General features: G+C 37.8%; 2 protein-coding genes across 2 annotated transcripts; both read left to right on the forward strand.

Annotated features, from left to right (window-relative positions):
• Positions 1 to 12,887: 12,887 nt before the first annotated feature.
• CCDC107 (coiled-coil domain containing 107) lies at positions 12,888 to 20,881 on the forward strand. Its single transcript, XM_082309752.1, has 6 exons — positions 12,888 to 13,127; positions 15,832 to 16,037; positions 17,853 to 17,919; positions 18,315 to 18,405; positions 19,549 to 19,658; positions 20,255 to 20,881. The coding sequence occupies exons 1-6, from the start codon at positions 12,962 to 12,964 to the stop codon at positions 20,527 to 20,529; spliced, it is 915 nt and encodes a 304-aa protein (XP_082165878.1). The 5' UTR covers positions 12,888 to 12,961; the 3' UTR covers positions 20,530 to 20,881.
• Positions 20,882 to 23,805: 2,924 nt separating this feature from the next.
• Positions 23,806 to 52,509, forward strand: CAPS2 (calcyphosine 2; the record flags this gene model as incomplete). Its single annotated transcript, XM_082308966.1, has 18 exons — positions 23,806 to 23,883; positions 26,235 to 26,281; positions 27,551 to 27,596; positions 27,729 to 27,848; positions 28,781 to 28,822; positions 31,062 to 31,235; positions 33,702 to 33,821; positions 37,825 to 37,892; positions 40,300 to 40,419; positions 41,540 to 41,614; positions 42,517 to 42,612; positions 42,720 to 42,813; positions 44,718 to 44,833; positions 47,903 to 47,979; positions 49,597 to 49,751; positions 50,337 to 50,456; positions 51,547 to 51,643; positions 52,334 to 52,509. The coding sequence occupies 18 exons, from the start codon at positions 23,806 to 23,808 to the stop codon at positions 52,507 to 52,509; spliced, it is 1,821 nt and encodes a 606-aa protein (XP_082165092.1).
• Positions 52,510 to 60,948: the final 8,439 nt, after the last annotated feature.

Here is a 60,948-nt window from a genome sequence, read left to right on the forward strand (position 1 = left end):
TTTTATGGATGAGAATGGGAGACAGACTGTTTCCTAAGTGGGACCTAATCCTGCGATCAAGTATAACCTGGTATTCCTTGTATCTGTTTTTCAGAGGTGTCTGCTATCTAAAAATTAAGACCTACAGGACTGCTGAATGTTTTTAAGGCTATACTAACATATATATTGAGGAAAGGTAACAACTAACTGTTAAACAGAAACCACAAGCCTTACTCTCCGTTTATTAAATGAAAGTTAAAAACCTATGTCCTAACTTTAGCCACAGGAAACTTCTAGCTTGTGACTTCCCCATAGGCAGAAGTTGTGAGGTCTAAAGCTTTCTTGAGAGATCACCTACTGTCTCCTGATGTTTCACTCCACCAAAACATGATGCATACTTAGCAATTCATAACACTAATTCATTTTCTTGACAAGAACAGAGTTAAAAGAATTACTCAGTTTAAGGAACGAATCCTATTCACCATGGGGAAAATACTTTATAGCTGGAGAATGAAATCAGTATGCAGTTCCTTTTCCCACAGACATAACCAGGTGAGAAAGGCAATGTGCCTCTGAGAATAATTTCTTTTACAATTCTAACAGGAATTACAGACCCAGAATGACTTTCCCCCAGTTACTGTGACTGCTTACAGAGAGTATAAGCATCAACTATACTGATGTTCGAATGTAATTTTGCTGTGGCTGCACAAAACAGTCACAACAGACTCAGTAATTGCAATTTTAGTATTTTAGTCTAAATACAACTGATTAGTAGCTTTGCAGTCTCTGAAGGCCTATGAGACTACTCAAGAGTAGCACTACTTTGAAAAGTACGTAGCTAGATGCTGATTTTTTTGGTACGATTAATGAAGTCAGCAGAATATCAGAGTGCAATAGAAACAATAACACATTTAACTACAATAATGAATTATAACTGTCTATAATCCAACGGAGACTTCATAATGATCACTGAGGCCCAGATTCAGTAATATATGAACTATGTATTTGTTTCCTGAATGTAAATGGCCTGAAGAATAGTTTTAAATTACTTGTGAATTGGGCCTGAGAGAACACCATCAAGGAGTAAAATACAGTTTGTAATATTCTTTATCAAGTAGGTGGTTTATTTTTTCCTTTTACTTATTGCATTTTACATTTGCTTTTACTTACTACACAGTTTATTTTCACAGGTGTCCCCTTTTGCACAATTACTGCATGATTTTCCTTCTATATATGGTCGTCTTAGAAAACTACCACTACAAAGGAAAAAGAAAAGTTTCATAAGTAATTGTAAATGATTTGTTAAATTTCTTAAATCATTTGTTGAAGTAAATACACTGAAAATACAATGAATTGCTGACAATTCATTAAAAACCTCAGAATAATTTTGAAATCTTTCATTTCATTTTCATTGTTCTGTCCCTGTGCAAGAAAAGTCTTAAAAAGCTATTATTTTTCTTATAGGAAAATACTCAGGGTTTTTATTTAAATTTTACATTGGTATATGAACTACTAAAACAGAATGTTCTGGATAGAGGTTGGTTTTAACTGAGGAAAAATGAGGATTTTAGAGTTGAAAATTTTAAAGCTGACACACTCCCAAATAGCTTAGAACGAACCATTTAGCATAAAAAAAAGGAAATCTTTTAAGCTACTTACTCTTGAATTATAACCTTGAGAAACAAGACCTTCATTCCACAAAACGCAAATGTCCAAGAGTAAGTGTGCAGTCTTAGTAAAGACACTGGGATCCTAACGTGCTTAAGTACCTCATCCAAGTGGAGCAGGAGTGCTTAAATATAAAGATCAGCCTGCAGTACTCACCACTGCACATTCTCAGAAAGGGTCCTTATATATATAACTGCTGAGAATGACAGTGCAGATAGCATCATCCTGGCTGCCTACAGTATACTACTAGGTAATGGCAAACACATTATCCAGTCTATGCTGCATCCATTCAAAAAGATGAAGCAATGCTATGTTTTATAGCCTAATCCAGCAAACACAGGAGCAGATGTAGTCCCCCCAAAGGACTGTGGGCTATTATAAGTAGTTTTGTTTGTCACTCTACTCACCTCTGTAGTGGGCTCTGTGGGGATTTTTCCTCAAAGGAGATAATTCACACCAAGACCTGTGATAATTCTTTCAGGATTCTAAGTCTCTATTTACACCCTATATCATCTTCTATATTTATAAACAAGAGCTACACACCAGACATACAGATGTAAGACTTGGTATAATGTTGTAGAAGATGGAGGAAGAACACCCCAAAAGATTACCTGCAACTTACTTACTACTATTCTTTGAAATGTCTTTTATATACATTTGCATACAGATATACTGTTGGCCTGAGTTTTATCCCAGCAGGATCTACAGTGGCATATTGCAACAACATGCCCTGACATGCAGTCCAGGCAGTAATAAAAGCGAAGGGGGATCTTCTGATCGCAAGAATTGAACATAAGCTTTGAACTTGTCAGAGAAGAGCAGGAAAGAGAGTTGTGAATATACATAATGTATATATAAATATCTCAAAAATAAAAAGTTACAGGTTAAATAACATATCTTTTGGGTGATTGTCCATATATACATTCATAGCATGGGTGATTCCAAACAGTAGCCCATACAGTTATCTTAAAAAGGGTCTCAGAATCCAGAATAAGAAAGACTGAAGGACAAAGCATTGCTTCTAGAAGCTCTGGCAAGAGCATAATGCCTCACATGGGTGTGAAAGCAGACCCAGTTGGTGACTATGCACATTGCAATTACAGGAATGCAATACAAAGCAGACACAGATGTTGCCTGAGCTGCAATTCAGCAAGTCTTTCCTGGTATCAAAGGCTTCCACTGTAAGTGATAATTGCACAATTACTTCACACAGTTCATAATCCACTGTGAAATCATCTTTGAGAAGACTCATAGAACCCAGCCACAGATCCAGAGAGATGAAAGGCCTTGCCTTTTTCTCTGAGAGGCCCTATCTTGTCATTACAAATGAGTAAATCTATCTATCTATCCATCTATCTACAGATTGGTTAACACCTAGAGTGCTGTCTCATTGAGAAGATGTAAGGAATGAAAAAAAAAGGCACAAATTAACTTCTGGAGAGAGAAAAAAAAGTCACTCTCACAAGGAACTTCAGGTGGCTTCTGAAGACTATGTTACTTAAATGAAATAAAATATACAGAAGACTATCATATGGGCTTCAATTTCAGTTGTCTTGCTGGTTTAGGCCACAGAAACTAAAAGGCTGTCTCCATGAAAAGTGACATAATTGTGTTTTATATTTTGCTCTCATTACTACTGTTTCATTTGCTTCTGACAGCTAGTGAGTATTGAGCTGACATTTTCCTTGGTTTTATAGGTGACCACCTTTTCCCCCATGTGTATCACTTCATATTTACTCACAGTGATTTTCATTTACCACTTTTATTGACCAGCCACTGAGGTCCTCTAACATCATGACTCCCATAGCTTCTTCAGGAGAAACTGAGTCCTAAAAATGGCAGATACAGCCACCTATTGGGCACTGGATGTCAGTTACCTTCCTAAAGAGGTGGTGGAGACCTAGAAGGTCATATTGATGGAAACGCACAATAACAAAAAGGTAATGAGATGTTATTTGTATTCCCAAAAGCATAGAAGTATCACAGATTATAATTTTTCCTCACAACAGAAGAACTGAGAGGAAACGAGTGAAGTTGGGACAAGGAGGTAGCTTTTCCCACATCTGTTGAAAGCCATGGCACATCTGTTCTTCTTCATCCTCTTGTTCTGAGGATGCCATTATCTGCTAAACAGGAAAATGGGGATATCCTGTCCCTGCCAATACCCAGGACCTCAAGGAATCCTCTTTTGATGTGAAAAGGTGAAGTGACAGCATTTGGATTGACAGCACTGAAAACTCACAAAATACAGATACTACCTGTAAGACAGACTGACAGGAATATGAAAGAAGGTATCTTGCTGTTTAAAAGCATCTTATTCTTTTTAACAGTGTTGGGAAAACCTCAACCACTACAAATCCTAATCTGAAAGTGTAAATACAGCCGTTCTAATTCTGTAAGATCGGAACGTGTCACCACCACCTCACAATAGAAAGCAGTTATAAAGTCCTTTGCTCTAACGTAAGCGGAAACTTACAGCTCCAAAACCAGGAAAGGTTTCCCCTTCCGCTAAAGTAGACTTAAGGCAAAAGTTCCTAAAGAGCAGTAAAATAGAAGCACAAGTAAGAGCAACAGTCTGAATTGAACTGAATAAATCTTCTCAATGACACCTACAGTCCATCTATCTGTGATGGTATTTGGTATTCCAAACCACCTTGTAATATAGCCATCCTGGTAATTTTGATATACAATTTCCAAATGTGTGAGAGAAAATTGAGCATTAAGTCTTCATGACTTTCAGCTGGGATATCTGATTTGCATGCATTAAACTAGTTTCCCTAGAAGTCAATGTACAATTAATCACCATCTCCTTCTGTGAAAGACAAATGAAATGAACAAACTTTAAACATGAAAAGAAAATAATTAGGAAAGTGTTTGGAATAGGAAGCAGAGCTGCCACACGCTAGTGTCTAAGGAAGGCATTTTTAAGTGTCTCGAGAGAGACTTCCTCCATAGTATAGAGTGGAAACTGTGTGATTTCAAAATGACTTGAGCATCACAAATACGTGAACATTAATTAGTTTCAGAACAAGCTGGAACACTCAAATGGAGGTCCTCTGATATGTCTCCATGGAGCTGGTGAGTGCAAACTCTACCTGCTACCTAAAAAACAATGCTAGCATCCAACCTGAGACACCAGTGTTTCACTGGATCCACTGAATCCAGTTCAGATTGATAGCTTGCCTTCACCCAGCAGTGTTGTGAAGGCTCCAGAAACTGTCAGATGTCAGGAGTTTTCTGACCATGTAAATGTCACAGCACCCTGTATTCACATAATGCACACAACACAGTAATTTGGTAGTTGCAACTGATGCAGTATCTTGTAAAGTGATAAATCACCACAGTATCTAGCTAGTTTTTCCTTCAGGAGTCACCAGGTTGTTTACACTTCTTGCCTTCAGCCATGATTATCAGAAATGAGACTGAGATGCGAGAAAGAGTTCAGTTTTTCTAGTTTGGACTTTCCGCCTATGGTGCAGACACTGAAGAGCTAAAATAGAAAAAGAAACTAAGTAAATGAAAAAACTAGATAAAAGAAAATGGTTAGGAAAGCTCTCTAGGATGGTTGAGAAGAATATCCAGTAAGCTATCTGACATCCTACTAGACCCTTTCAAGGGCATTTCTAAGATTCTGCTACCCTTCAAACAGAATTCTAAGGACCATCTTCAGGCTCTTCTTAGAGCCAAAGGTTTGTTGGACATAATAGATGAAGATTCACCTACCAAGAGGAAGATAGGCAGAAGAGATGAGAAGAACAGCATGATGAACAGAGCCTGGTAGCAAGGATGTGGCAGCTAACTGTGGGTATGAGAACGATGACAGGACAGGGCATGTTCCAAAGTATGCTTCTCTTTAAACAGGGGGAAGGAAACTCTGGGCATCTCAGACATGGATGGTCCCAGCAGCAGACCTTCAGAAAATGTCTATAGAATGACGACACTGTAAAACTGCTAGACTGAATAAAGTAATCTTGGCAAGGTGGTCCTTAAATTGGTGCATCCTCAACTCTGAAAAGAAGCTGCTATCATCTAGCAGGGCAACTGAGCACTAAGGGTCCAAACCTCAAGAAGGAGTCATGAAGGTCAATCTGGAAAAGGCTGTTCCAGTATCTGGAGTGTGGCGATGGCTGGTGGCAAGGTTAAGGTTTACCTATTTTTCCAGACAGTTTAGGAAGGCAAAAGGCTGTTAGAAGATGGTCTGTCTGCTCTAACTCCACTTGTTCCTGTGGTGACATAGAGATCAGTGTTCTCGGTATTAAGCAGTGGACAGAAGAACAATGGCATGTTAGACCTCATCTTAGCTATTCAGCTTAGCTACCAGTTCTCCAGGATGCGCAGAACAGCACGGCAAACCAACATGGTATGTTTTTACAGATTAGAAAAGACTCAAGTGACGAGGATTTACAGGCCACTGTTGATGTGAATTAGTCATTATTCTGAATTGGCAACTGGAAATATTTTAGTTCGCATTTTAAAAAGAAAACAACAAAGTTCCATACCCTAGCAAGTTTCAAAATAACAATTCAAGTACAAGCCCAGTTTTGTGGTACGGGGAGAGAGCTGGACAGGGTTTAATGAAATTTTTAGTTCAGGCTAATTGAACTCCCCAATAGTGGCCCAGGTTTGCTAGAAGAAAAAGAAAAAACAGTTGTCATGCCAGCTGACAAGCTATGTATGTTTCAAAAATGACAAACAGATTGCATATGCATGTGCTTGATTACAGACTGTGCATTATATGAGACAAAAGATATTATTTTAAAACTATCTGTCTCTGTGTTTTCAAACTCTTGCTTTAGGAAGAGCACTGGCTGCGGCCCATGTTTTTTCAGAATATCAATTTAAACATAAAACCACATGTTGCAGAAAGCTTTTTCTTGCATTGATCATTTGCTGTTTTCTAACACTTAAAGAACATTTGGTATAATCAATCACAGCTATTAAATGGGCAAGAAATGATAATGTAATTTCATTTTACTCAGTTATACAGAAAGGAAAAGCAACCGATCTAAGAACTGTGCTATTATTTCTATCACTTCTAAAGATTAAAAAAAACCAAACAAACCCCAGTGTAAAAAGCTAACATGCATTAAAAAAAGTGTACAAAACTGCAAGAGGTAATTCCAGCTCTGGTAGCAGTTGCCTGCAGCAACTTTCTCATTTCTTCTGTTTCACATGAAAAACAAATCAATGAAGCAGAGCATGGGCTAAGTTTGGGATTTGTTTGCTTAAGACTGGCACAGAATGAGCTTTATCAGTAACGTTAGCAGATTAAAAAACCAAGCAAGTACACGTTCTAATGCTCATGGCTCTCTTGGTAACTGAATTAGACGACCATCATTTTCTCTGATTGCATTTACAAGACTACCAATAAATAAAGAACCCAATTTACTTTCAGCTAAATGTCATTACAATTGCTTTCATTTTTTTAACATTTAAACTAGCAACTTACGCCGGCGAATAGTTGCAAACAAAATTTGCCGCATTTTGTATTCCTGCAACTTCCTTACAAAGAGTAACAGCACAGCCAATTTTATATGAATAGTGCCAAACAACCTAAAAAAAAAACGGGTTTAAAATAAATTAAGAACTACACTCAACAGTTACCTAGTCTAATATCTAGAAAGTTTCCTTTATTTTCAGGGATCCTATGTATTATTTTCATTTTGCAACTTCTTATCTGTTTATTTGTTTAAAAAAATTGCTGGTGAGCTTTTTAAGATGAATTTCTAAATATTCACCTCTCACGATGAAGTGATCTGTGCTGCAAGTTTCCAGAATCTTCTACAGAACAACTTCAGTAAGTCACTGACTTTATGATCCAGGGGTAAATTCCAAGAAACAAAAGGGAAATTAGTGGCAACTACCCAACAGCTCCTTTCATTAATTTCAACATTCATAACTCAGAAGGAAGGAGGGCTTCTGTGTGCTAGAAGTGGTCTGGCTGATTACTACTGTAAACTTAAGTCTGAAAGCACTGCACATTTTCAGACTAACCAGTGTTATCTGCCATATTTAAGAGAAGATGGTTTACTATCACAGTTTGAGCATCCTCTGCTTTTTCTTAGAGATTCTTCCTATACTTTCTGCATATGACTAATCAAACTGTGCTGAATTCAGGTAAAAATGTTTAACTATATACCTAGAACATCTGGACGATCATACATTCCACATCTGGAAAATTTAAAGACAGTGGATTACTCTCAGTATCTCCCCAGTACAAAGAGTACAGGCCTCAGACTGACAAACTTATTTGAACGTCCCCACAAATTCCATCTCTTCAACTATAACTGCAAGAAGTGGCTATGTTCAGAAGACATACCCTTTCTTAGAAAAGGATCTTAATGTTTAATGTGGTGTTACTCAAGTCCTCGAATAAGGACTAAGCATTTCAGGGGCCTTTATGTAACAGTTCCACATGTTTTTTTGAGATTTCCACCATTTTGAGATTTCTGTGCCATGGTTCTCTTAGCAGGTCTACACAGCCTATCCACTGACGATTTTTAAATTTTGCCCCTTTTCAATTTTGTGTCTGAACCTTCAAGACCATGATGGCTCCTGGATCATGCAGGGTTTTGCCTATCAACTTTGAAGAAATACATATTTTTACATGTTCATTGGTGTCCAGCCCATGTACTCTGCTTCTTTTTTTTCCAGTGATGAGTTTCTTTTGTAATCCTGCCTGAAATCCTGCCTGAAATCCATGAACATTTTGATACAACTTAACTATGTGTAACAAGAAAGAAGCAAGCAATCATCTTAATCAGGGGAAAGAAAGCTTAGAAGCAAATATCACTCCAAATGTGCAAAAACCTCCAGAATTCTATGTAGACAAGGTTGAACAGCAGATTTTAAGATGCTAGGAACTACCTTGTTACGTAACTTTTTATAATTCATCATGCCAGAGAAAAAATGAAAAATACTTTCCTGAGATATTGTCTAGTTCTAATCTTCTAAAGATTTATTGCCTAATAAACAGTAAAACTTAAATCCTCCTGTCTTGCTTTGGAGTTTGTTACAGGCAGAACCAGGGACAGGAAACAATGATTAACACTTGAGGAGAAATAAGTGAGAAAAGACATAAAAAGAGGTGCAAAAAGTCCCACACAGAAAATGCTTTGTAAATTATTCTGGTAACTTGAAGTATTTTCATTTCACAATCCAAAGTCCACTCAAAAAGAATCTCACAGCTACCATTGTGTCTGGTAACAGTTTCACTGTAAGTATACTTCACAGTATTTTCATCTGTAATTTTCACAGAGAGCAGTCTAAGCATCTTTGAAAACTGACGTAAGAAATTAAAGAGTCACTTTTACTAGATAAGATCTGACTTGGCATTAAAATTATCTTCTGTTTTAGATCAGTGAAATATTATGTGTTTGGTTGCAGATGAAACTAATTCTACTGCAAAGCTTATTTTTTAAATGTGGGAAAGAATAAATCCATTTAAAATAATAATTATTCAAAGAAACACTTTACTTTCTCAGCAGAATTAAGTTTGCCAGAATTACCACTGAGAAATCAGAAATATATCATAAATTTCCTCTTTTGTTGTATATGCTCTTTTTTTCCCCCTTCCTTTTTTACAAGATTTGTAAAGAATACAAGTCACTTTGGCTGGATTTTCTTCTTCTGTTAAAATTTCTACTAAGGAGTTCCCACAGACATTCTGCAATTACTGTGATTATTTTGAACAGCGTCTCCAAACTTACAGAATTCAGAACTGTGTGGCTTTGCAGCTAGAGAACTTGAAATGATTATTTTATAAAGTTCATGTAGTACTGATACAATGAAACAAGGAGTGAGGCTTTCAGTGAGGTCAATATTGTGGACAAGAAGAATGGATTATTATTATACAAGATTATACAAGACAAAGAGGTGAACCAGTGCAGGGGTAACCGGCAGTACGGGCCATTGTTTGAGATTACAAAAGACAGTAAGCTGCCAGTCACTACAAACCACATATACAGCTCTCTGTATTATTCACAGCCCCTACTGATTCATCTGGTAGGCACTATACGGGACATTTTACCAAAGATAACTCTTACCTGAATGTAATGACCGCAAACCTTACTACAGTTCTGCGCTGCAAAAGTATAGAATCTGACCTCATCATACCACGATTTAATGGCATCAGCAACACAGAATGCTTGAGGACTTCCAACCCAAATATTCTCTCCAATAGATGTGAAATTAGGATGGCACTGATGTTTCTTACTTAAGTATACATTATGTTCAAAAATGCATTTATTTGCCCATGCCCTTGCAGTCCTTGCCAAAGCTGCATCCCAAGTCTGCAAAACATGAAAGGTGAAATAGTTGTGCAATGTTTAGTTACAACCATATCTTAAACAATCAGATAAAACCAGTCAGGCCGTAAAGTATAGATAAATATATGCTGGAGTTTCATAAAGAAATACTTTCCCTTATTTAAGCAAGTACTCGTGTTTTATTTTCATTGACTCTTCGTATTGCAGCGCAGAAATATGAACTAATTTCATTAGACAATTTTTCCCCTTCCTTGTTGAAAATTAACTTTGTAAGAGCACTTGCTAGCAACTGAAAAGATGTTTGAAATGCACTTTTACCTTCAGATAAGAAATTACTGTCACGTTAATTAATCATGAAACTTTTTTTTGTATTTTTTTTTTGCTGTTGAACAGGTCATTGGGGATTTCTATTTGGTACATAAAAATTAATTCAAAGTAAAAATGCACAGCTATGGTAGATTGAGATGTATAAATATTTTAAGTATTTTTAAGAGAGCCTCCAGAAACAAATACTTACTCCTCCTACAGTAAAGCTTTAAAGACACATTGGAGCATTTTACAAAGACAGTTTCATGAGGTAAGCATGCCAATGTTTGGCCAGTAACTCTTTCTGCTACCTCTTACTTCTTTGCAGTCTGTCACCATTAACACAACTTCTGATTGCTGAACATGAACTATCTTTGGTATTTGTCTTCCAGTTGTGATTGTTTTTCAGGAAGTTTCTTCTATCATTAAACTACCTAGTTTTATGTCTTATGTAAAAGATCCTGTGTTTTATTGTCTAGGTTTATTGGTGTTTGTACATTCCAGTTCACTCCTAGTCTCTATGTGAATCTTACAATAACTCCACTGGCTGCTGTCACGAATGAGTGATTTAGATCGCTTAAAGAATCGTCATCAAAGGTATTAACAAAAGTGGGTTTAATATGATGTTGTACAAGTTGATGGCAAGGTTCACTCTATTACTGTACAGCACAATCATTTGAACAACGATTCAAAAACTACCAAGGCACAAATCAAAGTTATGAAGACACAAATCGAAGTTACCAAGACAAGATCAAAGTTGCCAAGTCACAAATCAAAGTTACCATACTACAAGGTTATGGACAGTATCAGTCACCGTCCTGGTTTCAGCTGGGATAGAGTTAATTTTCTTCTTAGTAGCTGGTATAGTGTTGTGTTTTAGATTTAGTATTAGAATAATGTTGATAACACACTGATGGTTTAGTTGTTGCTAAGCAGTGCTTACACTAGTCAAGGACTTTTCAGCTTCCCATGCTCTGCCAGGTGCACAAGCAGCTGGGAGGGAGCACAGCAGACCCAGACTGGCCAAAGGGATATTCCATACCATACGATGTCATGCTCAAACTGCGGGGTGTTGGCTGAGGGGCAGTGATTGCTGCTCGGGGACTGGCTGGGCATCAGTCAGCGGGTGGTGTGCAGTTGCATTGTGCATCACTTGTTTTGTGTATTCTTTTATCATTATTATTTCCTCTTCTATTTTATTATCATATATTATTTCCTCTTCCTCTGCTGTCCTATTAAACTGTCTTTATCTCAACCCATGGGTTTCACTTTTTTTTTCCCCGATTCTCTCCCCCATCCCACCGGGGGCAGGGGGGAAGGTGAGCAAATGGCTGTATGGTGCTTAGTTGCCAACTGGGGTTAAACCACAACAGTTGCTTACCACAGGTCCGCTGTTGCTAAAAGGTCTCTCTGCCTTGAGGAACAACCTTGAGACATGTCCCATCTCAAGGGGAGATCACCGCCACACAGCCAGCTGCTTAGCAGGGAGAGCTGAAAGGCGGCTCACTTAGGCTATCATATTTATGGAATAAAGTGGTTTGCTTGTAGTCGAATTACATGCAGCGGGAAAGGTATGCATGAGCCTCCTTGTACCCACAACTTTCTTTGTTCCTTGATAAATGAGTCTTGGAAAAGCCACCCACTATTCATGTGTTAATCGCATGATCAGTGTTCCAAGCTCATATGTATCAATGCTCACTGTGTCACTCTGCTCCTTTTTGGGTTTTCAGAGAACAGACTGAAACTAAAGGAGTTCTTGGCCCGTTCACAGCTTAGACCTCCTTTGGAGCCTGTATCAAACTACCACTAGTTTGGTTACGGGGTCAAGTGCATCCGTCACAGCTGCCGATATTATTTTCTCCCTAGAGCCTTTAGTTTTTGCTAACCATATTTCTACATGCATACCTTTATTCATAATTCTTCCTGGTTTTCCTATTCCTGAGCACTGAAAAGAAAGATTCTTTCTTGCCACCAGAAATCCCCTTCAGCCCCAGCATTGCAGTTCATACCCTTGCTTCTGATGGAGAGCCTAACTCTTCTGGATCAGTCCTGCTGCTGGACCATTGCTTCTTCCAAGAAGAAATTCCTTGGGGTGAAATGTGAACATCTTCAGCTGCCCTGTGTCATTGCATCCTCATACTGGATGCCTGTTGTTTCTAGACTCACCTGTTTACAACTGACTCAACTCACTACGACATTTCCTATCAAACAAATGTGATGATATTTGACTACAATGCAGTGATGCCACCCCGGTCGCCTCACCCAGGGATCACCAAGAAACCCCTGGCCTGCTGTCCCGTCCCCCCGAGCAGGGCTCTGGAGCCGCCCGTGCCCCCACAGGCCTGTCCCTACCATGTACCGCATGTTGCTGGCGGCCGGCTGGACCGCGGCGCGGAGGTCGTTGTGCAGACGCACGCAGTCCTCCATGAAGGCCTTATCTGTGATGCTCGGTAAGGCGGGCAGCCGCCCGGCTGCAGCCCTCACCACCGGCCACAAGGCCAGCACCGCCGCCCACGCCCTCATAGCCCCAACCGCCGGGGCCTCGCGTGAGGGGCCCCCGCCGTCTTCCAGAACCTTCTCCGCCGGGGAGCGGCCCGCCGAGCCCCGCGGCGGCCTGGAGCGAGGCGCCCGCCGGGGGGCGCTGTGTCGCCGGCAGGGGAACGGGCGCGGGCGCGGCAGCGGCGCGGGCGCCTCTCCTTCGCGCTGGGCGGCGGCTCGTTGGCAGGAGGGCGGCGGCGGCCATGGTGCTGTCGGCGGCGCAGCAGGTGGTGGTCTCGGTGGTGCTGGTGCTCTGCGTCTTCGTCGTCATGCCCAGGATGTTCGGGGGAGGAGGCGGCCGGGCCGGCCGGTCTCCGCGGGGCGGCAAGGCCGGCCCCGGCCATTACGATCCCCGTCAGCAGCGCAGAGGTAGGAGCCGTGGCGGTGCCCGAGGCCGCGCTGCGGTGGGGGCTCCGTGCGGGAGCTGCTCGGAGCCGGCCCCTCTCTCGGGCGGGCTTGAGGGCAGCCCCCGGGAACGGAGAGGCCTGTGCTTCGGCCCGCCGCCGCCTGGCGGGCGGCGCTGGGTGTTTTGCACGGCCTGGGGCGGGGGGAGGCCTTGTCAGGGGCTCCGAGCTGGCGTGTGTGCCCTCACCTCCTCCCCTTAACCGCCCCCCGCCTTTTGTGTTCTGCTTTTCTAGTTCTTCACTGTTCTGAATTTCGTCTGTGTTATCTTAAGAAAATTACTTTTAGATGCAGGTAGCACCCTGTTGTTGGAAGCGTATCTTATCGGGGCAGTTTAACGAGCAGTGCCTGCAGGGGCACAGTTACGCTAACAGATGAGCAGCTGTGAGGTGTCAGAGAGGAAAAAGCCTCACTGCGCATGTTAGGATTGCCACAAGGAAGCCAAGTGTTACTGTTAGTAAACATCAGCACAGAGTCGTATGAGATTTGTCAGGTAGTGTGTTGGAAAGTGTCCAAGATACTTGTTTAGAAAAGATACCGCTGAACGGGCTAGAGAGCTTACTGCTTGTTAACGCTTGAGTGGTATAAATGTATGTTAGGCTGTGTCAGTGGTACGTCAGCTGAGGATTTAGCTCAAGGTCCAAAGGTCCACTTTCGTTTTGGAAAATAACAAAAAGCCTGCTTTCTTGAGGTAGCTCTGTGATTCACTGATGGTGCTTTCCAAGGCATTGTAAACCAAGAGGTAGATAGTTGCTGTAATCCTCCAAATTATGTGTCTCTGCTTTTCCCTGGGAGGCAGAAAAAGTGAGGCTTGAGCTGCTGCTGTGTTCTTCCTAGCTGATGTCGAACTTACTGTGCTTCATAAGCTCTAGCGTGGCCTGTTTTGCTTGATTACTTTTAATTTACATGGTAGCTGTCATTTCCTATAGATCAAATTATTTTAAAACCAAACCTTAAAAAAAGGCAACACTTCACATGCCTCTGATTCTACTGATGTATGGGCCCAGCACTGCATAAAATAAATTTCAGGCAGATCTGCTGTTCTCACCTGCCTGGGTTCTTCTTTTCTCCTGTTTCACTGGTAAGTCACTCTGCTGTTTCTTCAGTGGGATAAACTTGGTGCGGGATGCTGGACTCTGTTAGGATTGAACGTCCCTCCTTTCTGCCAGGAAGGTGTTGTTTCCCTTGACCACATTCTTATTTGTATGACCTGTGGAAATCTTTTCTTCTGTCCTATTAGATATTTTAGTAAATCTCCTCATTTACTTTAAAAACAAACAGAACTGAAAGTAAGGAAGAAAGAGTGAGCGCAAACTTTAAAACTAGTGCCCAGCACAACTTGACTGCAGAGCTGATAATAAATATTGCCACAGTCAGGGTCATCCCTGAAAGTCTGGAAAACTTTTCCGGCTAACTCATTTTAGACGATTCTAAACCACTGTTTGAGATCTCTTATCACAAAGTACCAGCTTAGGTTAGCAGAATTAGATTCCTTTTTCTCTTGTATTTGGAAGAAGCTGTAGCAAAACAGTTGTTTCACTGGGAGGTGTAACTTAGGTTATTTTTTTTTTTCTCTGCCTGATTGTGGCTGTCTCTTGCACACTCAAGTTATGTTACTGTAAATTCTTGAAATGCCACTGTTTCAGTATTAATTGACAAGGAGTGATTTACATAACAGTCTTTTGTTTAGGAGTTTTTATAGAACGTGAATCTTGTTTTACCCATACTCAGTTCTGATATATTAAATTATGACAAACTAAATGTTCAAAGGGACTTGAAAGTATAAGCCTGGGCAGTCAGTTGAGACATGAGTGTAAAACTTTACACACCCCCAATAACCTGCTATCTGTCTCTGCAAGCATCTGTTTGCACTCTTTAGCTGAGAGCACTGTTTCTCATGTGCATGTCCCATGAACCCCAGATTTAACTACCAAATAACCTAAGTTGAGCAATGACACTGGCTGTTTTTTCATTTGCTGTCTGTTCTGGCAGGCAAATTACATGCAAAAATATTTCAGACTTCCAAGGTTGCATCTCTTTGCTACTGTGTTATCTTTTTCTGCTAGATATTTGATTTGCAGAGTTACAGCACTTCTAAGCCTGTGGGAATATCCACATAACACTGAATTTACTGTCAAAATAACGAAAGCAGCAACACAGCATGTGTATTTCAGCAAAACTTTTTTTTTCTGTTGTTTTGTTTTTTTTTTTTCTGTCTTTTTTTTTTCTGTTGCTACTTAACTCCTTTCTTGGTTACAGAGATTAGTTTGCAACTCTTCTCGGCATTATCAATAGTTTCTCTGAGTATGCTTTAATTTCAAGATTTAAGTTGTTTCTTGTTACATCTACCTTTCTGTGGTTTCCAGTGGGTTTGCCAATGTTGCTGTGAAGGAAGAAACTTAAAACTTGTATCTTAAAGAATCATAGAAACTTAGTTTGAGACTCTTTGCTACCTAGATTTAACTTTGCATTCTATTAATGAAAGGGTGATTTTTTTTTTTTTTTTTTTTGTAACTTTATTTGGATGCAGGGCTGACCACACTATCTTAGAAGAGTGATAAACAAAGATGATCACACAAGAAGATAACAATTTAATTCCAGTTGTGAAACTAATTGGACTCTTAATTTCCTTTCTAACTTTGTCGTCTTTCTCTCAATTTAATTTTTTAAGGTAGTCCTCAGACAGTTCATCAAGTTCACCTGAATCCAGGAAATTCTGACAGTAATACTTATCAGAGTATTCAGCAGATGAGAAATGCAATGGAAAAAGAGATAAAGAGTGAGAGAACAAGAGGAAATGGTAGAGAGTTAGCATTCACCCTCATGCCATTGTATGCTCTTGGAGTGGGAGTGTTTGCAGCGTACAAATTTCTTAAGGTAAGCCGTAAGAAAAGCATTAAATTATTGAAATTAGAAGGAAATATAGCTGTTTCGTTTTTTCCCCAGTTCTGAGCCCATGTATATGGTTGTCCAAAATCCATTTCTTCCTCAGTTTGACTTTGAATATGAGCTCTGGAGTTAAAATTATAGGATACCTGATTCTTTCTTATGAAGGTTTCTGACTTATCTTTTTTTAGACACTTGAAGAAGTGAGAATCTTACCCCTGCCCCTGACCTCAAGTAAGAATCTGAGAACCTAAACAGTGCTGTTACCTGAGGCTGTAACTTAAGCCTCTGTCATGGTTTAACCCCAGCCAGCAACTGAGCACCACACAGCCGCTCGCTCACTCCCCCCCAGTGGGATGGGGAGAGAATCGGAAGGGTAAAAGTGAGAAAATTCATGGGTTGAGATAAAGACAGTTTAATAGGTAAAGCAAAAGCCGCACGCACAAGCAAAGCAAAGCAAGGAATTCATTCACTACTTCCCATCGGCAGGCAGGTGTTCAGCAGTCCCCAGGAAAGTAGGGCTCCATCATGCGTAATGGTTACTTGGGAAGACAAACGCCATCACTCCAAATGTCCCCCCCTTCCTTCTTCTTTCCCCAGCTTATATACTGAGCATGGCGTCATATGGTATGGAATAGCCCTTTGGCCAGTCTGGGTCAGCTGTCCTAGCTATGCTCCCTCCCAGCTTCTTGTGCACCCGGCAGAGCATGGGAAGCTGAAAAGTCCTTGACTAGTGTAAACTCTGCTCAGCAAGAACCAAAACATCAGCACATTATCAACATTATTCTCATCCTAAATCCAAAACACAGCGCTCTACCAGCTACCAAGAAGAAAACTAACTCTATCCCAGCTGAAACCAGGACAGCCTCATCAGTATTTCACTTCCTTTTCATTCTTCAGAATGAGATTGAGTATAGGAAGGAGACGGACAAAATCCTGCAGAGTAATAGTCTTACATTAGCAATTAGATAGAATAGCAAGTAGTCTAGACCTTTTATTTGGACTTCTCATTTGGTCATGCAGCTGCAACGTAGACGTTTATCCATGAAATGTAATACTTTTTCTACCATTAGTAAATTAACAAAGGAGAACACATGATCAGTTGTTTTTTTTTTTTAATCAGTCTTGATATGTATTATTTATAGTAAGGGATATTACAGCACTTGCAATGCTGAGAGTGCACCTGGAACATTGTTGCTTGTCTTCAGGGTAAAAAATCTTAAACCTGAACAGGACAGGAGACAGCATCTTCATTTCCGTAGTCAGTTTCATATCATCTCCTATGTGAGAAGAATACAACAGCTTAGCAAGATGAACATAGAGGTTGACCAGTTTGGTTTTAAAAATAAATGTAATTAGGTTGTAAATAAGATTTAAACATCATAAAACCAATAATTGGGGTGTTATGACTCTTCATGCTTGTGGGATTGAAATGTAATATTTTTGTAATAGCAAAAATACAATATTTTTGTAATAGCATTTTTATTACTTTAAGAAAGAAGTTTTCCCTCCTAGTTAATGGTAGGAGACTGTATCCAGTAACCTAGAAGGTTCCTTCTGTTCATTTTTGAAAACTGGAGTTGAAATAACAACTACTTTCTTCTACAGTTTTTGTCAGTCATGTTGTCATTGCTTAAAATCAGAAGTGTTAGTTTAAGATAGGAAAAAGGCATGGCAGAAAAAAAGTTTCATTAATAGAGCACATTTTTGTGGTTGCTATTTACTTTCAGTAACTTTCTAAATGCTTTTTTATATTTAACATACCTATAGTGATGAAGTCTTTTAACATGATTGTCTTTATTAAAGATGAAGTCACATGAAGAAAGTCTCTCCAAAAAGGAAAAGAGTACAGAGGACAAGGCAAAGGAAACTGGTAAGGTACCCATTCAGAACGCATATGTTCACTAGAAATGCGTATTTGCTGCTGGAACAAAGCTACATATTTTCATTGATGCAGTCTATCTAAATGAGAACAGTCTTTTAATTTACTTAAGTGCAGTTAGGAACCTACAAAAACCACTTTGTTATTCTGTATATTTGAAACGCTTGTTAGAGGTTTGTTTGAAACTCCAGGTGGTAATATCCTTTAAAAGAGCTATAGTAATATAGTATGATTCTCCACCTTCTAATATCTGATGTTTTTCTCACTTAAGGCCTGTTCAGTTTTCTTCAGTAGAATAGGGTATTCAGTTTAAATAGGGTATAATAATCTTTAGAATTAATAGAATATTTTAAAAGGATATAATGATCTGCTTTTGGTTTTGTTAGAGCATCAGCTTTTAGAACTGGAGCAGCATCTAGCACAGACAGAGAAAATGTTAAATTCTCTATTGACTCAGCTGGACCCACTGTCAAACTGGTGAGTGTTTCTAAAATATCTCAGTATTGTTTTCTGTAAATTGAAGTTCTCCAAAATGTTAACAAAGAGTTCTTAAAATGTTCCTTATGTATAAGTAGGGAACAGTGTTTCAGAAACTTCTTTAATTACTTATTGTTTCTGTAGCCTTTTGCAGGTAACACCTTTTCTACCATTTGCAGTCTTTTCACAGATGACTCCCATGTCTTGTTCAACAAACATAAATGTAAAAGCTCAGACTTATGATGAAGTTACTAGAGCTCAACAACTTAAACTTTAACATGAACCAAGGAGAGCAATACTGAAAAAATGTTTAAGCTCAATAGCATTTGAAAGCCCTTCTGGGAATTACGTTTCTGGTAGCAGAATGAATTTCTTCCTTTTGATATCATTAGAAGACAAAACTAGTTATTAAGGTATAGCTGCTTATTTTTGTGTTTTGAAAGGAACCTGTTTTGAAAGGAACCTGTTAAGTGATTGTGCATGTTTTGGGGAAACATAACTTCTTTGTTGTAGTGTAAAGCAAAGGAATAAGTAATATAACCTCCTTGTAGCTTTAGAGATGTTCTTTCTTTAAGAAGCTAGAGCCTTATCCATCTACTGGAAATAAAAGTATCCATACAGTCCATTTTGTGTAGACTGATATCCTTCATGAAGCCTAGTTTAAAACATGCAGAATTTCATGATTGTTCCTTTAGTGTACTTCTGACCTTAATACGTGCTGGAACTATTAAGCAGCAAATGCACTGACCAATGCGCCTAAAGAATTTCTAGCAGTGATGGGGAGGAGAGAGAGTAAACAAAATCTGAAATAAAGGAGAAAAGCTCCTAAACTGTAAAGTTCTGTATTAGGCATTGTTGCCCTCAAAATAAAATTACTTCGGATAGTTGTTTCTTTCAGTAGTCACTACTCAACCTTGGCCATTGGGGCTCCAACGTTAGCATTCAGCAACTAGATTGTTCAGTAAGTGATGGGCTCCCCACTTCTCAAGGGACAGTTCTCAGAGAAAAGCTTGACCTAAACGTGTTGCTAACTTAACTATGGTATTTATCCACTGAAGGAATTATTGCAGTCTTGTGCATTATTATCAAGCACTCGCTTCCAAGGTTGTCTTTCAGCTGTTGACATCTGTGTTTTTTTTCTAGTGTTAATGCTTTAGCTTGTGAGCAGAAAGATGAAATAATGGCACAGCTCCAATCAATTAGACGACTGATGAAAGAAAGTGGATTGGATAAATCAGAAAACAAGATGCAAGGTACTTTGATTTCCGGTAGGACAGATAACTAAGTAGTTTATAGTTTAAAAGAATAAACAGATCTTACTGTAATAGTGTTCAGCTCCTGCATCTTAGGTAATGTGCGTGGAATTAATTTTATTCTGGAGGAGTACCGTTCTTCATGTTTGAGGTGTATCTAATTTCAAACTTTTGATATATCATGACTTTTTTTTTTTTTAAAGAATAGGTGCTAAAAGACATTGAACTAAGATAGAACACACAGTCACGTTCTGCTTTATTGAAACGGGCTTCTTGAATGTGAGTTCCTGAGCAGTCTGTTAGTATTGGACTAACTTCAGTCAGGATTCCCAGATAGGCTGTGGGTAATGCTTGCATAATATACTAAACAGCAAATTGTATATTAGTTTCCACTGGAGGCTTCCAAGAGGTGCATAGTAGTCCAAGAGAAATGTTAAGAATGGTTCATTACAAATTTGGGGAATTTTTGTGTTAGTTGAGTCTTAATAAAAGAGAGAAAACAAATAAAAAATATTCTAAACTGACCCTGAAATTTGGAGCCTTTCTAGTAATTCAGACTTCATTTTGACTTTTTTTTTTTTTTTGTGAATTACAAGATATCAGCCACATTTGTAATGAGAAGCTTGAAGATCTCATTCAGTCATTTGCTGAACATTCTCAAGAGAAAGAAATAGATGACGGAGAAGATGACAGTAATGAAGATTCACTTGAGGATGTTGATAATGATTACAAAATAGAAGAGCATGAATTATATGATGAATGTGAAGTACATCAGTTTGAGCCAGATGTGATAGAAGACCAAGAAATGATACACAAAGATGCCATTGAATCAGAAGAGACGGGATTGAGGAGACGTAATAGATATGAATGAAATCTGCATACGTAAAACTTTCAAAAGCTTATGAATTTTTTTCTTACAACGTTGTATGCACTTTAAACTGTTTTGAATGAATTTATGTGCACTGCTATATGCTTTAAAAGAGGGGTGAAATACTGCCTGTGCTCCTATCTGTGACGGTTCTGTAACTGACTTCAGTGGCAGCAGAATTTCACTCGGGAAGTTTACATATTTTTTCTATTTATTTTTTCCTATAAAAATATTTCTGTACTCTGTATATAATGCACTGTAATTATATCTGATGCTTCACTAAAATATTGGTACATCTTGTAATTAAGACTATAAAGAATGTCTAACTAGTAAGCATGGTGCCACTTGAACTGTGATTTTCTTGAGTTCATTAAAGAGCATGCACTGATGAGTTTAGCTCTTTGTGGAAAACTTTTCTCTAGGGGCAGGGAATGAAAAACAGTACAGGTTAAGTCTTAGAGATGCATTCATGGACAAGTTTCTTTATTTGGAGAGAGAAATTTAGCCACAGACACTATTTTAAAATTATGTCTCAGTTTGCTGTCTCCTCAGGAATGATGTATAGGTTTGTACGTCAATTTAAACCTTAATGCATTACACTGGATCACTTAATTTCTTCCCCACCTGTCCCTGGTTAAACTCAGCAGCTGCCTAATAATTGATTGGTGCCCATTAGTACTAGTATCCCTGCTTCATATATATTTTAATGCTGTAGAATCTGGCCTGGTAATACACTTTTTCTTACAGCAGTATTAACAGATGGATTGCTACATATCATTCAAGAACTGTGGGGCTTGGGCGTTTCTTTTTTCAATGCATTGTGCCAACTCAATAGTGGCTTTTTTAGGTCAGTGTTAAGAAAAGCATTTTTTTCCTTTCCTTTTTCCTTCCAATCATTTTTGTCCAGACCTTTATTTTCTACTAATTTTTTTTTCACTTTGTGCTCATGCCTATGAAATGGACACCCTTTAATGACAGGAATTGCATAAGAAGTAGGTAGGTCTGACAGTACAATGCTGTTAAATTTTCTGGTTTGTAATTGCACAGCTTTTAAGTAGGCCAGTTACAACGCCTGAACTCTTCTGCCATCTTTTTTCTTACAGGAAAATAACACTTGGATTTGTTTTTATGGAGGAAATGTACTGTAGTTAAAGGGACCAAAACTATTACGGTGTCGCTCACTGAAACAGAATGAATTGTTCATTCTTGTGTAGAAACATGGGGTGTCTTTGGTTCTAAAAATGGATCACAGAGGCTTGGAAGTAGCAGCATTCAGAAATACATCCTTAGCGTCAGTGTATTATTAGTTTTGCAATAAGTGAGATTTTGCCTAACTTTGGCAAACAGATTGACCAAAAAGCCAGAGTTTCTCAAGAGCTGACAGATTCTTTTCCCGAAGACAGAACAGATGAATCAGAACGGGTATTTGGACACAATTTGATTTTTAAAAATAGCTGGTGTAGGTCCGGTCATTCGTGGGAACTGTTTAAAAAAAAATCGTGATTGCATAGAGGCTATCCTCCGAGATAAATTAAAGTGAACTGAAACTAACTTCACAGCCTTTGATCAGCAGGAACGAAGGAAGGGGAAGCAGGCGAGCCGCGCTGCTGCGGCGTTGGCTGTTTGCGGCTCCATGGCCGGTTCTGCTGCGAGAGCTGGCGTGGGCGCAGGTCAGCGTTGCTGCCGCTGTTGCTGCTGACCTGCTGACCCGCTGCGGCTTTCGGGCTCGCTAGGCTTTGGATGCTGCCGCTACTTGACGCCTTTGTCGGTAAGGCTGTGAGCTGCTTTGGGGTAATTGCTCTATTTCTGACCCTGGGCCACAAACGCTCACCGTGAGCCCTTTTGCTGCTATTTTGAAGTCTCTGGTTCCAGCTGCACGGGTTAGCCGGGGACACAAACCCGCGCAGTCCCTGAGTGCCCGGGGCAGGCCAGGGCTGCCCCCAGCTTTCCCGTCGGCTGTCCGCCGGGGCCGGGTGGCGGGGAGCAGCCCCGTCCCCCGCGCTGACGGCCCGGCGGGTGAGCGCCGGGGCAGGCGTTACCCCGAACGGGGTATTGCCTCAGGAGGAACGGGGAGTTCGTCTTCCCGCCTGGTTGCGGCGGTGTCTTGCGAAACTCCCGTGCGAAGCCCGGCTCAGATTGGCCCCTCCGCGCCGCTGCGTCGGGCAGGGCCGGGGGCGGGGGCGGGGGCGGCGGGCAGGTGGGGCGCGGGCGGAGCCGGCCCTGGCAGCGGGCCCGCGGGGCGGGGCGCGGTTACCATGGAGACGCATGGGGGCGGGCCCCTTCCCTGATCCCTGCGCGGCCCGGCGGTGGGAGCGCTCTGGTGAGACCCGGGCCCCGCGCCTCTCCCGCTCTTTTCCGTGGGGCTGTCTGAGCCCATAATGTTTATTTCACCTCTTACAGCATTGCTTTTTGTGATAAAGTGACTTCGGTCCGTTAACCGTTAAACGCAACAACACTCTCGTCCCCTTGTGCCTTCGACTGGGAGGATGCTACATTTCGGTAGGAGCCTTGAGGTCCTGCGAAGACAGCGGCGCTTCATTTTAAGTGCTCTGGGAAAGGGGGTACGGCTGGAAGGCTGTCCTGTCGGTGTGGCCTTCGCCGAGTGGGGCCCTGCAGCTGTGCTGCTGCTCGGTAAAGGAAAGGGTACTCGGGAGTTAAAACCTGCTCAGTAGGTACAAACGGGGTCAGCTTTTGTGGAGGGTGATTTGAAAACGGAGCGTCTGGTTTCTGGGAAATAACTGCTAGGCTTTTGGTTTGAAACTGGATGGGTGGAAAGAGAGACCAGCAGAGCAGGAGGCAGCATACTGATAAAACGTCGCTCTGGAGCCCTCGGGGGCCGGCTGCGCGCCAGGAGGGCCCTTACGTCTTCCTGAAAACATTTCGTCCCAGGGCACGGTGCAGCTGAGAGCCGGGCAGCAGCTGGAAGCGAAGAGTGAAAAACGTTGGATGTTATCAACGGGTAGCAAATCAGTAACGCTGGTATGAGAAGGTATCGAGAGAAGCATGAGGGAAAGAGGGTGTTAAGGCAAAGAGGTAAATTTGAATAGGAATCTGGTTAAGCATTAATAAGGAAAGACTGAAATTAAGAGGCACTGAAAAAGGGAACCCAGTTTCATAGATTGCTGAAGACAATACCAACATCGTTGGTGATAGACACATTTTTTCTGTTTAAAACTTAAATAATGTTTATTTACAGAAGTACTTATATAAAAAATACATTATTTTCTTAATAGCTTTTTCTGGTTTTCAGTTTATTCTGAAGGCTGTCATTGAATTTGCATGGATTTGGAAGTTAAAGGAGTTGCTGCATCTCCTCAAAGGCAGACTCGGCTGTCATCGATGGGAAAGAAATGTCAGGTATGTTAATGGAAGGCTTGTGGTTGTTTTCCTTCCTTATTTTGACGTTTTTACAAATATTTTAATCATACTTAAGAAGGTTTTTAGTTTGAGGTTATAATACATTCTGTAGAGAAGGAAACCTTTAAAGAAATTATTTTTGTCAGAAAGTGATAGTTTAGTGTGACAGCTTCTCAAATGAAGGAGAGAATTTCCCATAAAAAGAGCTATCCTAAAATAACTGATGTTCTGGGTGCTTAGCTAGGATGTGGAGAACTCGGGAACAAACTAGTGCTTGCAATTAAGTGCAACAGAGGCTTGAACCTGTTCTGTGTGCTGTCCCAGGCTGTTGGTGAAACTGGTAAAAGGTGCGTCTATGTTTTCTGTTTTGCAAGGCAGCAAGAAAATAAAGCAACTCCTAAAACATAATTTCAAAAGACGTGATTTCACATTGATGTGTAAAATGAATCTCAGTGGTCTGCATTCATTATGAAGGGGACTTTTGTTTTCCAGGTATTCCTAATAGTCTATGTTTTGAGATATTAGGTGTGCAACCCTTACAAGATCACTGTAGCAGACACTTTCAGGCTAATTTTTGAAAGCCTGATCAGTAAAAATACGATCTTGGATTCTGAGGGCCATTGTTTTCATTACAGCTAAGATTCGCACAGATACGGTGTGCTTTATGGCCATGATGTAAAGTTAATTGGTAATCTTCCCTCAGCCCCCAAGCACCCATTTAACTTCCTTATTTGTTGGATGACTGCATGAGGAATTCTTGGAGTTTGACTGCCAAGTCGCTGTTTTCCTTTTTTGTTTGATTTGGAATGAAAAAGAACCTTTTGTAAATGACATCACATCAATTTTGTAATGTTACCTTTTAACCAGTCTTTTGAGAATTAAATACCTGTAGACAACACGAGCATTTGGGGCATTTAGTGTAGGTTGTAAAAGAAAAGAAATGTCCATTTTTCTCTAATCTCTCACCCCTTTTTTTCCTTGTCTTTCTTGTGCCCCTCAGTTTCTAAATTTAGACTCCCTAGTCCATCTGATTCTTGGCGGCTTGCAAAAATAAAACATGGATTAAAATTACGTTGAAACTATGTGCTTCACCCCGTAAATGTGGACAGTCTTCAGGATGATTTTTGTTTGCTTTCTTCGATGACTTCTGGAAAAGGAATTACATTAAGAGTTTAGCATTTAGAATGTGGTATGTTCTTTATCTTACCGCAGTTGAAATGGTACAGAAAAATTACATACTTGTGACAACGCATTACATTTAGTCTTAAGAATAAGACTAAATTGTGTTAGAACTCTTAACGTTTTTTTACATATTTGACCACAAGGTGGTGGTGTTTATTATGTGTGACCTTCCTCGAGAGAAACTTTTTTCTTTTTCTAACCCTGAATACCCTTTTTTGAAGGCACTAGAGGGTAGTGTTGCTGAACTGTGAACTTCTTTTTCGGGAGCAGGCTACAAGAGTGAGTGGCAGGAAAAGAGTTACAGTTTTGTGACTACTCTCAAATCATTAAAGGTGTTCAGACACCACAGAAATAGGATGTCTGTTCAGTTCAGACTGTGATGCTGAGATCTCTGAGCTGAAGAGTGTGAAAACAAAGATGCTGGCCCTGAACCACATTTTTTACCAGATTGGGAGGCCAGATGAGGGAATTGTTACTATGTGCTTGCCCTGGTCAAACCATCTTCCCTAGGGATTTGCTGTTGGCTGTTTTCAGAAAGCCATTGTGGGGTAGACGGAGCTTTGGCTCGAGTCTTTTCTTCTTGCTATGTTCTTACTCAGGTGAGTTTGGAGATTTGTGTGGTATATGGCCATACAAAATAAACTGTGAGTACACAAGCTGCCTAGTCATCATCGCATGCTGCCATAATAAAGCTGAGATGATACAGTTACAGCAAATATCAGGGCTGCTTTGGAGTCTGAGCTTGCTGCATGTGAGCCAGTTGACTGTCGGTATTGTGGTTTTGGTTTAAGGGTTGGCTGAGGGGTTCCCAACAAACAAGGACCATGTGACCTAAACCCTTGTGAGCAGTGATTGTACAAAGTCTCAGGAACGTGGATTATTTTTAATGCATTATTAATAGCTGACATGGATACTATCTGGATTCTGGGTTCTTAATGGCTGGACATCTTTCTGTCATGATGAATATTCAGTCTTTTAGTCTCATGATCTGTAAGAATCAACTTTCAATGCAAATTTGTTGTTTTGTCCTTTTGTTAGTAGCATCTCAGTCAAATATGTCGGATGGATAATTTGAGGCATTGATTTTTAAATACTCCAGGGGAAGCTGAGAGAACTGTGTATTTTAATCCTGATCCCTGTAGGTATGTAATAATGTGTCATTCTTTCAGGGCTGGAGACCAGATACACGGGCTACTCGCGGTCCTCGCCCACCAGAGTAAGTCTGCTTCTATTTCTGATCAGTTTGTGTAACTGTGCATTATTAACACAATGCATTTGCATTTGTATTTGTATGCAACTCGGTGTTCCATGAAACTTATCATCATAGGTTTGTTTTCTATGTTTTATATTTAGAGTAGAATTTTTGATGCATTATTTACATTGGAATTAAGCTGATTTACATTTGGTTGAGCTTAACGGTAGAGTTGTACTCAGGGCTTTCATATTTATACCTAGTCTTTCTTGAGTATTTTTAATATAGTAGTCTGGAAAAAGACAAAACCATTTTTTTGTTTGTTTTAATTCTTAGCCTTCTTTGCAGGTATTACAGTAAAAATTAGAGAGAAACTGTTGTGAAGGGTTTTTACAAGCAAAGGGAAATTTTGTACAGTGCCTATAAAATTTAAAACCTTATAGTGACTTCGACAGATAGGCAACATCTGCTCTTCCAAGGATCATGTTTGATATTTTAGGGTTTTTTGTTTACTGAAATGCCTTACAGCTAATGTATCATCTCTCTACGTTATTTTACTAGTATGTGTGACCATGGCCTTGGATTGTTCATATTGAAGTCAAAGAACTTGAATTGCTGTGTACTGTCAGTCATTCTCTAATAAAAAAAGACTGGAAATTAAGGAGCTCTCTTATTCCAAGAAGTAATCTTGTTATAATTCCAGTATACCTGGAGTAAAGGCAGAAGACACAGCGATGCTCTGATGAATTGGGAGATGTTTTCATTTCTTTAGCACAGTGGAAGCCAACTATACTTCAATATTTCATTCTGCTTAATCACTTCCAAAAAGTTTGGAAGGTTTGCATCCCAAGGAGCTGTTGCTTCCCTGTTGCCTCTCTGGTGACTGATTATAATATAGAGGGATATTGCCACAGACCTGCTGTGGAAGACAGGATAAGGAATAAGGAATCCCTGATTGATGATCTTGTTGCAGCAGCTCCTGTTGGGGAGTGAAGAGAAGCCAGGATGGCCACGCTGGGAGTGAAGAAGGGCCTTGCAGGGGCCCTTTTCGGCTGCCAGAGTACTCTGCAGCTGGGGAAGAGGAAAAGCTCACTGGCCAGTTCCTGAGCTGAAGCAAGAGGGGCTAATAGGGATTTGCCCAGTAGGCCATCTCCAGTTGTAGTGAAACTGTTCATAGCAGAGAAAATTTTGTGAAGGAGCTAATAATAATACCAACTAATAGGCAGTTTGCTTTTACTGTAATTGAAAAATAAGAGAACGTGTTGCTATTAAAATCGTTTTAACTTCCTACAGGGTGCCATGCCTAGATCTAGGGAGGCTGGAAGATTCTGATGAAGAGGTAATTATAACTTAATTCTGTCCTGAATAGTTTTTACAATTCATGTGTTGCAGGAGTTTATAAAAATATCACTCTGAATATAAAACAATTACGATTGCTTGTCCTTTATTTTTTTTTTTCCTGTAATTTTAGGATGGGAACTCTTACATACCATACAGTGGAAGTTATCCTCATACATGCCCTCTAGATACATTTTCAGATTCGAGGACGTCATTACAAACACCATACGCACAGCATCATCAGGCTCAACAGGTCAGTCTGTCACTACAAATATCTTTAAAATATGCCCCTTTAGCAGTAATTTAGAAAAGCATACTTATCTTTATTATACAAGTTCTCTTTATTTCTTTTGGTTAAACTCATATCTCAAAGTGCTATTGGTCCAAAATATTTTTGGCAAAGTACTTTTTCCTGAGAAACCTCTAGAATATTTAAAAAATGCTATTTTCTTAAATACCTTAGCTCTTCTTTGTTGGTTGATACACTCATCCATTTCATTGTACTTATTTTTGAAGAAGTATATTAATAGCTAGCTTTATTAACAATTTGTCAAAGCAACTGAAAAATGTAATACTTTTGAAGTAGCATGTAACTTTGGTTTATATTTCTAAACAAAGTGGAACTTACAGAAATAATAAAGATAAGATCAATAGTAGTCAGTTAGCATCTGATTGAAGAAAAAAAACAAGTTTACAAACAGTAAGTATTACTTGTATGGAAGAATAGTTACTTTTGGTGAAAAGGAGACTTTTGGAGTTACATGCAGATATTTCATAGGGTTTTTCTCAAGTCTCTTGTCTTCAAAACAGAATTGTGATATTAACTTCAGAATTACATTCAATTTGTCGGGCCACTTCTATTGTAAAATTTCCTGATCATATATCAGCATTTTTTTCCCTGGATGACTAAGAAGCTTAATCACCACTAATCTTAGGTGCTTTATAAGGAAATTCAGTAGTCCAGATGCTAACATTCTGGTTTGTAGTACAGTACAGCACTGTTCAGGATCAATATCCACTATAACAAGTTTAAGAATTAATTTGATTACTCAGTTATTACAGTTGTTCCCTGAACGCAGGAAAAATTTTCCTTTGAACTCTTATATCTGAATTAAACTTGAAAAAATGAATGTGACAAATTTTTATTTGACCATTGGTACATATTTAATTTCTCTTTTCCTTTAGTTTAAACAGGTGTCTAGAAAATCTCGTCAGAAGAAAATAGAGGTAAAGTAGCTGAAAAAATATAAACTGACAAAGTAACATTAGCAATTCAGTAGTAGAGTACTATAGTACATTGTCTGAAAATGTAGTCTGTTGTAACTTCTTTTGTGTGACAGCAGCTAGCTTATTGGAGAGACTATTTTTAATCTGCTGTCATTCCATCAGTATTTGGAGTGTTTCAAATGTGATAATTAAAGGGAAAAAGCTGAAGTACTGCAAACAGTAGTCTTCTGTTTGTAGTCCCTATATATTCGAGAGATTAGATATCTAGAGCTTTAAACTAATTCAAGAATGCTACCTACATGATTATTTTCTGTCATAATTGTGCACCATACATAATCATGGTAAAAATCTTACTAGTAGTAGTACGTTTTTGTATTTGGTTAGGGTGCAGGAAATATCCTAACTTATTAATGTTCTCTCTTTTTGGAAGAATTGGAAAATATACTGTTTAAAAATCCATTATTTCAAGAGTATTTAACTTATGTAAACCTAAGAAATACTCTAATGAGTATGTTTAAAACAGAAGTATAGCTAGAGGGAAAACCAATTATTAATTAATTTGTACATGACTCGTGCCCCTTGAAATGAGTAATATAGCAACTTGTATGGCAGGACTCCAAACTGGCTGGAGCTCAAGGTTGAATCTGTCAAGACCATAATTCTGTATGTTTCCCTATATAACCAAATAGTTTCTCAACTTGGAAAAAAAAAAATTGCATTTAAATAAAAACTGAAATGGTTAAGTGTGGTTTTGGTTTTGGTTTTTTTTTTTTAAATAATTGATTAAGAATGTACTACTACTCAGAAAATCTATGTGCCCAACATAGGTATTTATGCATGTCTTAAGATGTAACTGTAAACGTGTAACTACGGATAGGTTATTTTCCTCTGTATGGTATTGTAAGTGTGCAGTGCAAACATACTTGAGTTGCCATACTCTTTAGGTCTGGATGCTCATCATTACACTGCTTGCTTTACCTTTTTTTTTTTTTTTTAAAACATCAAGTTCATACATATAATTCTGTCTAGCTGCAGGAAGGCTAATAGAAGGTAGGTATGGCTTTGCCTGTTTCTCAGGGTCCTTCTCCCTTTCTTCTCTGTGTTTCTTTATCTCTTGTTGCTTCCTTTCTGCTTTCATTATGTCTTAAATACTGACATGCTGAATGTGCAGGAATGTGTCTCCTGTTCACTTACCCTCTTTTGCGCTCTCTCTCTCTCTCTCTCTTTTTGCCTGACTTCTCCCCCCTCCTTCTTTTTTGTGGAGAAGATTTTCAAGCAGCTCTAAAATATTTTAATGTATTCCTCTGAGTGGCCTTTATTTCTGCATTTCTTGCTTCTGGGGTCCTGACTGAGCATTCCTTTAGCAAGATGTATGCCAGCTTCTTCAATAACAGGCTGTGTAAGTAAATCTTCCCCAAATAGGTCACTTTTGGAAGAATAATTTAAATATAGTCTTATCACTCAGGAATTAACCAGTGAAGAGATGTGGATCCTCTTTTGAAAGAGAAAGCTTCCCTTTCAAGAATGTAAATCTGGGTTTTTGAGAAATGGTTTTCTAGAACAGGACTGTTACAGTGGTGTTGCAAGATGAGATGTGTCACGTAGAGATGCTAGATAAGGCCGTCTTAGTTTTGTTAGTGTTGAAGAAATATCACTTAAATACTGAAGGTGTTAGTTATTCAGGGAGAGAAAGAAGAATGGAGTCTTGGCCTTCTGTCAGTCAGTCTGCTGTTTCTACTGATCTAGCCTCCATTGTGTAGAGCACTGAAATGGATGTAAAGTTAGGAAGGTACTTAGCTGGCTTCACAACCTTTTCAGCTGATGTTGTTCTAGGAAAGAAAGTCCCAGTACTAATACTCTTCTGCCATGCAAGAATATTAGAACTTCTGATTGTAAAAATCCATCAGCCCATTTTCAGCCATCCAGAATAAAATGTCAGAATTCCCATTTTAGTGATCTGTAACATTATCTTATAGGACAGAACCACTGAATCTTGGTGCCTCTCTTTAAAAATGATGTAAAACTATTTGGCTGTTTACTTTTTAGTTTAAAAAAAGGCAGAATATGAAGAACTCAATGAAAATTAAGCCTGGACATGTAGTCATATTTGCGTTTTTTTCTTAATGTGAAGCATAGCATCAAGAAGTTTCAGAAGTTATACTGGATGGGAATTATAATAATGCTGTTCTCATTCCATAGATCAACCAGAGGCTTTTATATTGATTACTCTTTGCTTTAGCATTCTGTTTTGGAGCAGAAGACAATACCAGAAAATCTGCCATCCCCAACAGACAGATATAGACTGAAGTATCGCCAGTATGAAGCAGACATGAAGGAAGAATATAAGCAGTATTCTCAGAGGATGGCAGAAAAGAAAAAAGACCACCTCCAGTGTCCAGAAGCTTCAATAAAGGTAGCTGGCAAAGAAGTAATTGCATTTTTAAACAGCAAATGTATGCTGGTATTTCATTACAGTGTTTGGAGAGGTTCGCATGTGTGTGTAATTAATTTCTTCCATGTTTTTGTCGTAAAGAAATAAAAAACAAGTGTAATTTCAGTATCTAATGTTGAGTAGGAAATAAAGCATAGGAAGCTTGTTTCAGTTGTTCCAGAGCGAGAAACTGAGGTGATCTGATAATCTAAGTATACTTGTATTCTCTGGAAAGCAATGAAACGTTTGCCCTCATAGTGCACCTCTAGCCTGAGCATGAAGATTAGCGTGATTGATAAGGAAGAGTTTGCAGCCTAAGAAGATGAGAGACAGCAGGAAGACCTTGGTAAAATGTTATTTCCAAATATAGAAATGCATTCAAGCTTTATTATTTTTTAAATATAGGAGTATATTAATTATTATTTTGTTCAATTATGACTGTATATAGGACTTAAAAAAGGAGAAGTGAAAGATGTAATCTGTACCTTAGAGAACTATTAACACAGGAAATGGAAGGGAATATGGGATTAAAATAATGAAAGATGTTTTCTGTAGTTTTTGCTTTGACGTTTTATAAGATCCAGTACAGTTGGACTGCAAAGTTGGACTGCAAGCTGTATTAATTCCGCCAGGTTTCTTCTGTGTTTTTAAATTAAAACTAAGATGCAAACAAGGGAAGATCAGTGGAGAGAAACTGGAAAAAAAGGGGTGAAAAAACCCAACTTTCCTATTGTTCTGGAAGAGATGGTGGAAAAGGGTGGTTGCACAGAGCAAGATACGTCATTGTAGGTGTAAGGAAAGAGGAAACAAAAGGAAGCAACAGCTGTGAGGACTGGTCGAATGCTAGACTGTGCTGAGGGTAGATGACCATTTAAGAATCGTAATGAAAAGTTAAGTATGCAGATGTTGAGGGAACATATTGTGCTCATTGCTTTTCAGAGAAAAGGTTTGTGATGAATAACAGTGAGTTTACTGATTTTACTTGCTTAATGTTCGGTAGAATGAAAAGGGAAAGTCTTACATAAGACAAGTTATGTTTCACATATTGTTGTTATTGTTTTACACATATTGTTGTTTAAAGGGGCTTTCTCCTCTTGTACTCGCACTTCTAGTGTTCAGATAAAACTTGGAGGACTTGCAAGTACCTATAAGTAAACATTCTGTGAGTAAAAGAGTTGAGTGAAAAAAACAATTCTGTTATTTTGTTATTTTAGTTTTATATTTGGTGGCAGTTAAGATGATTGTAAGTTCTGGGGATTTGATGTAGTATTACTTGGTTTTATTTGGTGTTTTTTTTGTTGTGTGTGTTTTTTTTTTTTTTTTTAATGATTCCACTCTTATGTACCAGTCTGACACCATCATGTCATCTGTTTTCCAAGAAGTAACTCCTTTATACGCTGTACTGCAAGCTCATCAAAAGGGTACTTACAGGAGCAGCCAAGTTAATCTGAAACTGAAGAAATAGGTGGCAAGTGTATACTGGAAGAGAAAAAGCAGGACTAGCTTATTCTGGTGATTTTGGGTTCCAGAAAGATACTTGCTAAGCACTAGAAGCTATGTGTGTCAGTTCTTATGACAGATTTTAATACAGTGTCTTGCAGAACAATTTTCTGTGTTAGATATTATCACTACCTGATTAAATTAATAAATCAGAACCTCTTTAGGTTTCAAGATACTTATTTATTTTATCTGATTAGTGGAACTTGTAATAACTTTTCTTCTCTGAAAACAAGCTCCTCCTAGAGGAGCATAGCTAACAAAACCTACTCTTTTGATTTCTTTCCCATGTTCCCTCCTTCCTGACTTCTGTAAACAGAGTGTCCTTTGTCAGTTTTCTTTATATCCTCCTTGTAGGAGATATTTCTGTAGTACCCTCGGACTGATTTACAAGTCTGTTAGACCCAGTTCAGCAGTATGCTTTGGTTTTTCTCTGTCTAGACTGTATTTAACTTCTTTGGTCAAAAAGCAGCATCTCTGCAACAGTGAACTTTGAGCTATGTGCATAATGGCAAATCTGCCGCTTTCTCTTGGCTGTTCTTGAGCAGAACAGAGAAAGGATGAGCTCTTGTCTTCTTCAGAGAGGTACTAACAGTCTGCCTTATCTGACTTGCTGCTGATATTTCACAAAGCTTGTGGGAACACAGTATTTTTGAGATTTTTATTTTTTTTTTTATTTCAATATCGTTGAAAGCTGGTAAGTATTCAAAAGCTATAAGGAAAGGCTAAAGAGCAAGATTTGTAAGTTCAGTTTCTGTAGAAAGCTAGGCTTAAAAAAATTCATTACTTTTTCTAATTAGCATGAAGTGGAAGAAGTAGACACTAAAAATAAATAAAGAAAAATACTTTTAAATAAATTGTTGAGGAAAAAGTGCTGTGTGGGGTTTTGTTTGTTTGTTTTTCTTACAATTAATTAAATTTGATTTATGAAAATAATGTATTTTTGTATAGGGTACACAGCTTGAAGATGGACATAATGATCTTACAGCTCTTGATGAGAAAGCTCTCCTGCAGCAATGCTACACAAGCAAGCCCTATAATATGCAGCACAGTATGAGGAAATCAGAAGCTGTAAGTATTTTGGCTGATATTATGCTGTCAACTGTCTAGACTCATAGAATGGCTTCCCAGATATTCAACAGAAGTTAGGCCTTTGATGATTTGGTCCTAGTATGTAATTGCACCCTTGGGGGTCATGGGAGTTCAAACATTTCTTTCAAGGAGAGCTGAACTGAGCAATGCAGTGAGCAGTTTAATATTATCGGCAGTGCTTGTATTTTATGTAGCAATGTATATAAATGAGAATGCAAATTATGAATGATAAACACAAATATATACATACAACTAAAATTAACTGACTGACTTGTGTGAACCTGAGTTCAGTGTTATATTTCCTCTGGTCAGTAGCTTGTACTTGAGCCTGTATTCCATTATCCATGGATTCCATGATTCCCTCAGCTCTTACTCTGACTTGTTTCTAGAGTAAACAGGCTGTTTTCCCTCATTAACTCCTGGAACGGAATAAGTGATGAGAACTGGCTTTGTAAGCTGTGTGGGCTCTGCTGCGGGTATTAGATCAGGTCAGCCACAGCTTTGGCTGAGTCTTCAAGCTCCAAGGATGGAGCTTCTACAGCATCTCTAGGCAATGTCTTCCTGTGATACGCTACTCTCCTTGTGAAAAAGTTCTTCCTGTTACCCATACCAAGCCTCCCAAGGCTCAGTTTGTAACCTTGGCCTCCTGTTATACAGTTGGCCACTGTCAAAAGAAGTTTGGTTCTGTCTTGTTTGTAATTTCCCTTTGGTTGTAGGATGTTTTCAGAATGCTTCATAGATGCTGCTTCTGCGAACTAAACAAGCCCAAGCTCCCTTAGCCTCTCCTTTCAGTTGCTTTGGCTCTGATCCTGTTAGATCCTTTCCAGATTCCTCTCAACCCTATTGATCTTGGGAAGGAGGGAGCCCTGAAAACTGAAAACAAGCATGGCCTCACTAGCATCCATAGAGAGGAATTAAAAATTTTCTTATACAGACATACCCAATATGTTTCTTTAGTTTCTTACATAGACATAATTTTTACTCTTTTTAGAACTGAACAATAGGAGTCTTGCCCATCTAAGGGTAAGCCTTGAATTTAGGATTAGTTACAATGATGAAAAACCTTGAGATTTGATATTGCATGATTCAGTATTTGCATATGCAGAGTGATGGCTTTCAGAACTGGTTTTTGAAGGTATTGTTGAACAGAGTTAGCATTCTAACTTTCTCATGCAATACTAAGCCATGAGAAATTTTATGAGATTGTAAGAGTAAATAATAATTTTAATTTATTTTGTTTGCTCATCACTATGCACTGAATTTTGCATCATTGCAAACATTTGTTTGATTTCTAGTCTCGTCAAAGTGAATGTGGATGTTGCACTGAGGTCACTATTCATTTTCATGATAAGAAAATCTTTTCAGAAAGTACTTTTATGAAGAACTTGAAGAACTTCGTGCTTGTTATTTTTAGAATAAATTTAAAAATCTATACTATAGAGTGAAGATAATGGAAAAAAGTTTTGAAGAATGATTAGAGTAACTAATGCTGAATCAAATAAGCTGAAAACACTGAGAAAGGGACCAGTGCAGGACCACAAACAACAGGTACACTGCAGCTGGTATGCTTTAAAAGGACGCCAACAGACATCTGAGCAAGGTGTCACAGGGACCTTTAGAAGCACTTTTGTTATTGATTAGCACTCATGGTTGCACAGACTGGCTGCCTCTTTCTAGGAGTATCTCTTAGGTTCTCTCAGGTTCAAGCTTCTGATAGTGACAGGAATAATGGAAAAAATTGGAAGTATAACTGCATGTATATTAACTCCATTGGGTATACGTTGCCTCAATTGTAAGCACTGGATTTTAAGGTGTTTAAAAAATTTGCTTAAGAATACACAGTGTTAAAATTTCCTTTTACTGTAATCATTACCAGAAACTCTAATGTTAAAGTAGAATTCCTCTTAATTTTTCTGTAGTTTGGGATGAAAGTTCCCTTATTCAAGACAGATTATAGTACATGTGTGATTGCCAATAGATGCTATATATAATGAAATCAGGTTTTTTTGGAGGAAGGTTGGTTTTCTTTGAAATTCAAGGTGTAAGGTTTCTTTTTTTAAAATCAGGTTGTTTTCAGCATGCTAGCTGGTTTGGCTCTATAAGATGGGGTCCATGGAATATGTTGTGTTTTAACAAACACTGCTCTGTATTATCACTGTGTCCTCCTTTACATAATGCTTTTTAATACATCTGTTGCGACAGTTAATGGGCAAAGATTAAGTAACTTGGAATAAAGCACCTGTAGTTCTGATAGGTGCAAAAATGAAGTATGAAAGCAAACTAAAAAGCCCCCTACCTCCTATAATTCAGAAATCTTTTAAGGCTTAAAATCAGTTCAGAATAAACACCAGCTGGTTTGATGTTACATTGTTTATTTGATTTTTTTGTTTTGTTTTGTTTTGTTTTGAATCATAGAATGCTTTGGGATGGAAGGGCCCTTTAAAGGACATCTGGTCCGTCCCCCCTGCAATTAGCAGGGACATCTTCAGCTACATCAGGTTGCTCAGAGCCCCATCCAGCCTGTCCTTGAATGTTCCCAAGGATGGGGCATCTACCACCTCTCTGGGCAACCCGTTCCAGTGTTTCACCACCCTCATCGTGAAAAATTTCTTCCTTATATCTAGTCTGAATCTACTCTCTTTTAGTTTAAAACCATTACCCCTTGTCTTATCGCTGTTGGCCCTGCTAAAAAGTCTGTTCCCACCTTTCTTATAAGCCCCTTTTAAGTACTGAAAGGCTGCAATAAGGTCTCCCTGCAGCCTTCTCTTCTCCAGGCTGAACAACCCCAGCTCTTTCAGGCCTTCCTCACAGCAGAGGTGTTCCATCCCTCTGATCATTTTTGTGGCCCTCCTCTGGACCCTTTCCAACAGGTCCATGTCCTTCCTGTGCTGAGGACCCCAGAGCTGGTGGGGTTTTTTTTTGTTTGTTTGTTTGTTTTGCTAGTGCCAATCAGTATTTACTTGAAGGTTGTGAATTATACCCATAAAATCTCTGTGGAATTAAGGATTATCCCTTACAGTTACCTGGTGTCTGGGAACCAACTTTTGGTTCTTCTTCAGCCATGAAAAGGCTTGATCTATCTAAAATCTGGTTTGCACACAAGAATTCTGTGGAAAAAATAACCAATAAGAAAAATATCTTAATTCTTCAGTTTCAGAATACCTACAGAATTGTCAAAAAGGTTGCATAAACCCTCTCAGTAACAATAATCTCTGTTTTCTCATATATAAAAATTACTTTTTGGGAAAAAAGGCGAATTTAAGTGCAGTGAAAAAGTTCATTTTATCTTCCAGATTTCTGAAGAGAGATGCTGGGGCCTGGTTATTGCCGGTGGCCTCCATGCTGTCCTGGGGCATCCTCTTGTGCTTTGGTTTCTCTTTCTATGAAACAAATGGTGATCAGTGCCTGAGCACTTTACAATGAATGGCACAAGGTTATGGTTCAGTGTTACTCTAATAAAAATAATAATAAGATCATGTTAAATCCCCTTTGGCCTTAGGATGATCTTTCCTGAAAGGTTTTTCAGATTGGCCTGTCTCAGCAGAAAATTGTGGCATGCAGCAAATAAGAATTGTGTGGTGAGACTAAGTCTTAAAATAATTTTTTTTGACTAAATATTGCTGGAGGTAAAGTTTCATTCTCTGAATTGGAATCTGTGTCAGCCATGAAACCTGGAATAGTGTGAGTTTCCTCAAGCTCTATTGTACTTACAGAATTTATTGGAAACAATACAGAGATAGAGATGCTGTCTGTCAACAGAAATACTAGAATTCTCATATTTATTGACAACTAATATGCATAGACAATTTGAGTGTGTAGCAGAGAATAGTATTTGTCTCTGGTATGCAAATAAAACTATTCAAAAAGATGGAAAAAAAAAAGATTAATTGTGACCTCTGAATTCTATCTTAAAGGGTAATTTATTATTTGAAGTGTCTGGTGTTATATATTTCATTTTCTCTCAGTCAGTTTTTCATTGCAGGAGGATGTTGCTGCTGAGAGGAGAAAACAGGCTGTAGTAGAACAAGTGATGGTGGATCAATTATCTAGGTAAGTGAATTTATAATGTAAAATTTCAGTTTTCCCTACAGAAGAATTTAGGTCTGTGAGTGTGTGGCTTTTCTTGCCTAGGAGGTGTTTTGATCATCTCATTCCAAGTCTTATGTAGTGTTATTTGCAAAAATTCTTTAAATGAGAAGTCTTTTTAATTCAAATTAAAAGATCAGTTTAAAGTGCTATGGGTAAGGTAATTTTTTTTCTGAGAATAATTTTTGATTTTCTACTTGAACCTAATTTAAGAGCTGTACAATAGCATTAGTTCTCAGAAATAACCCTCTTGCACCTCAGCAAAATATATGGGTGCCTGCTGTGACAAATTACACTTCCTCGGTATTTATTTTCTGTTCTAAGAATCTTAGTTTTATTAATATTCCTTTATTAATACTGACACAACATCCCTCTGGAGTAAAGAAGTATTATACCAATGTTGGACAGGTAGGAAAAAAAGGCACAATGACGAATCAAGTTGATCGAGTTTGTACAGGAAGGCTCTGCTAACTTCATTGCTATCCCTTTAGCTCTGAGAAAGCCTTGCTTCTATGTAGAAAGATCCCTTTATATGTTGAGAGGAAAAAAAAGTAGCTTACAGGTAAAGATGAGTATAGTAAAAACACCTTTCCTTATTATTATTCCCATAAATTTGTTCTCATTTTTAAGCATACTTTAATAATTCAGGGCTTTATCCAAGTTGACTGGTTATGACAATATAGGATGCTGCAAGCTAGTTTAATATAGTTTCATGTTACCTTACACTTGCTAAAAATTATCTGTGGGTAGCTCTACAGTATGTTGCGTTCTGTGCTTACTTTACACTCTTTATAGTCATCTGTACTGATATTATAGCCCATCAGATCTTAAGACTTTGAGATTGAAATCCTGTGCTTCACCATTTTATTTTTTCTTGGTTTCCCTTACAGCTGCAGTTTAAATGACCTATATTGTTTAAAAGTGCATTAATGCTTTGCACTATTTAAAAGCTGAGTTATCAAGAAAGTTACATGAAGGAAACAAGACTGTACTGAAACACAATGTTAAATTCCAAGTGTCATTGTGACAGGATTAAAAATACGGAAGTGTTCAGTGCAGAAATCCTCAATTTTCAATGAAATGATTGTCCCATGTCATATCTCTACAAAGATGTAGGTAAAACACATGATTACAGAGATTATCTTAAAAATGCGCTGGTTGTGCTGAAGTGTTTCAATCCTACTGATATTGGATTAAACGTACAGGTTTGTGCATCTCAGGTCATAGATGTTCATTCTGTGCTTAACCTCCTTCAGCTGTTTTGCCTTATTTTTTCCATGTATTCCTTCTCCTGCTCTGAACCCTTCTGTTGACAGTGTCAAAACAATATTCAGTAATGCTGCAGCTGCATCAGGATGAACTTTTAATTTAAAAAATCTCTCTGTTTATGTTAATCCAATATCAGTAGGATAACTGTGCCAGTACTGCCAAACAAATTTGTATCAGAGATCAGGATGTTAATCGGGGAAGATTAGTTCAAAACTGTTGCATGAAAAAAATCTATTAAAGGAAACACAAAGGTGTTTTGACACCCCCCCCCCCCCCCCCCCAGTAGAGCCAATCTTGCAGTTAAACCAGTGTAACTGATGTGTGCAAAGATGGATCTGCATAGAGCAGAGAGCAAGTTTATAAAACTATATTAGCCCTGCAAAATTATTTTTTCCTTCTGATTACGAACCATTTCAATAACATAAAAAGAATCTAGTGTATTTTTAAAGGTTCTCTTCTTTTGTTTACTTGTTAAACTGATACAGAGAATATCAAAATGTTCAGAAACCGGTTCATCTATTTCTTGTCTGTTTGATGGGACTTTGAGATCCTGTGGGCTGTGTAGTCAGTGCTTTGGGAGAGGAAGTGCCAATGTTTTTGTTGGATGATGTCACTGGCCAGTGCTAGTAACTGCTGTCACTGATTTTGGAGGGAGCCCTGGATAAAGAATATCACTGATGGAATATTTACAGAAATAGTGGAAATGAGGAAAAAAACCCCTTTGTAATCCTAAGATTTATTTTATATATACATATATAAAATATATGTGTGTGTATATATATACACACATATGTATACATATATATACATACATACATAAAATGTACTTTAAATAAAACATATATAAGTGTAAAGTTACTACATAGTAATGCACTGCCAGAATATTACTGCATATATTCGATTTTGAGTAATCCACTCAATCCAGAATTTTTAAAAACAAACAAAAAAATAAGCCCACAAATTTATGCAAGCTTAATGGGTAACTCCAAGACTTTATTGCTGTGTTATTCTTGGGTGTTTTCTTTCCTGAGTAAGAATATGTAAAATCTGAAATTCAAACTTACTAACAGTCACAGGGCTTCTCACTGCTCTTTCTGGTCAGAGCTGTTATAAGTGATCCAGAGCAATCCACATGTGCGGATGTTTGCAAGGAAGCTCATGGACTTCTGGGGCTTGGGACAGCACCAATGCGTTTTAGAAAAAGAACACTGCATGAAACGAAGTAAGTTTTCTCTAGCAGTCATGTCTTTTAGAAATACATTTTCCGCTGTATTTTTTATTATTTTGGGCTCTGCAACGTTTGTTTGCCTTTCCAGATGTTTTATTTCTGGCTTGGATCCACCAGCTTCATGTGAAGCCATTTTTGTAGCCTCCTCATGCTTGCGATTGCCTAGTGGGATCTTTTTATGTGGATTCTCTGTGTATAATGATTCATAGAATTTATAAAACCTGGGAGAACATTCTTAAGCTTATATTGATACTGTTCATCACAGGGTTTTGCCAGCCTTTTCTGAGCTGTTGAATGCTTGCAATCGTGTCATATCCTTTTAGAGATTCCTATCCTGCGGTGCATAAAATTGCATAAATATGCATCTGTAAATGCTAATGTAGATCTTCACAATATAATCATACTTTTCTTTCATGTTTTGATTTCTGCTGCAATAATTAACCATATTGGTATTTAAGTGTCATTCCTGGCCTGTGAGCATTGAAATAGTAACTCCAAGGGCTTAAAAAAGCCTGAGAAGACATTGTGATCTGTAAAATTAAATGAATTTGCAGGTCCGAGTTTTGTCTGTTAATCTTTCTTAACGTGCAGGCAAACATCTCTGCTTTTACACATTTTAACATCCTGCTTTAAAGTCTTTCTCAACAAATGTCATCTTTGTATTCTTAAAAAAAAAAGGCAACAAAAACAATCTCAATCTCTTACACCCATCACACAGACAAATCTCCATTTCTGGAACTAGTAATATGGCCAATATAAAATATCTAGGTGGGTAAAGAAGCCCCAACCTGGGTAATTTTGCAAGAAAACACATTGATTGGTGGACGTATGGTGAGGGGTAGAGGTTTAATTCTTGATATAAGTGTATGTAAACAAAATATCCCATTCATATCTGTGCCTTCTGTGAATGTACTGTCATATTACATAATTACAGAACACCTTCCACATTACCACTCTGAGTTGCTTTCTAATTCAACTACAAGGGATCATCTCCTCAGCCAGTTGCCAAGGATACCGTATTTCACATTTTTTGCTGTTTTGAAACAGTTGATTTTTATGTAACATTTCTCTGTGAGCAAATAGGTACCATAAACATGCTGCATTATTTTCACAGAATAAGGACCAAATCAGGATTAACTGAAAACATGCTCTCTAACAAGCTACGCTTTGATAGTAGGATCATATCGAGGTAATCACAAATTTTGTGAAGTTTTTCAATTCTATGAATTTATGAATGATGATCTTTACCTTCTTGAAATAATTAATTGCACTGAACCTTCCTGTTCCCTATGTTTAGAAAAAAAGTACGTGCTGTGTGGGTATATACATATTTACATGTATAATACAAATTTTGCCATGGCTGATGGATAGTGGCTTTACAGTCCCATTGTACAGTGTTAAGATGCATAAGTAACATTACATTACCATCATACCCGTAGTTCTGTGCAGGACAGTTAGCACAGGGGCTGTGTAAAATAGTGCTCTTAGCTGTTGCACCTCAGTTGATTAAAATTTATTTTAGACTTGCCTTAGTATGCGGCAACCACTGTTGAAAGGATGGCTTTGTGGCTTGTTTGTAGCTCCTTGCGTATTAAACTTGCAGTTTTAGGGCATCTTTGAAACTCTTCTGAATTGAGTAGCAGTGACATAAACGTATTCTTCAGCTCTGAAAGTGGTGCTTTTCTGAAGCAGTGAACTGTATAATTGTTAGACATAGCTGAGGATTCAGCCACATAGCTTCATATACCATAGCTCCACATAGCATAATGAATGCAGTAGTCCTGGTGTAAGTAATCCTTTAGTTAATGAGTGAAAATTACATTGGTATACTAAAACATGAAGCCTTGAAAGGTGTTTTTAACATTGTGGAGAATTGAATATTGCGTTGAAATATATGTCCAAATCCAGAAGTTGAATTCCATGGTGGTTTAGAGAAAATAGTCAAATACCTCTTTCAAAGAAAAAGATTGTACAATATGTAACATTAGAAATAAAATGCATATTCCAAAATAGAAATGTTGTTTATGTTTGGGTTGAACTGGATTTATAAGGATGCAAAAACATAAAGGTGCTTTTCAATTTTCCTTCTAGAAATGGTCGTGATGCTTGTCGAGAGTTGATTGGATTTTTTTTTGCATGTGACAGATCCCTTACTGTGTATGAATTTCGACAGTTTGGAAAAAATAGGTAGGATAAATTACTTTTTAAAAAGGTTTTAGAAAATATCTTCTGCCGTATCTAAGAAACTTAAATAAATTTAATTGTTTTAATATCAGTTTTTAATTATTTCACAGAACAAATGCCTTGCCTTTCATTCAGAAGGGAGTTTATCAACATCAACGTGGACAAAAGAAGGGAAAAGCTTATGACCTTAGTGACTTCTATATTGTAAGTATTCTTCTATTGAATGTATGTCAATTGTGTTGGTGATTTGGAAGTAATATTTAGATATTCGAGCTGCAAATTGTGATCTAGCTTTCAGGGAAGACCAAAAGTCTTTCCCTTCAGTAACGTTTTCGAATTAAAGACTTTCAGTAGTCTGGATTATTATTGCTGTCCCACATTTTAGATTCCATTTTTGGCTTCAGATTAAGCTGTAGTTTGTAGTTTTCCCACTAGAGGGCACAAGACTGCAGACAGTGTAGATCTTTTTGTAGGCAAAATGAACAACCCGGGAAGGAGAGTGCTGAAGATGAAGTATACCAAAGTACTTGGTAAAAATTAATACTCTTTTCAAGGTCTGCTGGCATTTTTGACACGACACAATGATTAAATATTTTTTTAAAACATGAGGAAATTGCAGGTTAATTGGTTTTAACCTAAAGTTTGAAAGTGTTTACTACCAGCTGTTTAGAGAGAGCTTTTGAAACAATGGTAAACTTCATCTACCAGCTAATCTGATGACTGACTACAAACCATATTGCATCTTCTGTACTTCTGTACTGGGTTAAGTGTTCCTGGTTTATAAATACTTGAGCAATTTTTCAAGAACAGTGTTTTCACTGAGTTCTTCGCATCCTCCTGCAAATCTTGAGTTTAGAGCAAAACCCATGTTTGAATGAAGTATTAAAAGAAGACAACACTGGTTCTTAGAGTGTTTTGTCTAATCACCTGCCTAATCCTAACTGTTTACATGTGGCTACAATATAAGAGTTTCCAAGACGAAATAGATTGCTTTCTTTATGGTATGGAGGTTGAAGCTATTTTTTAGAGATTTTTTTTTTTTCATGTGTATCTTTGCAACCTGCAGATGGAAATGTGTTCTGAATAAAAATGTGTCTTAAAGCCATCCAGAAAATATACTGCTACCAAGTTTGATAGCTCTTCGGAATGAGGTCATATCTGTGAATCTCTGTATCTGCAAACTGGGTTTCTGGGCTGACGTTAAGACATACAAATCTCTCACAAAGTCCAAATGGTTGAAATAGTTGCATAATAGCAGTGTCTCTGTCTCCTTCCTAATGTATGTGTTTTGGAGGCTTTATAACTGAAGCCTGCATGGATATTACAGTTAGAGCTACTGCTTTTTTTTTGATTCTTCTCAGCATTCCTTGCTTTTAATTTGCTGCTTTTCTTTCTCTCCCCTTCCCTCTTCTCCTAAACCAAAAAGCATCTTTAACTTTGCAGAATATGTGAGGTGTGTCCTCAGTCCCAAACTTGGAGGGAAGGGGAAGAGATTATACTGGGTAATAGAACTCTAGGCTACTAATAACATGTTTTTATTCAATGTTTATTAGTGGAATCTAGCAATTTTAAAAAATAACTTTATAGTTAAATATTACAGGAATTATTTGAACTTTGGGAAGGCTACTTTTTAGTTGTTTGTTTATCTCAAGTATGATTTTAGATTACTGAAAATAACTGTGGAGAGTTTCTTCTAGTCTGGGAGAACTTTGCTCTCATGGAATCAATGTGGCACCTCCTGTGACTCTCTTCTGTCGTCCAGTGAGTTTTGGATGCCATAAGGATGAAGGGAGAAGAAAAATTGAGAAGTAGAGCCTGGCCAAGGGAACAACAATCTGTAATCTCATGTTTCTCAGCTGCAGATTAGGCAACAGCAGGCCCTCTTACTAGACAAACCTCTATGTAGAGGATAATATGTCACCTTGGAGCCTGCAGCTGTTTTTATTTAGCACTAGAAAGGCTCTGTTAAGAAGGTTAACTGACCTTAGCTATGCTTTTTCATCATTTCATACCAAGGCTTTTAACAATCATACTTCTTGAAAGTCTTGCAGAATGTATTTTACGAAATACATGACCTATATGTAAATTGTCATATGGTTTACCAACAGGGAGCTAACCTAACTTTCCGAACTGTTGATCATAACCTTCCAGAAAGTGTTAAGCAGAGCTCAGTTCTTACTCTTCGTGTGATAAGTATTGATGAAGCAGCTATGGATTTTCTAAAGTAAGTGCAGCTGTTTTTCAAATTACCTTTCCTTCTTTAAGCAAAAAAGATTTTTTTAATAAGAGCTTCTAACACCTTATTTCTTATACTGCTAAAAAGAATTTTGTATTTAGGCTGTTATTAGGAGAAATTAGTAATAGATGTTAGTGGATGTTCTGTAATTCAGTAACTTTCTAGAATGATAAGGAATAATTTTAAAATAAGAATTAATTAAATTATAAAACTGTCTTATTTGTTTGAATTCAGATGTTTTTATATACAAATCATATACTGAAACTTTTCTTATGTGATGAACTAAAATACTACGTTTGGGGAAAAATCCTTTTTTTTTGTAATTGACATTATTGTTGAATCTTTTGTGAACTTATGTTAAAAGCTTGTGTCAGTCTTGATAATGCAAGTGTTTGAACACAGTCAGGGGAAGAATTAGAGGTTTCTCTCTCTGTTTTTTCTCTTTCATTTTCTTTTTATTTCTTCCTATCCCTTCATTCTTCATTCTTCCAGATATTGCCACATGTCAAAGACTTCAGGAACTGGGACAGGATTTCTGCACTTATTCTTTCAAAATAGGTTTTAGTAAATTATTTTGTACCATAGTCTGAAACATGGGAATTTCTTAGAATGTTTTCAAATGGTTAGGTGAATGCTTAACCTCTGAGTATGTGTTATTTTTGAAGGTAATATTCTCATCTCAATATCTATACAGAAGTAAACTGTCTAGGGAATGAAGCATCTTTCTCTGGGGTTTCTGGCTTTTATTGTGTGTATACTGGTTCTTAGCAATAGTAAAATCTTGGTATAAAATTTATTGCACTGCTGTGTTGCCTGAACATGGAAGGTACTTGGAAATACAGTCAAAGTTCAATTACTCAAATTTTGGTGAGGAGTGTTAGCTGATAGCAGATGTTACAAGGTACAAATTTTCGTAAAATCATGGAATCATAGAAAGGGACCTCAAGAGGGTCTCTAGTCCATCCCCCTTGCTTAGAGCAGGGTTTACTAAAGCAGGTTGCTCAGGGCTACATCCAGTTGGGTTTTTTAGTATCTCCAAGGATGGAGACTCTGCAGCCTCTGTGGGCAAGCTGTTCCAGTGTTCAATAACCCTCACAGTACAAAAGTGTTTCCTGATATTCAGAGGGAACCTCCTGTGTTTCAGTTTGTGCCCGTTGCCTCTGGTCCTGTCACTGGGCTGCACCCAGCAGAGCCTGGGTCAATCTTCTTTACTCCCTTCTGTTGGGTATTTGTACACACTGATAAGATCCCTCTAGCCTTCTCTTCTCCAGGCTTGGAGTCCAAGCTGTTAATAATTAACATTATTTAATAATTAATATTTAATTAATTAATAATTAACCATAATAATCCAAACAGTCCAAGCTCTCCTGGCCTCTCCTCAAATATCAGATGCTTCAATCCCTTCTTGACTAGGAACAGCAATAACAGAATCTCAATTAAATACATTCGCTATCTAAAGACTACTTTTGTTAGAACAACTTAACTGGCTATTATATTTCTTTCTGCAAGTGTTTAGACACATGAAGCTTGTTCTCAGTTACGGTAATATTCACTTTAAGGTCCCTTTACACTGAAAGCTTTGCAAAGGAGCCATAGTGAGCTAACAGTACATAAAACAGTAAATTCAAATGTAATTCATTAAAGAAATGTATAGTTGTAGGATGCTTAGTGCTAATTGTTCCCTCTCTGCAAGTTTTCCATGAAACAAAAAACAATGATGTAGTTTAATTTCACATAGTTTATGTAAGACATTTTACATCTCAGAAGCCTGTCATTCTGGTAAACAGCTTTTTCTTTCATTTGTTGCTAATCTTATACCTGTGAAATTTGGAGTTGATCCAATGTTATCTCTGAAGGCGCCAGAACGAAGACCTGCTCACTAGGTTATAATTTTGGATTTTCTGCTACCTGTGGTGGAACAGATTGTTTCTTTTTTATACTCTCTCTCTGTGTTCTTTCCATTAGTGACTAAATTTCAGATTGTGAAGTCTGTCTTTTTTTTCTGAATGGGGGTGTTATTGAACTCTGTATTCTCTGGTGCAAAACTCTCGAATTGAGTCCTCTCACCCCCATTACTCTACTCACAGAGAATCCTGCTCAGGTACAGTCCAAAAGGTCTGTTGCAGGTTTTCAGGAGCAGCTATGCCCTGCTGTCACAAGCCATGAATATTTTGTGGTTTATGTGTGTTTTAGAGATAATACTCTGTCCTCTGTAGGTGGTTGTTGACTTTCCAGTTTACGTGGCTTGTTATAGACAAGCTTTTAGGGACTTCATAATGGGAGGTACCCAAAGTGGAGATGAAAAGTCTTCAGAGACTTATTCCTCTGCTGACTATTGCCTCAGAAAGCAGAAGGAGGAATGCCCCATGGCAAAGCACTGGTAGGCAAGCAGCTCAAAGTTGACAGTAGTGCTTTTGCATTTGCCTTCCTATTCTGATTAAAATAATTATTGGACTTTTTTTTTTTTTTCCTTCCAATGGGTTCTTCCACAGTATTTTTTTTTTTTTTATCAACTTCTATAATCACTTCTGATGGCGGTTTCCAGGAAGCTCTTCTCAGAAGGGAGTCACTTGCCAGAGAAAACACAAAATTTAACCATAATTCCTAGATCATACCTAAAATATGATGATCCAGATTTTGGTCTACACCCTTACTATTTCTCCTCTAAATATGGATTTGTAGCTGCTCCATGTTATTTTCTTATTGGTAACTAAATGTAGTTGCTTTAACAAACCCTTCTAGTGGTCTAAGCTGAAGATTAGGACTGTCTTGAAATAAATTTCTGGAGATTTTATGCACAGGAGGAATTATCCTTGATTAATGAATTAGTAGAGGAGCTGCTAATGGAATATTGTCAGAAAGGAATTTCTGCATATTTGCAGCTGTTCAGCGAAGACTTTTGTGTGTGCCATCTCAAACTCGGGCAATTGGATACTATGCTTATAAGGGTAGTATGAGAATTAAATATAAAGTTCAATGTGTTTTTTCTACAGCTGTTTTGAATTCAGTAATATTACATGTAATTTGACCAATCAAGATTAATTTTGATTATTTTAGAGCTGCTTCTACGGAATTCAAGCAAGACCATTCCAAGCAAGCGGTTGATGACAGCAAAGTTTTCAAGAAGATTCAAGGTTTGTGCCTACCAGAATCCATTTAATTTTAGTTTCTGTATCTCTATCTTTAGAGCTCAACGCAAAGAACAATAATAATATTATAAAGGAAATTAAACAGAAGTTAGATATTTATCAGAATATTATTAGAATCTGATACCAGAATAAATCAAATCATAAGAATACTTTCTCCTCTCTCTTTCTTTAAAAAAACAATCTGGCTAAAGATCGTGAAGACAGTACAGAATAATTGTGAATGCAATCAATAAAATGTTAATCTCTGTGTTAACATAATCTCTGAAGAAATGCTGAAGCATAATGCTGATCCTGTGTTAAACTGGCATTCAATTTAAAAATTTACTGGCAAAATGTACAAACACAATCTCATGTCTTCAGTTAATTTTGTGCTAGATCCTTCTTTGGACCATTACTTCTATACACTAAGTTGGTTTTTGATAGTCTTTAATATTATGCTTATTAAAATACGTGAGTATAATTGAGTAGTATATTCTGGAATATGTAATTAAATTTTACCAGGTTCCTACCTACAGTCTTTAGGACAAAGGCATAGCTTTGCATTTAAAATTATGGAAAGATGCTTATGCAGTGCTGTGTATTATCTTTGTAACTTGTGGTCAGCAAAAACGGTTGAACTAAACAGCTTCCAGCTTGTAGAATCTCCGCTATTTACTGTCATTCTCTAAACCTGTTTTAAGCAAGCACTCTTTGGTCACTAAAATCTGCTTGGACATTTATGTTTATAAAAATTGTTGGAATAATAAATTAGGGATATTTTTTAATCTTCTAGTTATTCCATGTTTTATGTCATGTAATACACACAAATTGATTTCTCAATTACCTGACTACATCTAAGGTTTGCTGGTGTGGCTTGGAAGAAGGTCACATGTATATATTTCAAGACATCTTTTAACATATGTCTGAATTAGAACTTTACTGGAAAAAACTTTCTTCTTTCACCGTCCCTCCTATTTTGCTTTATAGTTGCAGATACAGTTAATCTGAAGATATAATATGATAATAGCAGACGGGCCCTGTTAACAGAGCATGCTGAGAAACTCAGACATTCCTAAACTAAATCTGCTACCTAGAGATTTTGATAAGGATGTCATTTTTACCATAGAAATAGTTCTCTCTATATAATTTTGGAACAATTTTGCAGAATTACTTATATTTGTTCTTGTTTTCACATGTATTTAACATGTTCATACAATGAAGGAGCAACTGTGTGTCCCATAATGGAATGTTTGTATTACCAAAGTGGTGTTCCTAAATTGCTTTGTTTGTTGCATCATGGTATGTGATTAATTCTAGCAGAAGTAAGCAGTTTTATAATCTGAGTACATAAAGGGCGATATCCGTTCTTCCTTTCCTTCTGTGATCTCTTTAAATGTTTTGTTAGATGTTGGCTGCTGCTTTATATGATTTCTACCCAAATGTTAAGTAACTGATAGTTTCATTTTGAACTGACATTCTCTCATCAAAGATAAAGGAGCCTGGATGCATGTATGTGTCATTTTAACCAGCAGTATCATAAGTAGTTGTGGTTTACTTTTATATCAGCTCCATAGCATGTGGCCAACTTCAGGTAAACATTGTGTCCTTTCTCTAAATCCTCAGGTATACTCAGAGAGACACTAAGTAAAAGAGGAGTTCGGGTTATAACAGGCTTAGGAAAGTATTTCCGACACATAGACAAGAACAGAAATGGTTTTCTCTCTCAGGCAGACTTTAAAGAAGCTCTAAAAGTATTCCATTTGGAAATACCTGAAGGGGTAAGTGTAGCTGAAACTGTAATCATAGGTATTATTTTACTTTACTTTATGGAATTGCTTCCTTTCTTTGTTTAAATCTATAGTTTAATAGCTATTTTGTGCAAGGTTTTTTTCTCTTGTGGTATATTGGCATTTCTGCATTCAGTCCTATGTGAAATTCTTAAGAATAAAAAAAAAAATAATAGATTTTAAAATGTGCAATCTTTTTATGTCATGAAGAAGCAAGTGGGATTGCAATACATTTTTTCTTTTTAAAATTTAAATTATATTTACATATTTATTATTATATTTAAATGTTTAAACTATATTTAAATTACAAAATAATTTATGTGATGTTATTTACTTATCTTTTTTCTTGGTTTTATGTATCTATATTAAAAACAGTCCACAGCTATCAAAACTGCAAATAATGTGAATTATTGTCATCAGTGACCAATGATGGCTTGTACTATTTTGACGGATCTTTGAGTCAGTTTTGATTTGGAAGTTGGGTTTTTTTGTGAGAATACTATAATTTCCTATTATAGCAATTGTTTCATTCTAGGACATAGTGAAGAACTTTGGAAAAATATTTTTAAATTGCAGGACTTTGAATCTTTATGGCTTATTCTTAATGATAGCAAGAGTGATAAGGTTGACTATGGAGAATTTACTCGTGCCATATTTGGAGAAATGAATGAATATCGGAAAGCATTTGTAAGAAAAGTAAGTCTTGTTGCAGATATTCTAGGTGTAGATATTTTGCAGTCTATCTTTGAAGTTGGTTATTCATCATGTTCAGGTTGTTGGCTTTTTTTGTTGTTGTTGGCTTTTTTTGTTGTTTTTCTTGACTTGCGCATCTCGTAATTGACTTTTTAAACTTACAGATCAGTTTATTAAAATAAACATAAATTAGAAGACTGTATGCTGTTCCATTGTTGAATTAGTTAATTTTGAACTCTAGAATTAATTCCTGTATTATTTTGAGTTTATGCATATGTGCACTATTCTTACAGTTCAGTCCAGTGCATAAAGTGTCTGGCACCCTGAAACTATCTCTTCCAGAAGTCTGTTTCCTTATTGTGCCAGATCCCTGTATCTGTGTGCAGATTTTTTCTCCTCAGTGTCTGAAGTAGAGGCAATAATACTTGCCTCCTTTGAGAGCTACAATTAGAGTCATTATATTTGTGAGACTTCCTATATTTGAAATGCCATTTGTTATATGTCTGTAATGTAATGTGGAGCTGTTTGCTGTATGAAACACTGATTACAAACCAGCCAATACAGTAGCGACTGGACATCAAGATCAAGAAAAATCACACATACTCTCCTACTTTTAATCATCGAGCATCTGACTCTCCCAGCCTTATGTATGAAGCATGTGTGTTTGAGTAAACTGAAATGAAAATGAAGCTGCTGTTAGCAGTGCTGAAGAGGCTGTGTTGAGGCCTGTCAGAATGACGCAGGAATCTTTGTAATTGGAGCGGGCAGAAGGGAAGCAGCTTAACTTCTGATTCTAAGGATGAGCTAGAAATTTTGGAGAGAAGACAATTTTTTTTGAGTTGGTGAGCGGACCACATTTGATGTGAAAGCTGTGGAGATAAAATAATGTGTAATTTCATGATCTAGAATAATTTTCTGGTATCTAGTGCCTTACATAAAACAGGTAAATTGACGTAATCCATTGCACAAGATCTAAAAATATGGGCTAGGTAGTTAAGTATATTTGATCTTTACATCTTTCCACTTTTTTTTTTTTTCTTTTTCCTTACATGCTTGTATGATTTATTTATTTTTTTTTTTTTCCCCTTTATAGGCTTATATGAAACTAGATTTCAGCAAAACCGGGAGTGTGCCTATGGTAGATATCAGAAAATGTTACTGTGCAAAGAAACATCCTCTAGTATTGGCAGGTAATTCACATCACAAAAAAAAAAAAATTGAAGTCTGTAACTACTGAAGTCATCTTGTTAGCAGAGGTACCAGATCCAGAAACTAGTTGCAAATACAAACTGGGCATCAGTCAATGGGTGGTGAGCAATTGCATTGTGCTTCGCTTGCTTTGTATATTATTATTGTTGTTGTTGTTGTTGTTGTTGTTGTTGTTGTTATTATTATTATTATTATTACTACTACTACTACCACTACTACTATTTTACTTTATTTCAATTATTAAACTGTTCTTATCTCAACCCGCGAGTTTTCTCCCTTTTACCCTTCTGATTCTCTCCCCCATCCCACCGGGGGCAGGGAGTGAGTGAGCGGCTGTGTGGTGCTTAGTTGCTGGCTGGGGTTAAACCACGACAATGCATTATTCAGTTTTTGCAGTCATTTGAAGAAAAAAATCTTCCTCATCTCATAGTTCATTGAAATTGACTGTGGCTTCATACTTCTGTTGATATTTGATGCTATCATGTGCTATTAAAGTAGGATGATTTCTGCAGCTGGTATTAAGTGAACCAATTACTTCATTCTGATATCAGAATATTGAATTTGTTCAAGAAAAAAATATTTGCAGGCTAAAATTTGAAAGTTTCTTGCCTGAAATGCTGTATATCCAGTGTTCTTGGAAATGCTTTTAATGGAAAAACATACTTTTGCAGGTAAAGCTACAGAAGAAGAAATTAAATCATCATTTCTAGAAACATTAGGAGAGTCCTGCAGCAACCCCAATGAAGTGTCCTATTCTGAGTTCGAAGATTACTATGAAGGATTAAGTATTGGAATCATGGATGATGATGATTTTATTAATATCTTAAGGAACCCTTGGGGAATTTAGAGTGGAAAATGACAAAAATGAAGAAGAAACATTTTCTAAACAAGGGACGATTTAGTCTTGATGTGCATTACTTCATAATTAGTGTCTTAAACTGATTTGAGGGACTGAAAATTTTAGATGCTTTCAGAATAATACACGGCAAATTTCTTAGAATGTCTGTTGAGCTATGCTAACCACTTTTTTAATATAAATGCTGTTCATTCCTTTTCACTGGAAATAGTAAAGGTTCCCCATACCAAAAGGTGTCATTTACTTGATATTAGAGTAAAGTGGCCTATTTTAAAATAAGAAGGAATTAGAGGCTAAAATGCATGAAGGAGTGTATGCAAGAAAATTTAGTTTTATGATGCACTGTGAAAAGCTTTAAATTTGACTGTATAACTGTCAATGGTAGCTTTTCTTCAGAGTTTTCTTCTTATAAAAATATATTTATTCTTATAACATTCTTTCTCTCGTTTCTTGTTTCTTATGCTAGTACTTAGGCTGAAAGAGAGCAGGTCTTCCTTTTCCAATTTGGAGGATGTCTGCAGTACTGAAAGTGCAGAGATGTTCATGCCAATTAGCCTTTGAACTGCTATGTGGACTGTCTTGACTGATCTTAGTTTTTCATCAGGCATCGAAAGCTGAGCATTGAATCACAAAGGTTTCAATAAACACATGTATATTTTGTAATGCACTTCCTCCTTTCCTGTATTTTGCTAAGTGGTTTTCAAAACAAATAATTTATATTTAAATATCTGGTTTCTGTATTTTCTATTGCTGTGATTTTTTAAACTAAAGCTTAGCAATGATATCCTTTGTCAAACTGATATATAGCATTTCCTATCTACTCTGAATGTATAAAACAGAAAAGTGTAAAAAAAAAAACCTGTGTCACAACAAAAATTAAACCATGAATTAAAATATTCCTTACTACTTCAAATACTCAGCCAGATATGCTTTTCAATGTAATACATCTTGTTAATTCTGTAAAATTCTTTGTGTTAAGAAATAAAAAATGTATTATGAATTATATGCATGTATAGAGAGAAAGCCTTTGGTTTCAATATACCTGTCACCAAAATTAACCGTATGTTGAACTGCATTTCTTAGGCCTATGCAATTAAAATACGTTAGTTTTCTTTGTGCTTGTCTGCCTGGTTTTGAATTTATAGTCTGTGATTAACAGAACCTTCCTCTGAGACAGAATTTGTGTTTCATAGAAATTTAAGGGCAGTGTTGAAATTAATGCTGAAAGGAGGGACTTTGGTCCCTCTGTGGCTGACCGGTTTATTCTAGATAGAGTGCTTTTGCGTTCTGATAGCTTGTGCATTGTTATCTTCTGATGGTTTGTGGCCTGTCCTCACTTGTAACTAGAATTGCAGTTTCTGCTCTAAATCCTCAAATGAGGGATTTTGGGGGGTTCTTTTGGGGCTGCGAAAGTCTGGATGTATTAGTTTACAGAGAAAGGCAAGTTCTGTCAATGCTTATTCTAAGCAAGAGTTCTAATGTGGCTTATTACGATTTTCTTACTTCCCATTCCTGCTGGAATTTCTCTTGCTGGAAAGATTTTATTAATTAGTGTTCTTGGAATTGGTGATTCTGAGAAGGGCAACTTTAGCTGGTTTTACAGGGATCTGCTTGTTATTGTGTCTGTGCAAATAACTGAAAAATATCAAGTGACATTTTTATTAGTTCTTCAAAGAATCACCTAGATTAGACTTGCTCACTTAGGAGACTTGTACCAACATATAAAATGGTAGCTCAGTTTAATAAATGTGAAAGTGAATGTGAAATGAGGTATTGACATATTTCTTTTTGCAATGCTTCATTTTTTTGCGATGCTTTTAGGAAGATTATTCCACATTATCCTATGGAATGGAAAAATTGATGAAAATGGATGTATCCTTAGCAGGCCTTCTTATCAGAAGAGGCTGTACAGGTCACATCTGCTGCAAATTAAGCGTTCTTTATTTTGTTCTTATCACTAAAATGAGGTGCTGTTATAAGAACATTATTTCCATAGCTTCAGTAGTCACGCATTAGGGTTTTTTTCTTAATCTGAAGACAGATCCTTAACAGGGTAGTCTACAATAAATTCTAAAGGTCAGAAATTTCCTGAAAATACAAGTAGATACTCTGGTAATTATGTAAAACCTGCTAGATATATCATGTCTATTAACTACGAGGTCAGTTATGCATCAGTGGCTGCCTCAAAACATCAGGTATGATGTCTATGGTGAGTTTTTAATGGAGTTTCCATCCTCCTGCTGTTTCTCATTGTCTAAACTCAAGATGGTAACAAAGAATTCAAAGCAACTTTTACCCAAGGCTGGCCCACCGTGCTTACAGTTAGCAGAAAAAGACAGAAACTGGATTCAAACCAGGGTCTGTCGTGTCCGGCTTCTTTTCATTAACCGTGGTCGCAATGCCCTGATTAATTCCATTCTGATTTGTTCTTCTTGTAAACATTTGATGAACCTTAATCCTTTTCTTTGATCAATGCTTTGTAGCTTTAAAACTTTCTGGAGGTGTCTACTGGGGTTTACTGCCTTTAAATGTGTTTGAAAAAAACTTTTTGTACATTCACTACCTTTTTCAGAATTGCCTGTATTTTCTGAATTAGAACGTGTTCTTCGTTAGAAGTGGCATTCTCAGAGAAGCTGGCTGGCTTCTTTCCTGAAAATCCCCACTTAATAAAACTAGTTGTCTTTATGCCACCCTGATTTACACTTGTACTAAAAAGTCTTAGCAACCTGCTGTAACTGAGAATATCAGAAGTGCATTATGCTACAAATGTATTTTGTCCTATTAGACGTTCACACTCCCAGAAGACAAGTGGAAATTAATGAAGTGATGTAACTCCTCATTCTCGAGGTCTATGACCACTTCATCAAATGAATATGCCCTGGCAATGTTAGCTGGAATGTTTAAGAGCGTTTTTAAAAAGCAAAACACGGGCACACGTACAAAACCTTCAGTAGCTTCACTTTGTCAGCTGATGGAAATACGGCACCCTCACCTGGGATAGCTTTGTTGCTGAGAGGAGGTGTTCTCTGCTGATTCACACCCAGAAATTCATTTCTCTTCCATAAAAGTCACTGCCAGCTGATCGAAATTTGTTGGTCTTTGGGGCCAGAAAAACAAAAAAATTAAAAATGTATCTACCAATGTGTGTTGGTATGGAGGTGCTCTTTAGTTTTGGGGTTTGGGGGGTTTGTTTAGGGTTTTTTGGTTTTGTGGGTTTTTTTGGGGTTGGTTATTTGGTTTGTTGTGGGTTTTTTGTTTTTTGTTGGTTTTTTTTTTTTTTTTCCTTTGAGCTCGCTATCTCTAGATAATAAAAGAAAAAGCCTAGAACTGATTTCTTATGTGTTGGTCTGTTAAGTCCATAGAAAAACAAAGCAGGTAAGTTTCTGTGGCAGAAAAAGGAAAGGTAGAAAATCATGTGCTTTTTTTTCTGGATATTACTCTAATAATTTATCCTTTCTCTCCTTCATACTCAGCAATTTAGAGACTGAGATAATTCTGCACTTGCTTTTCATGTTGTTAACCACCTTGTCTTTGAGAAACTGTCAGAAGGACTCTGTGGTAATCATGAGGCATCTCCAGTGATGAAAGAGGCAAGCAGTATTTCCTTCCAGACCTATTTAGGATATTTTTTCCACAGAGAACACTTCAAAATATTAACTGAACTGGAAGGTACTTAGGAAAGAAATGAGGTAAGCCGATACCTACATGATGACCCTATGAAATATTTTGGTTTGTGGCTCCTATACTTTTATTGCACCCCTTTTTAATTGTGGGGAACTAGAGGCTTAAAGATGATAGAAAGTACCCTTCAGGAGAAAAAAAAAAAAAAAAATCTGTTTATCGCAGGTTTCTTAATGTTTATTATGGCATCTGTTGTGTTTACCTGGAATTTATAGTATCTGGGTCCCTGTTTTCTGGCTTTCTTTTTTTTTTTCCTCAATCATGTTATAGTTTGGATAGAGTTAACTGGATTTGTGCATGGAAACTTCTGTGTTTGTTGCCACCGGCAGAATTTTGTGTGTCCACCATCCCCAGAGAAGCAGCTTCAAAATAAGAAACCTAATAGCCATTTCTTTGCAGTTTGATTTTTTGCAGGCTGCATTCTCATGGAAGATGTTTAATATTTTAGGATCTTTTGCTGGCTTGTGTATTTTTTAGTTCGTGTCTTCTGATCTTCTGCTGTCATTTCCCCTCCCAGTTTTAGGAGAAAAGAGGAACCTGAGAGGCTCTGGAAAAGGTAGAAAAAGTGGTATTTAGAAGGTGTGCTGTCTAGGTATCAAACTAATGAGGATTCTCCCTGTAGAAACTTGACACTGCTTTCGTACTGCCCTTTTGAGTAGTCTGAAAGAACCTCTGGCGGACTCCTTCCAAGTACCAGAAATAACCACATGAAGACCTGAGAGGTTCTCCTCTCGGAGAGGCGAGGTCAGCTGGCAGCCCCTCGCCAGCGCTGGTGGGAAGGGCTGACCTCGAGGCCGGGAGAGGCAAAGGTGCGGCTTCGGTCTCAGGGCTGACGTCTGCCCGCCTTGCTGCTGGGCTCTTTGCTGCAGCGGTGGCCTCCTTTCATAACCCTTGTTGGGGGAGGCTTGCGGGAAGGACACTTCTTGCAGACATTTAACTACCTACCAACGTGCCTTTGCTGAGCCAGAAGGCAAGGACTGTCCCTCTCATGGCAAAGCTGGTCTTTATAGCAACTTTTCAAAACGTGAGTGCCTTAGTACTGTCTAGCTGGAGGCAAGCGTAATGGAGAGGGCAGAGGCTGGACAGAGACGAACTGAAGAGAAGACATGAAGAAAGGTTAGGCAGAGGACATAAAATGGTAGCACTTAGGGGCAGTGGGGGAGATGAAGAAGCAGGGGATGGCAAAGAGCTCCTTTGCAGCAGGAAGGCAGCAGGGATTTGGGGTGCTTCTTCCCATCTTTTCCCCATGCCTCTATTGTATGCCGCATCCCACATTTGGTTGTAAGCTGGGAGTGAAACTCAGCAGGAACTGATTAACTCAGGTTCAAAAGGAGTCTCTTCCAAGAATACGTCCTGGTGTTCTGGTGTCTTTTTTTTATCTATCCCATTTCTGGGGTTGTTGTTGGTAGTTCTGCACGGTTCTTATTTTGAGAGTTTTGGCCAAAGCCCTCAAAAAACTCGCTTTGGGAAGAGCATGCTATGGGCTATACCTGCTTTCCAGTACTTTACAGTTCACATGGGAAAACCCCAGGCCATTATAGGGAAGCACAGGCTAAAATTAGTGGAAGCTAAAATAGCAGCTTTGGTGATGTATCTTAAAGCGATATTCCCTTTTCTTACAACCTCTGTCAAGTAAGTGAACACTTAATGATTCCTATGACTAATTCTAGGATCCTATGATTTGTCTTGGCATGAATTAAATCCTGCACTCACACTGGTAAAATTAATCCCCTGAAGTAATTTCTTTTGACTTTCTTTTGCATTTGCCCTACAGATGCTAGTGATTAACTGCAGGTTTCAGTTGTGAATACTGCAGTTGTTTTCATCCACTAGACATTCTTGAATTCTCCTCCTTTCTCAGTGTTTCATGACCAAAGGGAACAGCAACAGAGGTCAAACCAATGCTACAATTTAACTATTTTTTCCTTTAAAACCAGCATTTTGGAAGTGCCTAATATAGCAACACAGTTTAAACCAAGTTATAATATTCTGCTTTTTATGAGTTTAATATGCTTTTGAGAAATATCTGTCCTAGATATTATTGTTGCATAGATCCAAGTAACCATAGGGAAATAAGCACTCAGAAAAGTTAGTTAGTTTGTGTATTTATTTATTAAAACCAAGACAGTGAGAAGGGAATCAGTTGTCAGTGCCAGATAATTAACTTGCCATATTCCTTGTGTTTCTTTCCTGATACCTTACCCTTTCTTTCAGACTATGTGATTTCTAAGTTATCTTTCCAATTTTATCTTGAGATGCCTCCAAACTGTCTTATTCTGGGAGCATCCTTTTTGGAAATGAGCTTCATCACTAATAGCCATAATGCTAGAGACTTTTCTGAAATAAATGAAAATATGAAGTAACATCCAGCAACAAAAGTCCCTAGGGGAGAGGTTAGGAGACAAGGCAGATAAAAACAAACAGGAGCTGTGATGACATCACTACTCATTAATGTTTTTTGTTCATTCATATCTTTTGACTCTTCCTTCTGGAAGGCCAGCCATGAAGAAAAGCCTACCCAGTAGTATAGGTCAGCATAAATACTCTTCCTTCACATACAGTCAGAAGAAACCAGTCTGGAAGAGATTTCACAAGGTTGTCTACTCCATTATCCTATATTATCTGGAAAAAATATTGTGCTGCCTTCTCATCTGTGATGGAGACTTCACCATATTCCAGGTAATCTGTTCTATTGCTTCACTACACTTTGTATTAGAATAAGTTCCCTACTGATTAACCTGAATCTTTCTTGCTACAGTTTAAGCTGATTACTGTTTCTGCTATCCCATCCTTTCCTTATGCAACAGCTTTGAAAACTATTACTACATCCCCTTTGATCTGAAGTCTGCTAAATATGACTGTTTAGGAAAATTACATTAACTGGAGATGTTTAGTCCATTCTCATTATTCTCCCTTAAGTGCCAGTTGGTGCCTTTCTTGGGCTGAATGTGATGCCCTACACTAGGCACACTGCTCTGGTTAAAGTCTGGCCAGCGAGGTACTTGTCTTACAGATTTCATTTGTCAGTGTGCTTCTCTCTTCCCCTCTCTCTCTCTCCCTTTTTTTTTTTTTTGGCAACCACCTGATGTTATTAAGTATTGCTGAGGTTGTCATGAGTTTTAACCCACAAATTTTCTTCTCAAGAGCTGCTTTTTCTTGCATCATTTCCCTTGAGGAACAGTGAAGTTCTGCCACGCTATGAGATATGGGGAGATGTTCCTGCTGGAAAACCTGGCCTTGAGTCTCAGTTGCGTGGGAGCTTTGTGCTTGCATTCCTTTTCAGACAGATAACGTGCTCTCATCAGCTTTATCTGAGACTAGTAGTGTTATTTCTCCTTCCTAGTTTTGCTTTGTAGGATATATGTCAGTGAAATCCATAGCATCAACATGGAATCATATAATGGAAAATAAAGACAACCCAAACAATGATTTTTTTTTTTTTTTTTTTTTAGTAACGGGCTGATGGTAAAGAGAAGCTGAACCAAAATGTAAGGTGTTTAACAGCAGCTCTTTTCAGACACTGTACATGAATGGTCTCTTATGCAATTAATAAATATAACGTAATATAATAATGTATGCAGGTATTTATTAGAATAGGTTTTATCATTGTTTGTTTTTGGTGTCATATGGAAAATCTTTTGTCTCAGCTGAAACATCTCTTTACTAGGTTTTGCTATGCGTACTAATCCCTGCTACTGTCTGATGCATAGAAATGCAGGTAGACCACCTTCAGTCTACAGTCACTTTACTGTAATTCCCAAGCCAAACCTAGCTTCTCTTCAACAATGTTCAAGATGTAGGATTTCTATTATTTCCTGCTGCTCTGTTTTTTCTTTTTTTTTTATTTAAATTAGGCTGTCTCTAACCTGGTGAACTGAAAGGTTTTGTTCAGTGAACACTGTTATCAGGTGAGATTTTTCTTCAGCCCCCCTGTTAACTTACTACTGTATTAATTTCTGCAGTGCCTTCCCCTGCTTCCCAGTGAGTTAACTGCCATGAATAATACATAAAATTATGAACCACCTTTCACTCTGAAGGATCAGACCACAAGGTTGCTTTAGACACTAGCCAGGATTATGTCAAGATTACTAACTTGTTAGTATTACCTTTTTGGATTAATTGCATTTTTCTCTCACTAAAGTGAAAGAAGAAGTAAAAACAGTAGCCGTATTAGTTGCAAATAATCATGGACTTCAAACTGTTCCTTTGCACTTTTACTTCAAAGACAGTCTTTTTGACAGCTTGCTAAATTGACTTGTGCTCTTGGGCTGTAGAGAGTATTTGACGGCAGCAGTTAATGGAGACTGTGCATTCATCACTCATATTTATGAGCACTTTAAAGGTGGAAAAAGATGGTTCTGACACTTAAAAAACCAACCCAGAATGATAACAACATAGCAATGCTCAGTTTAGACTGAGTTTTAATTGCTAGTTCCTAATATCTGTCCTGATATAGAAAATGTTCAGTAGCATCAAACAAAAATTGGCATGGTAGATGTCAATTTAGTAATCTAATAAAATGTAACTGGAGGCTGGTGACATGTCTTTGTGCTACTGGAAGTGCCTTATGTCAATTCTGTACGGTGAAGCTGAATGTCCTGTTGCCAAAACAGGACGTGGCGATGCTCTTCCTTTGGGACAGACGATTGACAGGAGGCCTTTTTGCCCATCTGTATTCTTGAATGTGTTGTGCCCCAGGGAAGGGCTGGGTGGCTGTAGGGTATGAGCTGGCACATGGAACCTCCTAAG

Source organism: Platalea leucorodia (genome assembly GCF_965183815.1).
Source record: "Platalea leucorodia genome assembly, chromosome: 4".
Classification (NCBI taxonomy): Eukaryota; Metazoa; Chordata; class Aves; order Pelecaniformes; family Threskiornithidae; genus Platalea; species Platalea leucorodia.

Coding starts and splice junctions, on each gene's coding strand:
- CCDC107 (XM_082309752.1), top strand. CDS start 12,962: ATGGTGCTGTCGGCGGCGCAGCAGGTGGTGGTCTCGGTGGTGCTGGTG. Junction 13,128..15,831: donor TCCCCGTCAGCAGCGCAGAG/GTAGGAGCCGTG, acceptor TAATTTTTTAAG/GTAGTCCTCAGACAGTTCAT. Junction 17,920..18,314: donor GGACAAGGCAAAGGAAACTG/GTAAGGTACCCA, acceptor TGGTTTTGTTAG/AGCATCAGCTTTTAGAACTG.